Source organism: Erithacus rubecula (assembly GCF_903797595.1).
Source record: "Erithacus rubecula genome assembly, chromosome: 11".
Classification (NCBI taxonomy): Eukaryota; Metazoa; Chordata; class Aves; order Passeriformes; family Muscicapidae; genus Erithacus; species Erithacus rubecula.
The window spans coordinates 1,765,070-1,836,353 of NC_136663.1; the positions used below are offsets into that span (position 1 = coordinate 1,765,070).

Below are 71,284 nucleotides of genomic sequence, written 5' to 3' on the forward strand. Positions count from 1 at the left end.
GATTGTGAGGGGGTTATGGAGGAGCGGTGAGGGAACACGGAAAGGGCTGTGAGGAACCATGAGGCGGAAGGGAAGCGTGAGGGAATCGTGGCGGAGCTGTGGGGGAGCGTGGAAAGGGCAGTTAGGGGGACATGGAGAAGCGGGCGGGAGCTGTGAGGGAGCCATGGAGGAGCTTTGAGGGAGCCATGGGAGGACCGTGATGGACCCTCCATGGAGAGGCGGGCGGGAACCGTGAGGGGGCCGTGATGGAGAAGCTCTGAGGGAGCCATGGAGGGGATCGTGATGGAGCCTCCATGGGGAAGCAGGAACCATGGAGGAGCCTTGAGGGAGCCCTGAAAGGGCAGTGAGGGACTATGGAGAAGCGGGCGGGAACCATGAGGGAACCATGGATGATCCCTGAGGGAGCCATGGGGCGATCGTGATGGAGCCTCCATGGAGAAGCGGGTGGGAACCGTGAGGGAGCCATGGAGGAGCCCTGAGGAAGCCACGTGAGGACCATGATGGAGACTCTATGGAGAGGCGGGCGGGAGCTGTGAGGGAGCCATGGATGATCCCTGAGGGAGCCATGGGGCGATCGTGATGGAGCCTCCATGGAGAAGCGGGTGGGAACCGTGAGGGAGCCATGGAGGAGCCCTGAGGAAGCCACGTGAGGACCATGATGGAGACTCCATGGAGAGGCGGGCGGGAGCTGTGAGGGAGCCATGGATGATCCCTGAGGGAGCCGTGTGAGGACCATGATGGAGACTCCATGGAGAAGCAGGCGGGAACCGTGAGGGAGCCGTGGAGGAGCCCTGAGGGAGCCATGGGGTGATCGTGATGGAGCCTCCATGGAGAAGCAGGCGGGAACCGTGAGGGAGCCATGGATGAACCCTGAGGGAGCTGGAAAGGGCCGTGAGGGGCCATGGAGAGGCGGGTGGGAACCGTGCGGCACGTACTCTGTTAAAATTAATTAATTAAGAATTAAACGATGCTTTAATTTACAAGGAGGAGCTGGTACGGTCCGCTCGGTTTATATTCCATTTGCGATGTACCATATGCACCCTTTGGAAAGGAACTGCAGTGGCAGGGGGCAGAATTAAATGACTTTTATGGTCGTTTCCAACCCAAAACATTTTGTCATTTGATGATTTTGTGATACCAAGGTTTGTTTGTGGATCAGCATTTGTTTCCTGCAGGTTATGCTGGAGAAAAATAAAGCTGAATTGCATCAACACGTTGCGTGGGATTTATTTTATGTAGTAACATCCCGATGGAAACGAAAAGTTCTTTCACTTGAGGATGGAAAATCACAGCCTGCCGAGCTGTCTGCTGTGTTTTTAATTCTTTGGCACACTTTTCTTTGGTGTGCTGCTTGTGCTCACACAGTTACTTCTGCTCTTTTAAAATTAAGTTTCTTTGCAGACCTCTCTAGTGACTCACTATCGACCATATTATTAAAAACAATAAAAGGAAAAAGCGCAGTAAAAAAAAAAAAAGAGAAATGTTTCCCTGCTCAGAAGTTTTATTTCAGAACCTTTGCTACACAGTGAGTGTTACACAGTCTTTACTTTGAAGCTCTGATGAATCACTCGATCTTTGATTCAGGAAATAAAACAATTCCAGGCTGGAATTTGGAGAGGGGTAGGACAAAGCCTGTCCTTTGGGGAAGCCACATCTTTGAAGTCACTGGGAGGAGAATTGGATCCTGATCATGCTGGAAATGTTTCCACTGCAGATTTATTTTCTCTGCCTGATTTTGGTGCTGATATACCAAATCCCACCTCAGCTCAAGGCACAGCCTCACTGAGTATCTGAGTTCTTTGTAGTCATCAAGGTATTTTGTGTTGCCTTTGCAAGCTCTAGTAGTCCTCTGGCCTCTGTGGAAAATTAGTGTGTTTTAAACTGTGTTACAACCACTTCTGAAGGATTTTACATTTTTCCACAAAATGAGGTAAAAAGCAAAGCAGCCTGGATCTCACCCCTAGTGAAAGTCCCATCAGTTTCTACTGATTTTTTATATGTTTTCCAATGAGTATTAAATGTTACATTGATTTTATATAGTTTCCTGCCTCTACTGCCATATTCTTTCACAGCATTTAAAGGATCAGCAAGCACACCATTTAAATATGTGTTAAATGCAAAATTAAACGCTATTTAAAAAACATAATTCAATACAGATTTACTTTCAGGCTTATTTGCAGGTGGCTGGGCCCTCAAGAAAGTCCCTGTAGGTGATTTTGGGAAAGCTCAAGTGCCAAAGCCAGAAAAACCAGGAGACTGTTTGTGTCAGTGACAACAGGTGACAACAGCTCCATTTTCAGCAGGAATGTCCATTAGAACAATGGAATGGTAAATTCATGGGAAATATCCTGTGATTAATTGAACAGACACCTGAGGTCACTATTCCCCCATAAAATGCATCCAGGAAAGGAGGTGCCTCTCCTCCAGCTGGAGCTGCTCTGACCTTCCCAAGAGGGTTTGTTCTGGGCTGCTGTTTTCATTACCTGTGCTCAGTTCAGTGTAAAAATCCCAGAAACAAGAACACAACCAAACTGTTCTATTCATCATATAAATTGGGGATTCAGAGCAGTGTACACAGCACATCCACATCACAGACAATAAAAAACATCCTCATTTAACTGGGATTTAGTAACACAGCCAGGTGGAAGCATGGCTGGGGCCGTGCAATAACAATAAACACCTTTCTGATCTTTGCTGCTGCCTAGTTGAGTTTTGAGGGGGATCCTGGTGACACCCAGTCTGTATTTTTGGCTGCTGAGGTGCTCGGTGTTCACACATTCCCGACAGTTTTGCTCCTCTCCCTGTTGCATGGAGTCACGATTCAGAGGAGCAGAGCAGTTTCACTCCAGAGGGAGTCTCCAGGGTTCAGAGAGGGGAATTAAAGGCAGGGCTTTTTCCAGGAGCTGTTTCAGGATCCAGAGCCACCAGAGACATTCTTGGGCAGGAACAGATTGTGCCTGGCCTTGAGTGTGGGGTGGCAACTCCCAGATTTATTCCCAGGCAGGATCTAGCTCCCAGTTTGCAATCACACATCTCCAAGCAGTCTATTCCTTTGGAAAGCAGAGCTCTCCTTACTTTTCATGGATTGCAGTTGGGGAAGTTGCAAACTGATGATTTCAGCAAGCTCTGCTGCTTCAGCTCGTCCTGTGTGGTCTGAACAGGAGGAATAGCATTCCCTGATTCCACTGGGACACGGCACTTCCAGGGGCTGCTCACCATGAACTCACCTCCACTCAATTTGCTGCCATAATGCTCCAATTATTTTCCAGTTCTTGCCTATCCCTTCAGCTGTTGTGAGGAATCCAATTAGCAATCCAATTTATAGTGCAAGCCAGGAGCATTATCACTGCTGAGCTTGGGAGGCAGGAACAAAAGGAGCCAGGAGATCTCCCTTAGAATAGCTCGGTGGCAGGGATGGGGATATTGTGACATTCCACTCTCAGCTGATGGAGGTGAAACTGTTGCATCACCAGCTTTAATGAGCGTTGTCACAGCACAAAGAGCCGTGGGTTGGCTTCCTTTCCGTGTGTGTGTGAAACTTGCACGTCCAACATGTTGGGTGCAGTGCAGGGAGACCTCTGGAAGTGCCCTGTGTCAGCAGAGGGGGGAAATTCCCAGCCCTGCTGAGGCACTGGGAATAGCTGGGTGCTCAGTGTGCCAGGGGCAGGGGAACAACAGCATCCTCTGCTTCCTAAATCCTTGCAATTTATTTTCCTTAAACTCCTGCTGTGCCTGTCATGGGTTTACAAACAGTGGGATTTTTCTTAGCAGCCTTTATAAACCAAAATAACCCAAACTGTATTGAGCTGCTCAATCAGGGAGACATCCCAGATTAATGAAAATAGATTTAGATTAGATATGAAGGAGAAATTGTTCCCTGTGAGACCCTGGCACAGGTACCCAGAGCAGCTGTGGCTGCCCCTGGATCCCTGGCAGTGCCCAAAGCCAGGCTGGACATGGGGGCTTGGAGCAATCCTGGGATGGTGGAAAATGTCCCTAACCCTGGCAGGGGGTAGGATGGGATGGATTTCATTTCCCTTCCAACCCAAACCATTCTGGGATTCTGGGATTCTATGGAATTGGGACAACTCAGACATCATGGCTTATCCTTCCTTGATAACTGGACAGCCATGGCAAAGGTTTCACTTTAAGGCAAAGCATGGACAGGAGCCAGGAGGTGTTGCTTTAGTCCTGCTGTGTTTGTTACCAGGCTGCACTAGGCATGAACCTCAGACTAAGAAATAATTGTTTTTAAAAGGTAAATATTTGCTCATCAGAACACAAGAGGGATCTGAGGACCATTGTACAGGAGCTGTTTGCTTTCCACTTGCCTTTGGTAAATCTTCCGTGTCCCAGTTAAAACATCTCATCCCATCAAAGGAATCCTGGTGAGAGGTGAGGTGAGCTGAGAGCTGCAGGGAGAGGACAGGTGTGGGCACCAGGAGAGGTTCAGGCTGGATATCAGGAAAAATTCCTGCACTGAAGGAGTGGTTAAACATTAGAATGGTCTGCCCAGGGTAGTGTCACATCCCTGCAAGTGTTCAAACAACACTGGATGTGGCATTTCGGGGTATGGTTTAGTGGGTCGAAGTTTGGACTTGATGATCTTGGAGATCTTTCCCAACCTCGATGATTTTGTAATTCTATGATCAGGAAAATGAGTGTATTTTTCACTCTGAGATGAGTGATGTGCAGGTAAAAATATTTTGCACATTATTCCTGTTCAAAAGCTGCACATAAAAATTATGAATAGAGTTGATGCTCCCGGACTTCACTTTCCTGACTTTCCATGCCTCACTCTGTCTGTCTGGAGACAAAACCAGGGAAAATGCCAAAAATGCAATTCAGTGAATGAAGATTGCTTAAACAATCAGGGAAGTAAAACATGGGAAAAGGAGGAGTGGGAGGAGGAGGAGGGCAGGGACACTGTGTCCACCAGACCACTGGGACATTTTTGCATGAAGCATCTTCCCAGTGACAACCTAAGACGTGCTGAAATAAACGAAATTTCCTAAATGAAATGACAATTAACTCCTTCTTCTTAATTATTCATGACTTCCTTTTGCTTTCCCCAGTCCTCCCTGACGACATTTGCACGTTACAATGATCAGTGAGATAAATTCCCGGGGGGGGGGGGGGGGGGGGGAGATGTCGCAATTGTCGTGGGATGGATCTTTCCCACCGCTCCCACCTCGTTGGCACCTGGATCTGACACATCTCTGGGAAAAGGTGTTTGTGCAGGTCCTGCTCAGCCAGAACATTGCAAAACCAGAGCTCCCTGCACGGCCAAGGGAGTGGAAACTTCCCCAGCTGATCCCCGTGCTGCAGCTCATTATTTATTTACCAGTACCTGCATTTGTATGAAAGATGAGCCCAGTGATGCTCCTTTGGCAGGTGAAGATTTCTTGAGGAAAAGCAGCCACAGAGCCAGGGGCTGTTTGAGTGCTGAGTCCTGGGCTGGATGCAGGGGCTTGGAAAGGGATGGTTTGGGTTGGAAGGGACATTAAAGCCCATCCAGTGCCACCATGGGGACACTTTCCACTCTCCCAGGGTGTTCCAAGCCCTGTCCAGCCTGGCCTTGGACACTTCCAAGGATGGATCAGCCACCATTTCTCTGCGCCAGGATTTCTACCCAGTTCTGATGCTGAACTGGGTGTGAGGCTCTGAGGTATTTTGGTGCCACTAAAATCCATCTGTGATAAGGAAGAGCTTTTGGATATCAGAATCAGCCAAAATTTGGATTCCAATTAACTATTATTGGATGGCATGTGAGGCACCTCTAGCCAGCTGTGGAAGGTTTGGGTACAGGAAACACTTGGAATTTTTTGATGTCTCCACACTGAGCCTGAGGCAGCACAGACTGCTGGGTTTAGGTACCCACACCTCAGCACCAATCTGATTCCACTTGATTTCACCTCTAATTCTCACATGGGGAGAAATATTGGAAAAGGAAATGAAAAATGTGTGGAGAAAACTTCTTGAAGTGAAATACCAGATGTGTCCCAAACTTCCCCTGAGCAAGGCACCACGGTGTCCAGAGCTGGATGTGTCAAATTCATTTGCAGCATCTCTTTTTTTGAGCTGCTCCTCTATAAATCACTCAAACTGTGCATTTGGCAGATAATTACTGCCTCAGTGAGGCTTCTCTCTTGTGCAACTTGTGGCTGTGGGAAATGCAAGGAGCTGCTGGAAGCCCTTTCCTCTGCCAGCCCCATGGGTGAGGCTGTTGCTCCCCATTTTTAATTACAGTGCTGCAATCCCAAAACCCTTCCCATGCCAGCCTGCTTTATCCTAAACCTGGCCTCACTTTATTTTGTGCCAAATTCCCCATGAAGAACATTTTACCTGCATTTTCTCTTCCTGTTCTTTTTTTTTTTCCCTTAAAAAAAAGTACCTAAAGCTCCTAAAAATTCACAGAGTGTAACTCATCTTTGAGTGTGACCTTGAAATAAAGAGATATTTCTGATTTAGTCCATGATTACAAAGCAAAGATAGGAGCTGCCAGAAAATATAACGGGAGCAGCACCCTGGCTGCCAATGGATCTATTCCTGACCCTGCCACAATTTACCTTCATTTCCTCCCCTCTTTGCTCAGTCATTGTAAGAAAAGCAGAATCTGGTTTTTTTTTTTAATATAGATTTGCCAGATTTATCCTGTTTCCCATCATGTCAATATTTCCTTTCTCCTTTTTGTCCTGGTTCCTGACTTTTTCCTCTTGCTTGAGCATATTCCAGCACTGAAATTCTTATTTTGATGCAGAGTTTTAATTTCACCTTTAAGCCCAGACTAATGTGTGTTGGTAATTGAGGAGAGCTATAACTTACATTAGGCCACATATAACAATTTCCACAGCTAATTTTGAGCTTGGACCTCCTTATTTCAGTAAAAATGAGGCTGTCCTGAAACCCCAGCATCAGCAGAGTTTATCAGCTCTTACCTGTCCTGATGGAGCAACTGCTGAAATGAGGGTGGAGCAGGCAGGGATGATGACAAGTGGGAATTCTCAGAGTTAATTCTGATCTCCACCAGTGAATCAGAGCCTTCCAGCCAGGGAGTTCCCATGGAAGTTGCCTGGAGATATTCTCAGGATTTGGGCTTCTCCAATTCAGATAAAAATTGCTTATTGCAAGGAGTATGAAGGACAAAACTGATTGTGCTTTGAACACTGGGATTTGCTCAGTTCTCCTTGCTCTGTCTGAGGACAGAGTGAAGAGGAGCCCATTTCCTTTTATTTCCTTTTATTTTCCTTTTATTTCCTTTTATTTCCTTTTATTTCCTTTTATTTCCTCTATTATGGAGCCCATTTTCCTTTCTTTTTTCCCTTCTGGAGCCATGGGACAATCTCAGATCCAGCCTTTGGAGCTCCTCAGGGGGCACCACACCTCCCTTGTCAGCTCACAAACACTGAATTTTCAATTTCCTGGGATTGTTCTCCCTGCACATTTCATGAATTTCAGCTCCTCAATCCCCTTGACTACAAACTTGCAGCAGAGCTGCTTTGATGTTATATCTGTGAATCTGCACTTTCAGTCCAGCTTTGCTCCTGAATTTTTCAGTTTGTGGTAGGATTTCAGGATAGAACTGTTGTTTGGTGTTTGAGGGAAAAACAATTGAAATTATCTGGGTAGGGGTGAGAGGACAGGGCTGCTTTTGCTGCATGAATATTGAATATTCTGTGTGATTAAGTTAATTATTCCACATTCTGTGACATTTCATTTGCAAATCTTCCTGTTCTGCTTTAATTTCAGTGCTCAGCCTGGCCACTTGTCCATGTCTGTGCCCTGGGGTGCAGCAATTCAGTTGAGAATTGTCCCAATTTTGGCTCTCACTGGTGCTGCATGAGTGTAATTTGCTCTTCTACACCTGCTGAGCTTCTTTTACCATGACTTAAGGAGTTGTGTGGATTTTTTCCCTAACTTCCAAACAATTAGGGAATTAAATTTAGAACTGGAGCATCCAAAATAAGATTTTTAAATTATGGCTGAATTGCAATGATGAGAAAACTTTAAAATAAAATCTAGAAAAATTTAAAAACAATGGAACTTTTTAAGATTTAAAATTTTTATAAGCACAGAAATTTTCCCTGGAATTCTGAATGAATTGGACACTCAGACATGCAGGGACACTGGTGGTGATCCTGATTCCCTGGGGAACAGCATTAAGGAAAAGGTCCTTGGGAAACTGTTTTTAAGAGTTTTTGGGTAAAAGCTGTCCTTGGGAAGTTGTTTTTAAGAGTTTTTGGGTAAAAGCTGTCCTTGGGAAGTTGTTTTTAAGAGTTTTGGGTAAAAGCTGCCCTTGGGCCTTGGGAGGAAATTCTGGAGGTTCATGGTGTGTTGTGACTCTCAGTAATGGATTTGGGAGCTGATCCATGAAATTGGCCTGGAAACTTTTATGGCAGGAGAAATGGGAGCTCTGATGAGATGAAATTAAGAAAATGAGTTTTAAACAAGAGGTGTATGGTGCTGGCCAGCTGAGCCCTAACATTTCCCATCCCTTAAATTAATGGGGCATTTGTACTTTTGGGGTCAGTGCAGCTGGGGTTGGATCATCTCCTGCTCTGCTTTTGTTCCCTTTCCCACTGCTGGGTTGTTGGTTCTGTTTGCTGTTTTTATTTGCTTTTATTATTTTTGGTGTGAACACTGCCAGCTGCTGTGCTACAATTAGCCCAGTGGAGCAATTAACTACAATTAACACGGAGCTGTAATGAAGCAGGAGGAAAGAGATTTTATAAAGAGCCTGACATCATAAATCTCACAAGAGAGCTGCCACTGGGCATACTGGGCTTACTGGGAGCTCCAAAATCCCACCCTCCCACCTTAGTGATCCATGGAAATCTCTTCCCATTGTTCAGGGATGTTTTTTTTTTTTTTTTTCTCCAGGGAAAAGGATTTCAGAGCTGGAAGTTTCCTAAGATGTGGTGTGGTCTCAAGCTGTCAAAAGTGTTATCTCACCTCCTCTCTCTTTCAGCTGGGGAAAAAAAAATGCTTCTGTTCCCTGCTGAGTGCCAAAAATCCTTTGTAGTCTCCTGCTGGAACCCAGTGATTTGGAATATTAAGTAGGGAGAGTTATTCCAGCTTTTCTGGATGCAAGGAGAAGTGAAAAGGGCTGGGGAAATCTCAAAAGGATTCTAGCAGAGATTGTTTTCAGCAGCTTCTTTCCTTCCTAGCAAACACCTCTTGCCTAAACCCTTGAAAATTTTATAAACAGGTTGAAGAATTCACACCAAAAAATCAGTTTTTACTCAGTTTAAAACTGCAGGGAGCCTCCCAAAAAGCACCTGCTGCTGTTTTCCTGCTGCTTCCTGCACCTCCCAAAGCCAAACAAAGGGAACAGGCACAGGCACAATAAGGAAGAAAAATGCTTTGCATGGATCCCACCACGGGAGGGGAATCCTGAACAATCCCTCAGCCAAATGAAATGTTTAAAGAACAATATTCCATTGGGTGTGGGCTCCTGGGCATAGGAGATCCAACCTTGACATTCCTGCAAAAAACTTCTCCTTGTGCTCTGAAAGTTGAGTTTGATGTGGTGGGGAAGAAATCTACTTTTTAAGGAATTAAAAGTGGAATAAAATCCATTATTTAAGGAATTAATGGGAAGAGGATTGATGAGGAGGTGCTCTGGCACTCACACCATCGTTTTAACTGGATGAGCAGAATATTTGGAAATAGAATTTTTACCAACTTTCTGAGTAAATATTCTCACTTTTTCACCTCCAACGTTGGGATTACAACTTTTAGTCTATTTTACAGATACTTTTAAGGGGGATTGTCACAGGTTTTGCCATTTTTCATCTCCTCCAGTGCTGTGTTATTACTCAAAGTGTGATTTCAGCTTGGCACCTCATATTTGCAGGTTAGCAACTGTGATAAACTGTCAGGACAGCTCCTGTTGGAGCCCAAACCTCTCAGATGAGCCTCAGCACACTCAGGTATTTGTTCATCCCTTGATTTGAAGCAGATCAGAGTTTTTTTTCTCCCTCCAGAAACAGAAGAGGTCTTAAACTGCAGTTCACCCCAGATCCATTTAAAGGATTCTCAACCCTTGCCCCAAAAAATAATCAAAAAATAATCATTCACCACAAAATAATCCATCTGCCACAGCGCCAGCCTGGCCCACACACATCCAGAATATTTATGAATGAGTGGAAAACACAGAAGAGCTGAGTCATCCAGCCAGAGGTAATTTCTGGAGAATAAAATTTTATTTTTTTTTTTTTTGGGCTGGAAAAACTGCATACACATGTTCAGATCTGGGCAACCTTCACCACATGTCTTCGTTTCCAAACAAACTTGTGCTTTGAAGCATGCAGGAGCCCACTGCAGCTCAAAAAAGAAGTTAAGAGGTTTTTGTTTTTGCTTTTTCTTGTGATCTACAACTGTGCAAACATCATTTGAAAGCTATTTACATTTTGCACCTCTCACTTCTACTAACAGGAGCATCAGCTGGTGGAGATGTGCAGTGTGCAGCTGGAATTTATCATTTGGCATCCACGTTTTGATTTGTGTAGAGTGAAAAGCAAACAAACCTCCCATTGTTCCAAAACCTCCCCACGGGCAATGGAAATAAATCACATTTCTTTGGAAAGGAGACCTCTTTAAGCCTTCCCTGCAGGTATTAAAATATTATTTCCTCTCTGGATCCTCTTCCCCTGGTGTTGATTTGCACTTTGCTGCCTTGGTGAGTGGCAGCAGCAAGAAAAGATTTGATTTTCAGCCGAGAAGGCAGGAGGGCACTGAGACAGAGCAGGGCTGCTCCTTCCTGCCATCCTCACTGAGCTACAAGATGAGGTGGAGAATTTTTTCAAGAAGAAAATATTTTAGACCATGTGAGCTCAGATGCAGGAACTTAGACGTGAAAAAAGCTGGATTGAAGTTCATCCTCCTGTTGCTCTCTCTTCCGATCCATTAAAGCCTGGAAGTCAATCACCAGCCATGAGCACTCCAATCCTGCTGCATATCTCCCTTTTTACCTGGCTGTGAGCCAGCAGAGCAGTCTGTGATGGTTGGATGAGGTGCTGGAAGTGGAGCTGCAGGGCTGTGTCCCATTCCCAGAGTTTTTGGAGCAGGGGCTGTGCTCAGTGCCCCGCTCTGCTCTCACAGGTGAAGCAAGCAGCGTTTTCCTAAGAGCCAAACCTCAGCACAGAGGTGATTTCACAAAGCTGCCAGAGCTGCTGAGGGCCCTGCTCAGTTCAGCACTGCACTCTCAGGCTGGGGGCCAAAAATCTGGGAGAAGAATTGCAAGGCCAGGCGGACGTGGATGGGCACGAAGACGTAGGCAGTGTACACCACCATGGCCAGCACGGTGACAGTGATGGTGTGGAACATGGACTGCTCCCAGGGCTCCAGCACATAGCTGCAGGTCACCAGCTGGTACTGGTAGTACAGCCAGTACAGGTAATCCTTCACCCTCTTCACATCCATCTCAGCTCCAGGGGGGTTGGAGAGCACCTGGAATGACAGGGGAGTGAGTGGGGTTAGTGTCCCATGGAACCACTTCACTAACTCGTTTCCCACCACCCTGGGCCAAAGGAAACTGGAGTTGTGCAGCTGCTGCTCAGTTATTGGAGCTGTATCAGTATCAGCTGGTCATTCCCACTTCCCAGAAAAGCTGTGGCTGCTCCATCCCTGCAAATGTCCAAGGCCAGGTTGGGGCAAGCTGGGATAGTGGAAGGTGTCCCTGCTCGTGGCACTGGGTGATTAAACTCCCTTCCAACCCAAACCTTCCTGTTATCCCATCCATTCCCACATTCCAAGTGTGTTTTCCTATTCATTCCCTATGGAAATCAGGGAAATAGGCATTTAAAAAGAAAGGCTTTGGGCCAGCTTCCCTAAATATTCCATAAATTCCATACATGTTCCACAAATTCCACAGATGGTCCATAAATTCCACAAACGTTCCATAAATTCCATACATATTCCACAAATGTTCCATAAATTCCATGCATGTTCCATAAACTCCACACATATTCTATAAATTCCCCAACTGTTCCATAAATTCCTCAAATGTTCCATAAATTCCATGTATGCCCCAGAATAAAGATGAGATTAAAACAACTGCACTGTAAAAACTCTCTTACTCTCTGCTTACTTCTGATAATCATTTTTATTGCTCTGCAATTGTTGGGAATAAAAGAAAAGCCAAGTTATGAAAGAGAAAGGGAGAAAAAAGTAATCTCAGATTGCAGGAGGATTTTTTTTTTTTTTTTTTTTTTGCAGCTCATTCCAAAGAAATGAAAAATGTTACAGAGTATTTAATGGAAATTACAAGTCTAGGAAAGATTTTCCTCCTGGGTAATATCTTTATGCATTCATTGTTCCCAGCTCCACTTGGAAAAGAGAATGGCTGAACAAGAATTAAATAGGAAATAGGGTTTGCTTCCACTGTTCATTGTTAAATGTGCTTTTTGGCATTTGAAGCAATCTTTAAATGCAGGCTAAAAGCATCTATTTAGAGAAACTAGAATGATAAGGAAGTGCAAAAGGTTTTACAGGAGAATTCCATTTTTTGAGGGGTTTAAGGACATTCCAAGCAGATCAGTCCATAGGGAATTCAGCAGATTTCCCTGCTGGAAAACCTCTCCATGTCCCATTTTCTTCTACATTTGCCTGAAATGCCAGGACAAAGAGGCTTGGACACATCCCATCCCTCCAACCTGCTGTCACTGAGGGTTTGGGGTGTGACAGAACTTTGCTGTCCCTCAAACCCTAAAGTGGCACTGGGAAATTTGCAGCCTGGGCTTAAAATAATGATCTAGGACCAAAATATTCCAATATTCAGTGGTTTCCTTTCCTTCACTTCCATCTTCACATATTTCCTAGACCAAGAAAGTTCCTACAATGATTTTTGGGGACTGACCAACATGTGAATTGAGCAGTGGCTGTTTCTGTGGCCAGCTTTTCTTTCCAGAAAGGCACCACTGCTGTCTGGCTGGGCATGAATGGAAAGTGATTCCTTTCAGATCATTTATTTGAGGGCAGAACTCCAAGGAGAGAGGCCTTAAAGCCTTGGAAATATTGCAAAGCCTTCAATAACAGTGGCCCAGCTGGCAAAGTGGGACTCCCTGGGAGCCAAAAGTGTCTTTGCTCAGACTTTTCTGCAAAAAGAGCAGTTTCCACTGAGGAGGAGGAGGAGGAGGATGGGGAGGAGAAGGAGAAGGAGGAGAAGGAGAAGGAGAAGGAGAAGGAGAAGGAGAAGGAGAAGGAGAAGGAGAAGGAGAAGGAGAAGGAGAAGGAGAAGGAGAAGGAGAAGGAGAAGGAGAAGGAGAAGGAGAAGGAGAAGGAGAAGGAGAAGGAGAAGGAGAAGGAGAAGGAGGGAAGGAGAAGGAGAAAGAGGAGAAGGAGAAGGAGAAGGAGAAGGAGAAGGAGAAGGAGAAGGAGAAGGAGAAGGAGAAGGAGAAGGAGAAGGAGAAGGAGAAGGAGAAGGAGAAGGAGAAGGAGAAGGAGAAGGAGGGAAGGAGAAGGTCCCTCTCACCCTCTCCTTCTTCAGGATTATGGGATTTTCACTGGGGTTAGGGCTGCGCTGTTCAACTCATCCCTTCCCTGGGTACATCCCTGCTAATCCCAGCCCCTGCCTGGAGAAGCTGCAGCACTGCTGGGGCTGTTTGAGCCTCTGAGTGACCAGGGGTGCACAGCCTCCCTCCAGAGCTGGTTAAGGACAGCCAAAGGCAGGAAAAACATCCCCAAGGCTGATTTGACTGATATTCCAGGCTGCAGCCTCACCATCATCACTTGGAGAGCCACATGAATAAAGGATGAGGCAGTTAAAATGATGAGCAGCTCTTTGGATTTTCCCACAGCCCTTGGCACCCTTTTTCCAGCCTGGGACTGCAGTTCCCTGCAGCTCCAGCCCAGCCTGGCTTTCTTTGGCTCTCCCAGTGCAGTAATTCCATCCCCAAGCACTCAGACATTCTGGAATTCCAGGAGGAACACGAGCTGCCTTCGTGCTCTGTGGTCTCCTAATGAATGATGGAGGTTGGGATAAGTAAAAGGCAGAAGCAAATTGCAGTCTGTGCCCTCCCCACTGACACACTTGCCCTGCTGGCAGGAGCTGTGCAGGGATAACACAACTCCAGCTGCATCATTTATAAAGGAAAGCACGGGAGGGGAAGGGAAAAAATCCATTTTAAAGCAGCTGCTGAGGCAATGAGATGAGGCTCCCCCGTGGCACTGTCACACAGATCCCCTGGGGAAGGGACAATTTGCATCCCTTTGGGGCCATTAGGAGGGATAAGGAGTAACCCAAAAACCCCAAAACACCTCCAGAGCTCTGTGGCAGCTTTACCACCCTAATTAATTGTAACAGCAATCAAAGGGAATTGCAGATTACTAGGCAAACTTTGGAGGCTAAAAATCTGTATTTTAAACAGGATTCCTCCTAGAGAGGCTTCACTTGCATGGCTGTGTTTTATTCTATCCAGCTGGCACTCCCACTTGAAAGGGCCCTGAGTTATTCACTCATCAGCTCCCACTATTCCAGAGCAGGAGATAATTTGTTCTTATGCAATTTTAACTCAACATTCATTTGTCTACAAATCTGGATTTAAACATTCAGTGGTGTTGGGGAAATGCCTTTTTGTTTAGTGGCCATGGGACTGTTACAGCCAGCTATGAGTGAAATGAAGAGAATTCAGCTCCTGTTAAGCAATATTCAGATTATTTTCAGCAATTGCACCTCCAAGAGGAAAAAAAAAAAATGGAAGAGGAGAAACCTGTAAAGCAGCTTTTAGTGATTTAAGTGGCTGCCTGATTTTCTTGCTTGTTGACACATGTCTCTGATTAGGGCAGCTGAAAAGATAAATCATCATCCAAATATCAAGGTTTCATTTCAGAGCATTCCTAATCTCCCAAATTTCTTTATTATCGACCTTATTTTCCAGAGTCAGAGGCAGCTGGGAGTTAGAAGATTCAGTATTAGGTCCTTTAATGTGTCATTTCTGCTTTGAGCAGTTGGAATTTGAGAATTTTGGTCACATTTTCAATCTGCAACTCTGACCCGTGGCCGGACAGCTCCTGCTGGGAAATTCCTGTGGGGAGAAACATTCCTGCAGGGGAACTGGGAGAGACTGGTTTCCAAAGAATGCTTGAAAAGCACTTTATGCCCTCAGCAGGAGGGGTTGGTTGAGTTACAAATATAGGGAAAAAGGATTTCCAACATATATTGAGAAAAAGTTCATCTGGAGTGGGGAAAAACAAAGCCTGGAGCTGGAAATGGCCTCATGATCATTCAACAGGTGATCTCTGCTGCTTTCAATGCAAAGTAGGGATGAGATGAGAAAGAAAAGCAGCAATCAATAAATCCATCCCCAAAATACAAATATTTAATTGGCTAAAAATGGCCATTTGCTGAATAATTGCTGGGGTAGCCTAGCAGCAAGAGTGGATGAGGTTTATTTCCTGAGGGAAGTAAATTCCTTCCAGGAGTCCCTGAGGGGTTCCAGTGCTGAGCAGCCACGTGTAGGCAGCTGCAGCCAGGAAAAGTGCCAGGATGGAGTTGAGGTTGTCTGATCTGTAAATAATTTTGGGTATTAGAAGCTGAGTGGGCAATCACCTCCTTGGGATCAGCACAGGAATCCCATCTGCAAGTCACTGATGTGGAACTGTTCTTATTTGTGACTTCACTGGGTTCTGTGGGTTTGTCCTGAATATCCTGATTTATCCAGGCTTGTCCTCTAAATGCTGACATAATTCTGGGATGAGCTCAGTGGTTTTATGAAGGCTCCAAGTGCAAACAGAACCAGGAATGGATTCCCATTCCCATTCCCAGTCCCAGTCCCATTCCCATTCCCATTCCCATTCCCATTCCCATTCCCAGTCCCATTCCCATTCCCATTCCCAGTCCCATTCCCATTCCCATTCCCATCAAGCATTCCTTTCATGTTTTATTCAGTGAGCACCAAGCACAAGGAATGAAGTGATCAGCACTTGGACAGAAATTGAGATGAGGCAGCAGATTCCAGGGAATCCACATCCCAGAATTTCCTGGAAGCACCACTCCAGCCTGCTCCAGGAATGGAAGGGGTAGGGCTGAAAGAGGATACACCTCAAAAACCATCTTGTCTTGCAGATTTTCATAAATAACCCTCCCTGGAATTCTGGTGCACAGCAGAACTTGTGGGATTTGTTGGAAAAAAAAATTTTCCAGGAGTGGAAGGAGCAATGCAGAAAGAGCAAAGGTGTTTTCAGCCCTGTTTGTGTTTTACCTCACTCAGGAGAATAAATTCAGCATCTTCCTAATCTTTAACCCCAACTTCCTTCCTGTTGGCCTCAGTGGGAGCATGCAGGTGCTATTTTGGTTCTTTCAAATGTTACACAGGGCACACAAAACTCAGGACATTTCCCTGTCCAGGAAAACTTCCTGTTACCTCTGGGAACTCCAAACCCCTCCTCGAGTGGCAGTGCCACACCTGCACAAAGTCTGACCCAACTTGCTTCTCCAGCTGAACCCTGATCTGTGTGTCTGCTCCTCCTCAGCAATTCTGGCCTCCCAAATTGGGTTTGGTGCTGGAATTCAGCTTCACCTCTGTCTGGAGCAGATGGATTCTGCAGCACGAGGAGCTGTGTGGGACAACACAGGGAGCTGCTGAATTTTCTCCTTCAGCTCAGGTAAATACACAGATGGAGTTTATAATCACCTATAACGATCCTTTCAAATGAGATCCACAGATTTTGGACCCTCAGGAAAGCAGAGGGGTCTTGTTTGGAGAGAGGCTTCTCACCATCCAGTACCTGCACAGCAGCTGAAAGCAGCTGGAGGTTGCTCTGATTTCATGCCTCAGCTGTCCCCTGGCAGCAAAGCCACAGCTCTAAATAACTCAGCTGCCCCTAACTTTGCAGCCTGGCTGATTTATCAGTGCCCAATCCCATCCTTAGGCACAGGGAAAGGAGCAGATGCAGCTTCTCTGTAACAACAACATTGCTGGTGCAGCTCTGTCCCATTTTCTCCCAAGGCCAAATTAATTTTTCAACAATTTTCCTGTTCTTCCCTCCCCTGAAGTTTCCTCAGTTGTTTTCTTACATAACCAGCTGCTCCTTGCAGTTTAGGTACAGATCCCTTCCCTTTCCAGCTTTCCTGAGCTGAGCATGGTTTGGGCTCTGGGTCCTCCCCCTGTGCCAGGATTTGTACCTTGGAGCAGAACAGCTCTGCCAGAGAAGATGAGGAAAATGGAAAATTGAATCCCAGGGAAGGGGAAACCTTTCCCTTTATTTTGAGTGTAAGTCTAATTTAGACACATGGTTTTGAACAGAACTATTACCAACCAAAATCACAAATTTGGGACTAGAGACCAGCCAGCACCAGGTTGAAATCGCAAATACTTAAAAATTGAAAGTTTCAAAGAACTGTCCCAGGAGTATCTCAAAGGGGTTTTGCATTTGCTCCTGGTGACAAACCTCAGCTCCTTGTGAGATTTGGGACATCATCTACATCCCTGGAAGGCTTTCAAGTTCAGGAGGTCATGTAAACACATCAATCTATCAACAAAATAACTGAGATGTCTGGGCTCTAAAATTAGATTTACTTTCAGTTGCAGCCTTTATTTTATTCTGATTTCTTTGCTTTGCTCTGAGTCATTTCTAAGGCAGCTGAAAGTAGCAGCTTGGGTTGTGTGCAACGTGAGGAGGTGAATATTGTCACAGCTATGACAGGTATTAGTGGAAAATGGGACCAAACTCTTGTGCAAGTGCAAAGCCCTTGAGATCTCATCAAAGGAAGCAGAGTTGCACCACTCCAGTCACTGCTCCAAGAGGAGAAAAGCAAAAATGGAGTGAGATGCTTGCAACAGATTAGAAATAAAAAGAGAGATGCACTTTTTTTCACAGGTTTAGCCCCATCTATGCAGCAGGGAACAGCTTTGTTTGCAGGCCCCTTCCTTGCTGTGAGCAAACAGGTTTGGATACACAGAGCTGTTGGTATCCATGAAATAAATGAAAAGCTCCATAAAATGTGTCTTGGCAGCTCCCAGAGCAGAGCCTGGCTGCCTCTCAGCAGCTGGAGCTCAGTGCCCTCTGCTGAGCTCTGCACCACCCGTGCTGGGTGATTTTTGGGCACAGAGGGGTGGCACAAGCATTGCTATGGGCCCAAAATGCTCCCCAGGCAGCGTTTCAGCATCTCTCATTGCAGCTGGAATGTTGGAATAACCTCCATGCACAGCTTCTCTCCTTCTCTCCACTAAACCTGCACCAGAAATCACTCCAAGCACTCATGGAATTGCTCTCAAGACACATTTGCTCCATATTATTTGTACCATACTCGTGATACTCATGAGAGAAAGAAAACCCAGCATCCCAGTTCCTAAAGCATTAAAATCCACATTAAAACCCCTCAAAGCACCTTGTGCTGACTAAGCAGAGCCCGAGCATTTATTGCAGGGATTCTCCTCCATATTATCCAAGGTTTATCCAACAGGGAAGGCAGGACTTGCACCTGCTTCCCACTGAAGGCAGCCAGCAGCAGCTCCAGGAAAAGCAAAGAGGAGAAATGCTCCAGTGATGAGCATTCCCAGCACAGCCACCTGCCCTCCTCCATCACCCCCAGCTATTTTCACCTTTTCACTCCGGGCTGTTGTGCTGGTTTTTAGGGAATCCCTAAGGCAAACCATCTTCCTGCCCCCTGGAAATCACAGACTGCGGAGCTCCAGCAACAAGTCACAGAATCACGGAATGGTCTGGCTGGGAAGGGACCTCAGAGCTCGTCTCGTTGCAGCCCCGCAAACCCGAGAGCGCTCGCTGGCGCTGCAGCTGCGGCCGGAACGGCTCCGGCTCCCGTGGGAAGGCACAGCAGGAACCCGCGGGTGCCAGCCCCGCTCCCGCTCCTTACCGAGCCGCCGGGACTCGCCGTGGCAGCGCCGCGCCCGCCAAGGTCACCGGCCCTGGCTGGGAGATGCTCCGGGGCGCGTCCGCAGCGCGATGCCCTTGGGCGAGCCGAGCTGAGCGGGGAATGAGCGCCGGGAGCACCGGGATGCGGGAATGGCAGGGATCGGCGCACCGGGATGCGGGAACACCGGGATGAGGGAACACCGGGATGCAGCTCAACGGGAAGGGAACAGGGGGATGAAGGAACACCGGGATGAGCGAACACCGGGATGAGCGAACACCGGGATGGGTGAACACCGGGATGGGTGAACACCGGGACGCAGTGCACCGGGATGCAGGAACACCGAGATGCGGGAACAGCGGGATGCAGGAACACCGAGATGCGGGAACAGCGGGATGCGGGAACACTGGGATGTAGGAATACCGGGATGCAGAAACACCGGGATGCAGGAACAGCGGGATGAGCGAACACCGGGATGTAGGAATACCGGGACGCAGCGCACCGCGGCCCCGCGCCTCCCTCACCTCCTCTCCTCGCACCGCAGCTCCCCAGCCCGGCGCTGCCCGCGCTTAAATCCTCACCTTTCCCCCTCCCTCGCTCCCTCCCTCCCTCGCTCCCTCCTCCCCTGCTCGCCTCCCTCCCCGGCGCTGCCGTGCGCGGTCCCGGTCCCCGCGCCCCGCCCGGCGCTGCCGCAGCCGCTGCGCTCGGTTTGCGGCGCGGGCAGCGGGGGAGGAGGAGCCGGGCAGGGGAAACCCGTGGGATGGAGCCGGCTGGCACCTCCGGGACTGTTTCCCTGGAGAGCTCCGTGCTTCCCCGGCTTTTCCCGGCGCTCGGGATGCGCCAGAGCTGCCCCGCATTGAGCGGCTTTTATCGCACCTCTCTGTCGCGACAGACACCGTTCACATCGCGCCCCTAAATCGCGACAGATAGACAGCGTGCTTATCCTTCCCAGGTGCCGGCAGGTGCCTGCGAGCATCCCGGCTCCAAGGGAATGAGTGGGAAGGAGCTGGAGCTGCAGTTGCAGCGGGAGGAGAAGGATTTGGGATAATTCACTTTGATCCGGTTCCCCCAGGTGTCGGGTGAGGGGTTTCCAGAAAAGAGAGATCGGGATGGACGAGGATTTACACGACTTTAGCTGAAATCCTGTGCAATTCCATCACCCTGCCAATCATGACGCTCAGGTTCCCGTATATTCAGCTTATTCTGTCTCAGAGATAAAAAAAATCTTAATTTAGCATCCTGCTCGCTACCAAACATCTACTTTAGAACGTAACTTTGCAGTTTAAATAAGAAATAAACGCGTTTTTCCCCTGGAGCAGCAGATTCCAGGCACAACCTCCCCCAATGAACAAAGCATCGCTGCCTTCCGACCACAAAGGAATGCAAACCCTGTCGAGGGCCAGGTGTAACAGCTGGTGTCAAACTCTTCTCCTGTCCGAAAACATTTTAACGATGCTTTAAACCCGCTCTTTCCTTTAAAAGGCGCAGGTGACAAAGGGGCCCTCAGGATGTGCCGCTTTCCTGCCCGACCCAGCCGCGTTTTTATGGATGTTGATTGTGGGACTGATGCTTGCTTAGGCTTTGATATGAAAATATTCACATGCAAAGGCTTTGTTTAAAATCAGATCTAGCTGGGAGCGGAATCCTGGAGCTCGGCGCTGTGTCGGGGTGCTGAAATCCCTGGAAATGGCCAGAGTGGTTTTGCCAGTGATCCCCCGATCCCCTAAAAACCCTGGCAAAAGCGTTTTGGGTTATCAGGGCGCTTGCTCCACACAGCAGTTTAATTTTGGGTATTTATTCGGTTTATTCTTTACAGAGAGGAATTTACAAAAATTGCCCCACGGTCTTGTTAGCACCTGATGAGCTGCTGCTTCTGATGGGCACAGAATCCCTGAATTCTGGAATTATTTAGGAAAACTGGAAAAGATCTCCAAGATCATCGAGTCCAAGTGTTCCCAAAGCCACCACTAAACTCTGTCCCCAAATGTCACATCCCTACAGCTTTTACATCCCTCCAGCCCTTTCCCAGGAAGAAATTGTTCTCAAAATCCAAAGTGAACCTCCCCTGGCACAACCTGATTGTCCCTTCCTGTCAGGAGTTGTGCAGAGTCACAAGGTCCCCAAAATTATCCCCCAAAATGGCCAAAATTCACCTCAAAATTCACCTCAGAATTCACCTCAAAATTCACCTAAATTCACCTGAAGTGAATTTTGGCCATTTTGGGGGTAATTTTGGGATAATTTCGAGGTGAATTTGGGTGAACTTTGAGGTGAATTTTCAGGTGAGTTTTGGCTGAGTTATGGCTGTTTTGGGGGATAATTTTGGGATAATTTTGAGATTAATTGGGTAATTTGGGTGAATTTTGAGTTGATTTTTGGGGGACTTTTGCCATTTTTAGGGATAAAAAAAAAAAAAATCCCTAATCCCCTTTTCCCCAGGCTGAGCCCCTCCCCAGCTCCCTCAGCCTCTCCCTTCACCCCCAGGTGAGTTCAGCAGTTGCTGGAGGAAGGTTCAATGTTGGATAAATTTCCCTTTGACACACTCTGGCTGGTGAAATGGAGAAGGATTTGCCTGACAATGAATTTCAGATTTGCTGATAATCCAGTTTTGTTTGCCTTGAGACAAGACAGGGCTGCAAGGGCCCTGCCAGAGGAACCTTTGGAGTCAGAGCTGATTGAATTGAGGGTTAACAGCTCTTTTCTGAGAAGTAGGACAGGGTTTAATGGAAAGGAGGCTGTGGTTTGATTTATCAGACTCTGCTGGGGAGGGAGGCAAGGCTCTGCTTCCTCCTGAGCCTCCTGCTCCTTCCTCCCCTGACTCAGGAGAAGCTTCTAGTTGTCCCTTGCAAGGAATGAAAAGCAAATTAACAAAACAGGAACAAAAAAAAAAAAAAAAAAAAAAAAAAAAAAAAAAAAAAAAAAAAGGAAATGAAGAATTAACTTTTCAGGGTTTGAAAATGGGAGACGTCATGAGGTTAAATAAATTTATTTATAAACCTAACCCTTGCCTGTACCAGCTGCAGGATGACCCTTCTGTGCTGAGCCCCAAAACCTCCCAGTGCCTTAAAACCAGGCCTATAAAATAAAAGATGAGCAGCACAACTACATTAAATTGCCAACTTCCTCAGGGTAACCATTTTCCTGCTCCAGATCTGCTTGAACCTCAGCCTTCTTTAAAAGCCCTGTGCTTGTCATGGTGAAAATCAGACCAAATTATCTTTATAAAGTAGATAAAAATATGGATTTGTTTCCTTGTCTCCCCAGGGGCTGCTGCTTCTTTCCTGGTTTGACCCCTGGGGATTTATTTTTGTTAATTATTGCTGGGGATTCCAGCTTGCTTTTGGCTCCTGCAGGAAACATCCAGCTCAGCCCCTGGAGACAGGAATAAAATCCCTGCCCTGCCAGAAAGGCCATTTCTAGAGTTTGGGAATATTTCCTGAGCCTTTGGGCTCTGTCACAGCCCTGCAGGAATATTTAACAGCATGCCAAGATCTCTCCAGCCTGGAGCATGGAGGGTTTTCCAGAAGATCCAATTTCACAGAATCCCAGAATGGTTTGGGTTGAAGGGACCTTCAGATCACCCAGTGCCACCCAATCCATGGCAGGGACACATCCCACTGTCCCAGGATGCTGCAAACCCCGATGTCCAACCAACCCTGGACATTTCCAGGGATCCAGGGGCAGCCACAGCTGCTCTGGGCACCCTCCCCACCTCCACAGGGAGGAATTTCTCCCTAAAATCTGATCTGAGCAGATTGAGGATGTTCCTGCAAACCCAACAAAGCAACAGCTTCTCATTTTCAGGCAGTGGGAGATCGGGATGTGTTTTTTCAGATCTTGTCTGGCTGATGATGACTTGATTAATGGAAAAGGAACTTCCAAGGTAAGCATGGGAATGGCAGAGTCTGCAGGATATTCTGGGCAGAGGTGATGCTCTGGCTAAACCCGAGATTATTGTGCTAATTGTGTTCCCTGCTAATTTGGTGCGTGGTGATCCTGACAAAACTACAAAGCCAACCCGACAAATTGAGAACAACCCTTTTACCTAATGACAGGGCGGGCTGGACAAAGCCACCGGCGCTGCGGGGTGTGGGTGACACTTTGTGGGTGATTATCTCTCCAGCTGCCACCACAGCTCCTCTTTTGGGGATCAGTGGCTCTGAAGGAAAGGTTCAGTGTCCCTCCTGCCGTGATTTCCTTTTTTTGGTGCCAGATAAATGCCGTGGGTCCCTTCTGAGAAATTCTGTTTTATGGGAATCTGTTAATTGTGCCATTCAGTGGACTTGGGATTATTTATCAGCAGCCTCGTCCTCCTCAATATCAATATCAGTATTAATTAATGGTCTGGGTTATCTGGCCTGCGGGAAGGGCTGGGTGGAATTCTGGGATCAGGAACAAGTAATTAAAAGATAAAGGAATAATCAGTTTGGAGAACAAGGGCTGGGCAGGATCTGCAGTCCTGACTGAGTCACATTTTCACATTTCTGCTTCCTGCTGTGTCCCTTGGCCAATAATAAATTGCTGGGCTCTGGATGAGCAAAGTGTGATCTCCTGGGATAACTGGGATTTGTTTGTGACCTGGAGATGTCCCTCGCTGGGATATCAGGTGGGAATTCCCATCTGGGGATGTTCCCAAAGTGTTCCAGAGGAAAATCCAGCTGCTTTGGGAGAGTTTCCCTCTGGAGAGGACAGCTGAGTTTGGGATGCCCTGGGAGGAATCACCCATTGAACAGATCCCACCCTGCTGCTGGAGCAGACCCAGCTTTGAGATCAGCCCTGCTCATTCTACTACCAGCTCTCCACGGGAAATTTCCTTAAAATGAGGAATTCTTCCCATATCTGGGTGTTTTTTGATTTGTTCCCCCCTCTGTAGGTTACTGCTCCCAATGCAAACAGAGTTGAGCAGTGCAGGTCTCTCAGAAACTTGATTTTTGTGTTCAAAAAATTCCATTTTGGGAAATTATCCTGGGGAAATGTTTGAAGTGTTGTGCTTGTCCTGGGTAGATCCTGATGGTTTAGGGTCTGTGGGTTCATTAGCTCTTAGGGCTGGGTGGGATTGTCGGGGTGTCCTGCCCAGGAATTGGACTGGATGATGTCTGTGGGGTCATTCCAACCGGGATATTCCCTGAATTTTGTGATTCAGCTGCAAACTCAGAGCTGTTGGGAGCTCCTGGAGCTCCCTCTTGTGCTGAGCCTCACCTGGAGCAGCAATTCCTGTATTTCCTAAAACCTCCCGTTTTCCTTCTCCTGCTCCTCCCCAGCTCCACCTGCCAGCCTGAACCCCCTTTTTTGTCCCCCATTCCAGCAGGAGATGACATCTGGCACAGCTGGAGGTTCTGTCCCCTCCATGGAACCGCAGGAATCCTTTCCACCTCAGCACGTTTTGCTCCTTCTCCCTTTCCAAGGGAAAAAAACAAGAGATGGGAATGAAAAATAAGAGATGAAAATTAAAAATAAGAGATGAAAATGAAGTCACTCCACTCCTGCCCTAATCCTGGTGGGATTCCTGGTGGGATTCCTGATGGGATGTCCTGTGCAGAGCCAGCAGTTGAACTGTCAGGAAATGGAAAAAGTACAATGTATTTTACAATTATTCATAATTTATTACTGTTATACATCCCCTGATTGCTTTTTGTTTTTTTTTTTTTGAGATATTTTGCTGCCTCTGCTGCTGCTGGGTGAGTTGCAGAGGAGCTGGAGAGTTTTAGGCAGCTTTTCCAAAGAAATCAGTGGGAATCTTCCCCCGGATTTTAGTGCAGATCCAGAGCCTTGCAGCCAGTTCGTAGATGAGAAAAAAATTAAAATTCTCACTCTCCTTTGCTTTTTAACTCCCTAAATTCCACAAACTCCCCAAATTCTTTGAGTCCAGCACACAGAGGCAGTTTTATTCCCAGATTTTTGCTTCCTGCTGTGATTTGAAGGTCTGACCTGTGCTGGGCTCGATTACACAGCCCGGGTTTGCCAGAGCCAAGAAGAATTTGGGTGAAAGGAAACCAGAGCTTTCCATTTCCTTTTATTTCCTTATTTCCTTATTCCCGAGGAGTGTTGCAGCACCCGGTGAGGTGAAATCGCTTCCAAAGGGACTCCGTGACACAGGAATGGGCGGGATCCTCTCCTGAATTAAATCTCCAAGCCCTTTGTCTCATAAAAAGCTGATAAAATGCGGATTGAAGCGGGGAGCTGGATGCTGGATGGATTTGCCAGGATTAAAGGAGGATTCCAGTGGTTTTACTGGGAATGGGGGTGGGAATGGCAGCCCTGCCCCTCCAGCCTGGAATTCCAGCTCCTCTGTTTTCCCTGGAATCTGGCATTGAGCACAAGGAGAGCAACAATCCCAAAAAAGCAAAGCCAGGCTTCTTGAGGATGGTTTTTTTTTCCCAAACACAGCAGGAAAACAAGGAAAAAAAGGAAAAAAAATTGAAAAAAAAGAGTGTCCATGACATCCCGGGGCTGCCTCACAAAGGGAGACCCCGGTGCAAAAGGGGAGCCAGGAAATTTTATCCCTTTTCCCCTTTTGCCTGTCTCGAGTTCGCAGAGGAGACAATGGACGCGTTTCTTAGCCCAGACCTCCCGAGAAAGGAAATCCTGGAGCGAGCTTTGGGATAACACCTGGGGGAATATATTTTACATCCCAAAAAGCTTGAAAAACCCAGTCCCAGTGTGGGAGTGGAGCCCGGAATTTGAAAATTGAGCTGTAATTCTGGTGGTTCCCATAAATAACTGCGTGTTTCTGGTGCTGTAAATCTGAATTTTGGGACTCCAGAGACTGAAATAGACACCAGGAAGTTCTTAAATAATTCCCTAAGTGGTTATTTTTGGGAAATAGAAGCTTTTGGATCTCCTAGCCAGTAAATTTAAAGGGCAATAAATTCCTATTTAGGTGCAACTGTGCTGTCATCCTGTAGATTTTGGGATTTGGATCAATATTTGGTACAGGGTTGTGGGATCCAGACTTATGCAGGTTTTCTTTATCTCATCTTCCCCCTGATATCTGAATTTTTATAACACCAAATGCAACGAGACTGAATTTACAAGGAGATCATTTTATCCCTCTGAATCCAATGAAAATCCCTATAAATGCGTTTACTCTAGGCAAGTATTTAAAATCCTACACGAGCCACTGCTCTTTTTCTGTTTAAATGAAATAATTTTTACCCCACGCAGTATTTAAGGTTCTCATCACAAATGAATCCCCTCTACCCCCAAATTTAAGCTGAAAACAGAACAACTAAAAAGGCAAAACCCAAAGATTTTCTCTTTAATTTTCAGGATTTATTTCTCTCATTTAATTCACAGTTTGATCATTTGGGGGGAAAAAAGTGAATTGCCATCCAAATTTGCACTTAGGGAATTTAACAGGTGTTGCTCTCATGATCCCATGAAGCTTTTTTATTTTTCTTTTACCCCTTTCCACACTCCCAGCTCAGGAGCCAAATCTGAATTTTAAATACAGAGGGAAACCTGGAGCTTGCAGAAATAAATGGACAAATTCCTTCTCCTTTGGGTCCTCACTGTCCAGACAAATTCCCTGAATCTGGTACCCTGTGATTGACAGAGGAGCATCCCTAAATCCCAAAAACTGGGCGTTTTTTGCTCTGGGGGAGAGTCAAAACACCCAAGCAGCATCCCAGGGTTTGGTTTCCTGGGATTTCAGTGTCCTTGCAGGGAATTTTACCAATCCTAGGATTTAATTTTCTGGGATTTCAGTGTCATCTTGCTCCTTCCAAGGGACTTCAAATCTCATTATTTGTGGGAAGGGTTTGGTTTCCTGGCATTCCCCTTTCAGGGGACTTTTCCAATCCCAGAATTTGATTCCCTGGGATTTCAGTGTCCTTGCAGGGAATTTTACCAATCCCAGGGTTTGATTTTCTGGGATTTCAGTGTCACCTTGCAGGGAATTTTACCAATCTTAGGATTTGATTTTCTGGGATTTCAGTGTCCTTGCAGGGAATTTTACCAATCCCAGGATTTGGTTTTCTGGGATTTCAGTGTCACCTTGCTCCTTCCAAGGGACTTCAAATCTCATTATTTGTGGGAAGGGTTTGGTTTCCTGGCATTCCCCTTTCAGGGGACTTTTCCAATCCCAGAATTTGATTCCCTGGGATTTCAGTGTCCTTGCAGGGAATTTTACCAATCCCAGGGTTTGATTTTCTGGGATTTCAGTGTCACCTCACTCCTTGTAGGGGAATTCACCAATCCCAGGGTTTAATTTTCTGGGATTTCAGTGTCACCTTGCTCTTTGCAGGGAGTTCTGTCAATCCCAGAATTTGATTTCCTGGGATTTCAGTGTCCTTGCAGGGAATTTTACCAATCCCAGGATTTGGTTTTCTGGGATTTCAGCATCACCTTGTTCCTTCCAGGGGACTTTTCCAATCCCAGGGTTGGTTTTTCTGGAATTTCAGTGCCACTTTGCAGGGAATTCACCAATCCCAGGATTTGATTTTCTGGGATTTCAGTGTCACCTCACTCCTTGCAGGGAATTTTTCCAATCCCAGGATTTGATTTCTTGGGATTTCAGTGTCACCTCACTCCTTGCAGGGAATTTTTCCAATCCCAGGATTTGATTTCTTGGGATTTCAGTGTCACCTTGTTCCTTCCAGGGGACTTTGCCAATCCCCCCTGGTCTCCCCTGCAGCCTCTCATTGGCCAGGGCAGCAGCTGGGATAAAATAAAACTGATTCTCTCCCAAAATAAGATTTCCTTTTTCCAGGTGCCATGGAGGGTGAGTCCTCCTGGGAGCAGGGGAGTTTGTAAGGTAGGAGAGAGTCATAGAATTTATATAAAATAAATGTAATATAATAAATTAAAGGGAAAAAAATAATAGGATTTGTCTCCAGAAAAAAATCCTGTCTATAATCAATGTATAACTGCATGAGGATTCGAGTTTTTCTTTCCTCACAGATCTAATAACTAGAAATAATTAAATAAGTAAATAAACTGATGGATTTGGGTTAAATTCCTGTTGTGAACTGGAACAGCTGGAATTTTAGGGAGCAAATGTTTTATTGCCATCTTATTATGGGAAATATGTTAATAATTAGTAGATATTTAGATCCAATTAAATGTAGATTAATTTTATCAATTATAAGGCACTGCAGCAAAGTTTAATTCTCCCTATTTTGTGTCCACTGTGAATTATAATTTTAGTGGGGGGATTCCAATGAATTATTTTATATTCAGTGGTGAATTAATGCAATGGAAAAGTCCAAAATTTCAGTTTGATTGAAGTGCATTTATTTAGAATCACAGACTGGTTGGAGTTGGCAGAAACCTTAAAGATTATCTTGTTCCAACCCCCTGCCATGGAAAAAAAAAAAATCCTAAAATAATTATTTAAGAATAATTAACATAGAAAGAATCTTGCCCATTAAAAAGAAAATCTGGTTGTTTTGTGGCTTTTTTTTTTTTTTTCCATTTTTTCTCCATTTTTTTCTCCATTTTTTCTCCTTTTTTCTCCTTTTTCTCAGCTGCAGGCTCTGGCTGCTCCCTGGTGCTGAGCATCTCCCTCCACACCAACTTCCTGGGAAAACTCTTCATGGTAAGGCTGGCAGGGAAAAAAAAAAAAATCCTTGGCAAAAAAAAAAAAAATCTGAGCATGGAATCCCAGATTCTAATTAATTCTAATTAAACACACTCATGAAGAAGGGATAATTTATCCTTATGGATAATGGGCAACAGTGACCAGTGGGGGTTTTATATGAGGAATCAATTTTCCATTAAATTATTCCATTTTGCATTAAAATGATGAGAAATAATAATTAAAAAAATTAAAATAGAAAAATTTCTTTAAAACAGAATTGTTAAAGATGGAAAGGTTCTAACCCAGCCCCCAAATTCTTGATTTGGAGTTGGATCTCCTTTTGCCCTCTGGATGACAGGGATGGGGGGGGGGGTCTCTCCTGGAGGTTTTGGGTTTTTGGTTTTGGGTTTCAGCTCCAGCAAGAAAAGGGGCTCTGTTCCATCTGCATTTACAAATGGTAAATTCCTGCTTTAAAAAAGGAACAAAGGTGTTTTTGTGACCAGTCACCTGAGAGGCATCACCTGGCCTATAGGAAAACATTTGTCCTTTCTTCCTGGGCCAGCTGAATAAAAATTTAAAAATAAAAAGAGCAGATGGGAAAGTTTACACTTAAAAAAAAAAAAAATCCAGGAAATCGGGCAGAAATGAAGGAAAAAAAAAAAATCAAGATAAAAATTTTGGCATAATTGAGATTTGATTCCAAAGTAGCTGAGTTTGGAAAACTTGATGTTTCATTTTATTTCCATTTATTCTTGCAGAGAAAAGCTTTTGATTTTGATGGGATTTAAGGTCCAGGGATGGAATGCAATGAAATTTAGGGTTCAGGGATGGAATGGGATGGGATTTAAGGTCCAGGGGTGGAATGAGATGGGATTTAAGGTCCAGGGATGGAATGGGATGGGATTTAAGGTCCAGGGGTGGAATGGGAAGGGATTTAGGGTTCAGAAATGGAATGAAATGGGATTTAAGGTCCAGGGGTGGAATGGGATGGGATTTAAGGTCCAGGGATGGAATGGGATGGGATTTAGGGTTCAGGGATGGAATGGGATGGGATGTAAGATCCAAGGATGGAATGGGATGGGATTTAAGGTCCAGGGATGGAATGGGAAGGGATTTAAGGTCCAGGGATGGAATGGGATAGGATTTAAGGTCCAGGGGTGGAATGGGATGGGATGTAAGATCCAAGGATGGAACGGGATGGGATTTAAGGTCCAGGGGTGGAATGGGACGGGATTTATGGTTCAGGGATGGAATGGGATGGGATGTAAGATCCAAGGATGGAATGGGATGGGATTTAAGGTCCAGGGGTGGAATGGGATGGGATTTAAGGTCCAGGGATGGAATGGGATGGGATTTAGGGTTCAGAGATGGAATGGGATGGGATGTAAGATCCAAGGATGGAATGGGATGGGATTTAAGGTCCAGGGATGGAATGGGATGGGATTTAGGGTTCAGGGATGGAATGGGATGGGATTTAAGGTCCAGGGGTGGAATGGGATGGGATGTAAGATCCAAGGATGGAACGGGATGGGATTTAAGGTCCAGAGGTGGAATGGGATGGGATGTAAGATCCAAGGATGGAACGGGATGGGATTTAAGGTCCAGGGATGGAATGGGATGGGATTTAAGGTCCAGAGGTGGAATGGGATGGGATTTAAGGTCCAGGGATGGAATGGGATGGGATGTAAGATCCAAGGATGGAACGGGATGGGATTTAAGGTCCAGAGGTGGAATGGGATGGGATGTAAGATCCAAGGATGGAACGGGATGGGATTTAAGGTCCAGGGATGGAATGGGATGGGATTTAAGGTCCAGAGGTGGAATGGGATGGGATTTAAGGTCCAGGGATGGAATGGGATGGGATTTAAGGTCCCTTCAAGCCAACCCCAGGAGGGCCCAGCATGAGGCAGCCACTGTGTGAAAGCAGAGGCATCTCAGTGCCGTGTGGCTTTGGGAAGAGGCAGAGCCGCACTGTGCTGTCCCTGTCCCCACAGCTGCTGCCATGTGGAGCTGTCCCGGTCCCCTCCCGCTGCTGCTGGCGCTCGCCCTTGTCCCCGCCGGCGCCGCGCTGAAGGTGACCCCAGCCGTGCTCTACAGCAAACCCAAACCGGCCCCCGCCGCCCCGGGGACAGCCCCGCCGCCCGCAGCCGCCTTCCCCACGCTCTCCCCCTGGGAGAATTCCACGCTGGACTCGGCCGAGCTCTTCTCCAACTGCTGCGACTGCTGCCCGCCCGCGGCGGGACCCCGGGGCTGGCCGGGGCCGCGGGGACCCCCAGGTGTGCCGAGCCCTGCGAGACAAAAACCCGCCTCTGACCGCTCTGTCCGCGGGGACGTGGCAGCCACTGCAGAGATGGAGCTGGGATAGGGCAGGTGTGGGTTGGGGATTTGGATTTTAGGGAAAATTTCTTCCCCTAGAGAGGCTGAGCGCTGCCCGGGCTCGCCAGGGAATGGGCACAGCCCCAAGAGTGCCAGAGCTGCAGGAGGGTTTGGATATTGCTGCCAGGGTGGGATTTTGGGGTGTCTGTGGACTGGATGATCCTCGGGGGTCCCTCCCAGCTCAGGATATTCTGTCACTCTATAATTGTATGAAATGTGGGATGTGATTCTGATTTGTGTAAAGCCAGAGCAGAAAAAGGTGTGTCAGCCACATCCTGGAAGTTACAAACCACCGGTGTGAATAAGAATTCCTTGGGATCACTCAGGTGTGGGACTGTCCCAAATCCCTGCTGGCAGGAGGCTCCACTCCTCAGTTCTCTGTCCCTCACAGCTTTAATTCCACATTCACTCCAACCATGGCTTTATAACCCCCCAAATTACCTTCAAGCAGTTTTGCATCTTTACTGAATATTCCTTTATTTTTTCCATTTTTCCCCATTGCAAAATTAAAAAAAAAAAAAAAAAAAAAAATTGGGTTCAATCTTAAAAATAAATAAATAAAGCACAAGAAGCAGCTCTCTACAAAGGACCTAAATATTTAATAAAATACACTTTGTGTCTTCTTTCTACTGCTAAAATACAAATTCCGCTCCTGCTCTAATGCATAGTGCATTCTCTGCAGAAATTCACTTTAATAGCACTAAAATTGGGAATGGGAATTATTCATCTGAGGAAAGGTGGGAAAATCATGAAATAATTCTCCTTTAATCCAACACACTCCAGGGATTTTCACTCCCCATGGCCTGGGAACAGTTGGCTCATGAAAATTGTGGTGGCTGTAAAGGGAGTTTGATCTCTCATGTCTTGATGGAAAAATCCTTGGCACTGGGAATCTCTGGATTCCCAAGGGGATGGAAAAGGGAAAGGAATTCAATCCATCCTTCCTGCTCTCAGCCAGGTTCCCCTTCTACATTTGCAGAATTAATTCTCCTTCAGGAAAGGGACAATTGCAAAGCTGTGGCAGCTCCTTGGGTGTGCTCAGATATTAAAGACAGATTAATTTCTATGTTTTATGAACCTCTGAGCTCCTGTGGCACCGAGGCAGCTCAAAGTTGGTTTTAAATAATCTGATTGAAATCCAAAGCTGTGAGATTTGATGATGTCAAATAAAGCAAGCAGCTCTTCCCAAGGTGATGGAATCACCTCATATACACTCCTCAATGCCACATTGCTCAGGTACTGATGGAAATGTTATTTATTAGTTAAACCTTGGAGTGACCAAGGTAATTTTGTTGATTTTACAGGTCCCAAGGGGGATAAGGGAGATGCTGGGCTGCCAGGAACTCCTGGCCCTCAAGGTCCAAAAGGCTCTAAAGGAGAAAGAGGTAAGCCAGGCTAATGGAAAATGATGTCCTCATAAAATACCACAAAATTATTAAAAAACCTTGTTTTTCAAAGCCAAAGCTGCTATGGGTTGAGCCTTGGAGAGGTTTAGCAGGGACAGGAGCTCAGGGGGTGGCAGTGTTTGTTCAGGTGGGATGGGAGCAGCTGCTCATAAAGATCTCACTCGAAAATTCTTGCTCTGAGCAGGAATTCAAAATCTGGGTTCAGTTTGCTTTGGATTAAGGACAGAAAAAGTGCAGGTGTAAAATCTGCGTTTCAATTTCAGTATCTCAGGCAAAAGAAGTTCAGTGAAGATGCTGAAAGTGTTCCTGAAAGGGAACCTGCCCTTCATTGGGGTCTGGAGCAGCTTTATCCTGACGGGATCTGGAGAATCCCCGGGCTCACAGCAGAGAGCTGCTGATCAGGCACTGCAGCCCCTCAGGCAGTGATTTATTCCTAAAAAAGGACTCTGGCCACCCTGGAATGAGGAATTTGGAGCTGTCAGCTCCATTTTCCATCCCAGAGGGGCAGAAATCTCGGAGTGAGGTGCTGCTGGGGGCTCTGGGGTCCGGCTGAGGTTCCTGAGGTTTTTCCTCAAACCCCACGGTGTTTTGGGACGCACAGAGATGGGTGTGATGCTCGCTGTGCTGCACACACCAGCACTGATTAATTCATTCATTAATTGATGTGGAATGTGCCAGGAGGAAAAGGGGAGCAAGGGGAGCGAGGAGCGAGTGGAAGCCCCGGTTATCCAGGGAAACCTGGGCTGCAAGGTAGGTCTGGAAACCCGGGATCGCTCCGGGTTTACAAGGCTGGTCCCTCCATCGCCACAGCAATCCAGTTTGCTTGTTTTTAATCCTCTTTTTACCTTCAGGTGAAGCCGGAGCCAAAGGCAACAAGGGCAGCTACGGCTCGCCCGGCCTGAAGGGACAAAAGGGAGCCAAGGGGGACACCTGCGACAACGGCACCAAAGGAGACAAAGGGGACAGGGGGGATCCCGGAGAGCCGGGAGCGGGCGGCGAACAGGGCGACAAGGGAGAAAAGGGGGACACGGGGGACAAAGGATACTGCGGGGAGCCGGGGGGCAGAGGAGCCAAGGGCGACAGAGGGGAAGGAGGCAGCAAGGGCGAGAAGGGCAGCAAAGGCGACACGGGCAGCGAGGGCAGCCGGGGGGCGGCCGGCACGCAGGGCCAGAAGGGCCAGCAGGGCCAGAAGGGCGACAAGGGCGAGCTGGGCACGGCGGGGCCCAAGGGCGAGCCGGGGCCCAAGGGCGGGCGCGGCGCCCCGGGCAGGAAGGGAGCGCGCGGGGCCAAGGGCGCGTGTGGGGCGGGCAGGGCGCCGCGCTCCGCCTTCAGCGCCGGCCTGGCGCGGCCCTTCCCGCCGCCCAACGCGCCCATCCGCTTCCAGCGCGTCTGGTACGACGAGCGCCGCGACTACGACCCCGGCACCGGCAAGTTCAACTGCAGCGTGGCCGGAGCCTACGTGTTCTCCTACCATGTCACCGTGCGCGGCCGGCCCGCCCGCCTCAGCCTGGTGGCCGGCGGCAGGAGGGTGGCCAAGGCCAGGGACACGCTCTACGGGCAGGACATCGACCAGGCCTCCTTCCTCACCATCCTCAAGCTCAGGGTGGGCGACCAAGTGTGGCTGGAGGTGGCCAAGGACTGGAACGGGCTGTATGCCGGCGCCGAGGATGACAGCGTGTTCACGGGGTTCCTGCTTTACCCCGATGGCTTCGAGGCGCTGCTCTGAATTGGCGAGGCCTGAGCAAAGGGCGGCGCGAAAAACGCGGCTCGGTGGTTTGGGAGAAGGAAAAGGGTTAATAAAAAGGCAATAGGAGACGTACATAAAGGGTTAAAAGGGCCGCGCGCTTGGCAACACACTTTAAATGCGTTTTACAATCCATCCCTTTGTTACATATTCATAGACTTTTATCCTGTTTCTGGGAACTTTAGCGTGGCCACTCCCCGGCTCTGCTTTTTTTTTTTGGTTTGTTTTGCCTTATCCCTTTTAATTTGTGTTGATAATTGTCCTGTCAGCTGCAAACTCCCCGTCACATATTCAGGGGCTTTATCTTACACTAAGCGGGTAGTTTAAGCACACTATCTCTAAAAAAAAACTTATGTCTAACTTTTACTATTAACCAACACTATATCCATATAGAAATGCTATTTTAACATTATACATACAGCATTGATCCCAATTCTTGCACAGAGCCAACAACATGTTGTGCATATATAACAGGCAGCACCTTGGTTTAGTTGTTATTTTCGTGATGTTTCAACAAAAATGTTTAAATTTGCCAGAATTAGTCAGAAATCACACATCATTTGTGACTTGTCCAAGCACCAACAGGATCAGGGCGGGGAGGGCATTTCCCAGCACGGGTTGTAATTAAAATATTCAAATTGGATATTCAAATAGACCATTCAAACAGAATATTCAAACAGAACATTCAAATCGTGGAATGGAACTCCTTCCCAGCTCCTGCACTCCTTGCATGGTCCAAACTCCCTCTAGGAATCACCTCTAATTCTGGTAAAAATTCTAGGGTTTGATTTATAGAGCTCAGCCAGATGGCAAGGTGAGCAGTAGGTTCCTTGAAATCACCTGAAACAATTTAAATTTATCTCTGTTTTATCCTTGAATCAGTATTAATTTTAGTGCTTCAGTCTTGGTCGTGAATTACAGAAAATTTTGTCTAAAAGAATATTAGATCAGTGTAAAAAAACCTTCCTCAAACAAAAATAAACCTGAAATTTTCAAAAGTAGCTGAGAGATGAATATTTTATTCTATTATTCCCAGGAAAAGCTGTGCTATGATTTCATGTGCCCTGTCTGGGTGCTGGAGTTTCTCCAATATTCCTTGAAAGATTTTTTTGCACCAGCAAAAGATTTCATGTGGAAACAAGAAGGATTTGCTCCTGGGTGGTTTTATGAGGTCTGGTTTCCTATTAATATCATCTGTCAGAGATTCTACTAAATTTAGATATGTATATTAAAATTTTCAAGTCTATTTTGGGGTAACTTTGAATCATTTGGCTCATTTTAATGACTTCTTTGAATTGCTTTTTTTTTTTTTATTTTTTTTTTTTTATAAGAACTTCTTCAAGCAGAGATTTTTCCATTTTGTGCGTGAAACTCTTTTTGCTGCACCCAGAACTTTTGTTCTTTACTCTTTTTTTTTAGGAAATATCTTATTTCAACAGGATAAAACTGTGGCTGGACTGAAAATGCACTGGCTTTGTTTTAGCTGATCTGTCTCAGTTTAAGCTTTGGTTTGCAGCCTCTAAATTAATCTGGTTTTAGTCTGAGCCTCTCCAGACTTTGCCTCATTTAAAAAGGGGAAAAAGAGGAATAAGTCATCCTAAACCTCATATATCTCTGATTTTTTTTCATTTATTAATGGTTTAAATGTTTGATATGAGATGGATCATTTGAAAAGAGGTTTTACTTTTATTTTCTTTGTGAAAGAATTGGAGTGTGGGGTCTGCTGGAGGGAACCAGGTAAATGTCTGGAAAAGGAGAGGCAGAAAAAGCTCTGGGTGGTTCTTTTCTATTTTTTTTAATAAAAAATCAATGTAAATGTGACTTTTCTAGCTGATAAAACACTGATTTACCCATGACTTGGCAACAGCCATGAGGGAATTCCTGGTGCACTTTTCTCCCTGTCAGAGGAAACTTTTTTTTTTTTAAATTACTAAATTCTCTAGAGTTGCCTCTTGCCCACCTTTCTGTACTTTCTACCCCTTAAACTTCAGGCTTGATGAAAAATCATTAAGGAAAAATTCCATTTGTGGAATGCTGAGGGCTGGAAAAACTGGGAGTTTCAAATCCAAGCACAGAGTGACTGGGGCTTTGAGGAGATGGGGACTCCAAGGAATAAAACTCCATTTTATAGACCTGTGGAATATTATCCTCACACCTTTTATTATCCAAGGGAACTTTTATTGCTCCATAACCATTCCTCAGGCTCTAGGATATTCCTAAATATGTGTTTAACACTCTGTTAAATCAGTTTGGGGTTGGAAGGGCACCAACCCAGTCAATAAAATCACTTGGCTCAGTCTTTCCTTTGGCTGAGTGGACAAAATGCCAGGATAATCCCATGGTTTTATGGGAGCTGAAATGTTCTTTTTTTCACTTTGACTCCTGCCCTTTTGATATTCACTGGGAACTAAATTGGCTTTAAAGGTGGGAGATTGGGGTTAGGGAGGAAAGCTTTATAAACACCAAGTCCAATAATTGGGGTTCAAAGCCTTTGTGATGCTGCTGAAAAGATCTTGCTGGATAAAACTTGTCAGAATATTTTTTTCTTTAGTGAAGGAAGCAGTTGGGAGCTGTGGAAAAAATGGGTGAAACTACAGGAGATATTGGGGATGAGAAGAAAGAGAAATAAGCTGCACATGTTTCTTTCCAAGTCCTTAATAAATAAAAGTTCTAATTAAATTTGACAGGACATCTTCAATATTTCTGTATCTCTGTCTTGTAAATCACACCTCTAAAAAAATTTTAGATAATGGTGAAAATTTCTCTGGGATAACAGCTGGAGTGGGTTTTTTTCCCCTCTCATAAAAATGTCAATTGGAGGAGGAAATGTCCCAGGCTGGGGGATCCTGGCTCTGCCCTCCTGGATTTTTCCCAATCTCCTGATGCTGAAACAATTAACTGATGTTTAATTAGCTCTGCTTCTCCTGGCTAATGAATGAGGAGAAGGAATGGGTGTCACCTTCTCCCTGGGACTGCAGATTAAGGGAGGAACTGTGAATTCCAGATTTTTGCCATGGCTGGCACAGCTGTAACTGGAGAATCAAACTGGGATTTCTGTCCCTGCAGTCCCAGCACAGCAGAGGGGACAAAGTGCTGATGGGGACAGGCTGGAATATCAGCATCTCCCTACCTGTGCTCAGGATTTTTACTTTCTGTTGTTCAAACATCTAAAAGCCTTGGGCAGCCAAATCAGCAGGGTTTAAGAGAAAAATCCAAGTGTTTGTATTGATGGAGAAAGGCTGTGGGTTTTATTTAATGAAATTAAAAATACACATTTTGGGTAATATTTCCTTTGAGTCACTGACTCAGTGATGTGTTTATTGGGACAAATTGGCAATAATAATAATAATAATAGTAATAATAATAATAATAATAATAATAATAATAATAATAATAATAATATTATTCCTGCTCTCCTGGTGCTGCAGGAGCCTCCTGCTCACTGGGATTTGCATCCCTGATCTGGCAGAGATCACTGGGCAGGTGGGGAGCAGTGGGATCAGGAGATGCCCCTGCTGTGCCCAGGCTGTTCCTGTTCTGTGTCACCTGGAATGTCCCCCAAAAATCCCCAGAGAGGGGTGATGAGCTCACCTTGACTTGGCAGGGCTGCTCCCTCTGGAATATTTTGCAGGAATTGCTTCAGGAAACTCTTTGGTGCTTTGGAGATGATGCTCTGTAAGCTCCCACCCACAATAATTTTATTTCTAAATCCTGAACTGGAATATATCCTGAATATCCCATCCCAGCCAACTGCTGGCAGCTCAGCAGCCTCAGCTTTCCTCTGCAGCATTTTTTGCCAGGAAATAATAAAATATTGGGGAAAACACAAATATATGGCCCTAGAGAGTTACAGAGACAAATCTACTCAGTGCTTTTAAGATCAGTCTTTATTTCCTTGTGTTACAAATGCAGCCCCATCAAAAAACCCCCAGCATTTAGCAGAGTTGTCTGTGCTTTGTGTAACTCTTTTCTCCTTATATTCACTTTATCTCTCCCCTCTGCAAACTCACAGCCTTTATTTTTCTTAAGGTTTTATTTCAGCTCCATCACTATCCAGATTTTTCATCTCCCCAGGGCATATCTATTTGTTTGGATGACTAACTTTGCTTTTCCTGTAGAAATCTGAATTTCTGAGCTGCTGATCCAAGTCTCTCCAATGAAAAGTCATTGTCCATCTGTTTGCTCCCTCCTGAGCTGGTGCTGGGAGCTGCAGAGAGGATTCATGGCTGTGGAGCAGGATGCAGCTTTGCAAGGACAGCCTGATGCTCCTGAGGAAAGAATCCCCTTGGTTAGATTGATTTTTTTTTTCCCTGCACTTTCCATGCCCGGGGAACTTTGTGGGGGGAAAAAAAAAAAATTCTAAAATCCCACCATCATGAAGACCCAGCTTCCAGCTGGCTTCATCCCACTTTCAACCTGTGTTTGATGGATTTCTCTGCAGGTTTTTCAGGAAAAACAGTGCAGGACCACAGGCTGTGGAGGGTTTTTGCAGAAGGAGGTGGCTGGGCTGGTGAATTCCTGCAAGGGTGAATCTGCTGCAGAGAACTCCCTGCAGCATCCCAGGAGCCAAAAAAAGGAGTTAAAAACTGGTGTTGGATGTGTGGCTGATAAAACGAGATGTTGTGAGCTGCAGGGATGTGATTTATTGTGCAGGGACTGAAAAAGCAGTTTGAGCAGTGGTGCAGCCATGCACACCTCACCTGATGTGCCAGGATTGATTCTGGTTTTTTGTGACTCTGCATCCAACTGTGTCAGTTTGGGAGGTGGGGGAGCTACAGGGGCTTCTCTGCCAGAATCTTCCCTTGTGTCCCACAGAGCCAGTGCCACTGGATGCAGGATGGACCTGTAGTTGGACAAGGCTGAGTGTCTGGGATAAAGGTTTTAGGAATTTTGGGGTGAAAACACTGGAGCTGGAGAGAGGAGAGTGAATTTGTGGGAGCAGCAGCCCCTGAAGTTGGTGCAGAAGGAGGGGCAGGAGCAGAGATCCCCTTTGGAATCCAATTCATGGGACAGCAGAAATCCTGCAGCACAGGGAGAGCCCTCAGCAGGGCAGGGTGGGGGCTGTGATCCCATGGGGAATTCCTGCTGGATCAGCTCTGTGATCCCATGGGATAATTCACATTGGATCAGCTCTGTGTGATCCCATGGGGAATTCCTGCTGGATCAGCTCTGTGATCCCATGGATCAGCTCTGTGGGATCCCATGGGGAATTCCTGCTGGATCAGCTCTGTGTGATTCCATGGGGAATTCCTGCTGGATCAGCTCTGTGGGATCCCATGGGGAATTCCTGCTGGATCAGCTCTGTGTGATCCCATGGGGAATTCCTGCTGGATCAGCTCTGTGATCCCATAGGAAATTCCTCATGGATCAGCTCTGTGATCCCATGGGGAATTCCTGCTGGATCAGCTCTGTGGGATCCCATGGGAAGTTTTCCCTGGATCAGCTCTCTGGGATCTCATGGGTTAATTCATGTTGGATCAGCTCAGTGATCCCATGGGGAATTCTCCCTGGATCAGCTCTGTGTGATCCCATGGGATAATTCACATTGGATCAGCTCTGTGGGATCCCATGGGGAATTCCTGCTGGATCAGCTCTGTGATCCCATGGGAAATTCCTGCTGGATCAGCTCTGTGATCCCATGGGATAATTCACATTGGATCAGCTCTGTGGGATCCCATGGGGAATTCCTGCTGGATCAGCTCTGTGTGATCCCATAGGAAATTCCTGCTAGATCAGCTCTGTGATCCCATAGGAAATTCCTGCTAGATCAGCTCTGTGATCCCATAGGAAATTCCTGCTAGATCAGCTCTGTGATCCCATGGGGAATTCCTGCTGGATCAGCTCTGTGATCCCATGGGGAATTCCTGCTGGATCAGCTCTGTAGGATCCCATGGGAAGTTTTCCCTGGATCAGCTCTCTGGGATCTCATGGGTTAATTCATGTTGGATCAGCTCAGTGATCCCATGGGGAATTCTCCCTGGATCAGCTCAGTGATCCCATGGGAGGGATCCTGTCCCCAAATCCAGGACACCTGGGCTGAGCTACCTGCAGCCCCCATTCCCTGCTCCCTCTGTTGGGAATGATGCTGAGCCCGGGAAGAAGGAAGGAACGGGATGAAGATGATTTTAACATTCATTTTTTTCTCATTGCCCAACTCTGGTGATAAATTAATTTCCCCACGTGGACTCTGCCCTGTCCTTCCCAAACCATTCCCGGGATTTCCCTCTGATCAGGGGAGTGATGGAGCAGCTGCACTCACTCATCTCTCGCAGCTCTAAACTCATTAATTAATTAAATTAAACTCTTCAGCCCCGTTTGCAAAGCGCCGGTCGGGGGGAGCTGCGGGCGGATTTTGGGGATGCTGCACGGACAGCAGATGGCAATGTGGCGCTGCAAACCGACCAAAAAATCAGGAAATTCGGGATGGGCCGCGAAATTCCTTGGAAAATCAAGAGGATTGTGAGTGTCCTGGGCAGGGATTTGGGGCTGTGCTGCGTTTTCCATAACACGTGATGGATGGATTGGGATTTCCCAGGAGATTTTGGGATTTTAGATGTCCCACCTAAGGAAGCTCCATTTAGGATTTTATGCCTTGAAGCCCACAATGGGGTGACACTGTTTGTTGGGGGCTCTCTGTGTGTTTATTTTGATTTAAATATTATTTTATCACCGAGGATCTGTGTCCACAGTGAGGGCTCTGGATGCAGAGAGCACAAACCTCAGTTTGGAAAATGCGAATTATTCCCCAACATCAATAATCCCCAAAAAAGTCTATCAGCACATGGGGGACTCTCTTTGCTGGTTTTAATATAAAGCTTGTGATAAAACCAAGCAAAAATCTAAAATTCCCACATTTTTGTTGCCTCCACATGTGGAAAATTAAAGAAGCTGTAAATGCAACATAAGCTTGGCCATCTCCTTGATTTGTGGGACTAATCAATTAATTAGGCAGCCAAATGCTGTTATCTCCACCTGCAATTGATTTTTGGCTGGCAAATTAGTGGTAGACAATTAGTGGTGTTCCTTAAAAATAATAAAAAAAAAAGTTAATGAGGTTTCCTGGAACCAAATCCTCAATAAATCCAGTGGGTTTGCAGTGAGAGAGGCTCCTGCTTCCATTTTAATGCCTGCAGATGGAGGAAAAAAATGTTTTTTTCTGCAGGTGTTGGTCCTTCCCAGGTGCCTCTTTTGCTGTGGAGAAACTTTTGGATGGAAAATCAGGGAAAAAAATGGGAGATTTGGGAGAGCAGAGTTGTTGTGGTTACCAAGTCAGGTAAAACCAAATAGCAAAAATCCATTTCACAGCACTGAGGGTCTCTATTCCATATCCAGGTTATTTTCTTTTTTTGCAGATGTAGACTGGACTTTGGAAGCTCTTTTGGATAAATTAATATGGAAGCTATCAATGATAAAATTGTTATTAATGCATAAATTTATCCCATTTCCTACATATTTCCATATCTAAATTCCACCTGTGTCTTGTGCAGTTTCCCAGCTGAGAAGTGCAGGAATAACAACCTGTTGCAAACTCTGTAGATGAGTAAAATCTGAATTTTTGGGCTGAATTGTGGCACCCAAAGAGCTCTAAATTGGGAGTTTAACTCCTAAAACTTCACTCAAGCATAACATAATATTTATTTAAAATAAAGACTAAAATTAAATTAAAATTCATCCTTATCTCTCAAAGGCCAGGTGATTTTAGGGGGGAGGAATTTGGTGTCACTTAAATCCTTAAAAACTGAATTTTTATTATGAGCTCTGCTCTTTTTCTTTGCCAGAAGATTCTATTTGTGCTTTTAAATAAAGGTTTCTTGTACAGCTGAGGGTCCCCCAAACCTCCATCCCCAATTTATTTGATGAGGAATTCAAGGAAATTCTGGAAAGCTGCAAAACTTTGCTGATAGATTGGCAAATTTGGTTTATGAAGAATTTATTTATAAACCCTCCTCCTGTGACAAAACATGGAAATAAAATTGAGCTGGAATAAAAATATTTGTGGGATCAGCCAGAGCAATGAACCTTTGGAAATGTGATGTTGAGAGATGAGTTGGATATTCCAGATCCAGCCACAAAAACTGCTACAAAAACTGGGCAGAAAAATCACAATTTTCAGGTATTTTAAGCTCCTTAAAGAGAATTCCTCTTGTGTGCACAAGTTTATTCCAAATTCATCTCCACATTCCTTCATCCCTGTTTTTATCCCTGTTTACCTCCAACTGAAATCTTTCCACTCAATTGCTTCTAATTGAATCAGTCACTTTAAACAAAATAACTTGGGGGAAAAAAAAAAAAAAAAGGCCTAAATATATATATTTTTTTCCCTCATGAAACCTTCCTAAAACTAAAAGAAAAAGATAAATCCAAATTACGAGCTGCTGTTCCCAATGGAGACCAAATAATTGGAATTGCAGCATCTCTTGGCAGCCCAAAAGAGTAATCAAGGAGAAAAACTAAACCCAACCCAGGCCCTGGAAAGTTATTTAAAAAAAAAACTAAAATGAAGCACTTGAGCAAAAAAAATGTGACTGAAAATAAAATTAGTTTTAGTGAGTTTATTCAGAGTAAACAAGATATAATTGAAAATACAGGGATATCATCAACTGCACAGACAGCAATAGCTGGAATTCTTTGAGTTCAGCACAGAAAATATTTGGATTTCAGCTCCATATAACTCCATAATAGACACAAGAATATTTGAAATAAGGAAATGTCCTGCTCTGTTCTGTTTTCATGAAAAAATAGTGATTTTTCTTTTTTATTTTTTGGCTGCTTTTTAGAGAAAAGCTGAATAAGCACCAGGCAAAATGTGGTGTAAAATATCCCCAAGTGCCAAGTTTTTTCTGAGATCTCAGAGCTTTGGGGATTTGCAGCATTTTCAAATTTGCAAATGCTAGAAATGCCATTATCTGAGCAATTAATCAATTTATTAATCACAATAAATAAAGTTTTTGTTTTTTTTTTTTTTTCTCCTGTGGAGCAGAAAGGCTCCTGAAATCCTGGGAGTGTGTGGCAAAGCAGGAATCTGCAGCTCCACACCTTAATAATAATTATTATTATTATAATTTGCAGTTTGTTTTTTGGAGCTTCTCCTTATGTAGTGTGGTGCATTTCTTCTAATAGGTGTAGAAAGATTGTTTTAAAATCTTGTTTTTAGCTGATTTATGAATAAAATTCCCTGTGCTGGGGTGAGAACACACAGAAGAGAAATAGCAATGCCAGGGAGCTGCTGCTGCTTCTCCTTGGGACTTTGGCAAAAAGCTTTATTATTCATTAATATTCATTAATATTCTCTAATATTCTTTAATATTTATTATTCTTTAATATTCTTAAATATTCTTAAGTATTCTTAAGTATTCAGTAATATTTAATATTATTTAATACTCTTAAATATTCTGTATTCTTTACCTTTGAGACTGATGTGTTTCTTCAATAAACAACTTCACATCAACCAACATCTCTTGCCTCTTTGAAGATCCAGACCCATGAAAATCTCAACAAGTTGGGATGTGGAAGGAAAAATTGGATTTAGCTTTGGATGGCAGAGGGAGGTGGGGAGCAGCCTGAGGCTCCATGGGTTTGGTTAATTATTCCTTTTGGGGTACTTGGTGAGCCCAAAAAGGTGTGGGGGAAAAAAAAAAATTGTCCTTGGTGATTTTTGAATTTTGAATGATTTGCTCTGTGGTATCTGCCCTGGGGCACAGATAAATTTTCCAACAAATTAATTTCTTGCTCTTGGAGAAACAATATAAAAGTGAGAGTGGTTGAATTCCTGCTTTTATTTTTGGGGTGTGTCGTTTTTTGTTTTTTTCTCAAACCTGGCAACTACAATGAAATGGAACTTAGAACAAAGTAAAGGAGGTTTAGATTTATTAATTTCAATACTATTTTTAAATAATACTGATATTTATTAGTATTAATATTAATTTTATTTATTGGTGTTAATTTTAGCCCAATCCTGCCAAGTTGTTTTTATTCCAGCAGCACTTTGGAAACTTCACCTGCCCTTCTTCACACTTAGTGACCCCTTTGCTGTGCAGAAATTGTTTTTGTTTTCCCTTTCCCCAAACATTTCCCCTTTTATTTGTGCATTATCTCTGTTTAAGCTTTTCTGAGCTCCTCTATCAGGCTCCTTCTATTGCTTTGCAGCTGGAACTTTTTCTGCTTTTCTGCTCCTGCTGCAGGTTCTGCAGTGAATGGAGGTGTCTTTGTGCCCTTTGCACAGGCAGGTTTTTAACACCAGCAGAGTCTGCAGGGAAACAAAAAGCAAAGAGTGACATTTGTGAGGAGGGGAAGGTTTCTGTGCTCTCCCATTCAGTGCAGCCTCAGGATGCTGCAGTGATTGATTTCCTTCTTCTCCTGAGGAGCCTCCCACAAATCCAGCTGTGGCCACCTGCCAATAAAACATTTTTTGGTTGCTTATCCCTTTCCAAAAAGTGATTAAAAAATAGTTAAAAATCCTTCTTTGTGCCCTGTGTGCCTGGGAATATTTTTGGGAACCCCCTCTGATCCTGCTCTGCTCCCTTGGCTCTCCCACATCCCAGCTGGGTGGGGTCACCCCTGGAAATGCTGGAATGGTTTTGTAAAGGTTTTTCAGTGTGGGGCAGTGCTTGAGGGGGAGATGATTTTTGACACTGTGCACAAAGTGTCTGTGGCCTGACTTACAAAATCATGGAATTGCTGAGGTTGGAAAAACCCTCTGGAATCCTCAATCAGCCATTCCCCAGCTCTGCCCGTGTCCCCACTGCCCAGGGCTGGGAAATCCCTGCAGGGTGGGGACCCTGCCATCCCTTTCCATGCTGACATTTTCCCAAATTCCCACATTTTTTGGTGCTGATGTAGTTCAAGGACAGGCTCAGGAAGCTCTGCCAGGGGATTTCAGGTGCCTTTCTGTTGTGCAATTTGCTGTGTCCTATTTTCCCAGCTCGCAGACACCTCGGATTCAACAACCACTGCATATTTTAATTCATTTTTCTGCTGCAATTTACTTGTGGCCAAGAAGACATGGCTGGGTTATTAATATCCTCCTAATTGCTCTGTTTTCTGGGAGTAACTTGCCTTTTGTGGCTGAGCAGAAGGTGACAGTGACAGCCAGGCTGTGACCTGGAATGATGCGACTGCTTTGATCCCGACCTTAAAACCAGGGCAGGAGTCCTTTATTCAGATGAGTCATATAAATACTTCTTCCTGCTAAAGCAAGCCTAATTTTAGAAGAAATTGGACTTATTCATAAGTTGGGATGATGCATTTTTATGGAACAAGGGTTTGGGAAGGTCTTGGCTGTGCAGCTGATGAATTACAGGGAGCAGGACCTGGGGGTCACCTCTGAGGTCAGGAGGGGGCTGGGATTTGGTGTTTTGGCCTTTGGAGGCAAAACCCACAGAACAGCCTCATAAAATATCCATTATTTGCAGCCTAAATATGAAACAAGTCAACATTTAATAGGGGAAGACAAAGCAACAGGAAACTGGTAAATGGGGACCTTCAGTCCTTGTGTCCCCTCTGTGCTTGATGCTCAACCCCTAACAGAAATCATTTAAAACTGGGAGGATTTTGCCTTTTTTCCCCCCTCCACCCAAATTTCCCCCCTTTTCCTATTCCCCCCTCAGCTTTTGCCATGTGCACATTGATTTCCACACTATTTCTGGCCAGCAGGACTTGCTGATATCAATGATGATTTCAAAAGATCCTGGATTTTAAAGCAACTTTGGCAGCAGCTTCCTTTAAACTCTCCTGAAAACTTGTACCACTATCATTGGTTTCAACACAAATCATTAAAATTGTGAATGATCTTGTGGTTATCACTCTCTGCTCTTAAATTGTGAATTTTCATGGTGGTTTAGGTTGGGATCTTTTCCAACCTGATGGATTCTTTGTTAAGGAATTCTCAATCCTGAAGCTGGAAAGGTCCCTATTTTCTCCATAACCTTCATCAGATTTTTGTCCAAGAATTTCTGCTGGTCCCTTGCTAAGTAGGAGGCAAAAAAATGAAAAATCAAGTTGCAAACTCTGTTTTTGTCAATTTTTCCCCTTGCAAAATTAACCAAGAAACTTGGGAATTCAAGTCCTGCAGGATTCAGGTGTGATCTGACCCCTCTGGTCTCCCAAACCTCAATTCCTCTTTATTTTATCTTGTTTTATATCCTGGGAAATGTGGTACCTGTCTCTAAATAGATGCAATAACCTAATCCTGCTTTGCCTTTCCAATAAATAATTGAGATTTGCTTGAGGATCTCTCTCTTTCCTCTGGTTTATGTGGGTTCAAATGTAATAAATTTAGCTTGAAAAAGTGATGATTATGCCCTTAAAAAGTCACTATTTCAGAACAGCTGCAAGAGGGGAAAATTTAGAGGGTGCCACCATTCAGACTGATGTTTTTTAATCCTTTATCTTGAATTTGTGTCAGCTATTGTGGAATAATCCTGTTATCCATCACAACCTGGCTGGGCAGGATGAAGTTCCCTCATTTTGTGTCTCTTAACTCATCTCCATCCTCATCTGTGCCCCTGGATGTGGAGAGATAACATACAAAAAGTGGAATATTTTTAGTTATCCTGTAGTAAAAGCCATGAATTCCCAGTGAATGGAGCTGGAGTGTCAGGGGGAGTCATTTCAATTCCAATTCTGACAAAAATAACACTTCAGAACACGCTGAGAGCTGGGAGGAATAATTGTACTTTCCTTATTTATGTGGCAACTAATAATGGAAAAGAGTTGTTTTTTTTTTTTCTCTCATAACATGATTGAGTCTCACGAAACAGTGATTTGTTTCATTTTTACTGTGGAGAGTGGTTCTGGTGCTGCTCTGAGGTGGGAACAAGGGATTTTTATTTTTTTTTCTGGGTGTCTTTTTAATTTCAGCCCCATTTCCCAACATTCTGTTCAAAAAGATGCTGTTTGGCAGATAAATGGATCATTTACAGCAAAAATTATTAAAAATATGAAATAAAAAACTGCTTTTGAGCCATGGTCTGAGGGGGGTCCCAGTTATTGCTGCCTTCATCCCAGCAGACAAAAGAGGAAGAGATTCCCTTTAAAATTTTTTATTTTTATGGCCAGAATAAAGTGAAAATTCTGCTGAACTCAAAGCTTTTCTGGCTCTGTTGAGAATATTCTGGGAGTTGGGATCACCTTGTCCGTGAAAATCCTGTGGTGCTGTTTGATGCTTCATGGGGAAATTATTGTTTTTTCTCTTTTTTTTTTTTTTACTGTTGGCACTGAAAAAATGAACTCTGTGAGAATCTCTGAAGTTGAGATTTATTTGTGCCGCTTCAGGTGTAAAAAAAAAAAACTTAAATAAACTTTCTTTGTGTCTCAGCTGTAGTTTGTCAGTGGCTCCTGCTGGGGAACTTGCCTGATGAGGAATAAATAAAAAAATAAACAAAAATATGGATTTCTTTATTATAAATTATTCTAATTAAACCCAGAACACCTGGTTGTGATACCTATAAATGCTTTATATAAATTGGCTGCTGAGGGCCTGGCTCAGGTTGCCCAGAGAAACTGAGAAATTGGAAGAGCAGAACCTGTTTTATTTAATATTAATGGGGAGTTTGGGGCTATTTTTGGGATGAATTGAGGCAGAGGCTTCCTGTGTAAATCACAAAGATGTTGTGTGAACTATTTTGGAGTTTTTAAGTAATCACTTCTTCCCACCCAGCCAAAAGAGCCCCTCCCTTGCACAGCTGCTTTTACAGAAATTAAATTATAAACCCAAGAGCCATAAATACATTTTCATGCCAACATTTTGCCTGGATCTGCTCTCTCCTCACCTGCCCTAACAATAATTTATCCCCTTTTCTCTCCTTTATCCCAAAATTTCCTTCTTTGCACTGCCCCCAACCCAATGCTACCATGAAAATCCCCAAAACTCCTTTTGGGATCCTTTGAATCTTTATTTTCCCCAAATTCATTTTCACCCCATCCCATCTTTTGCTGCAGTATCACTTCAGCTCCTGGGGTTTAAAAGAGCAGCAGAGCTTGGATTTAAATCTTGCTTCAGCAGTGATTTCCATTTAGGTGCTTAAATGAATTTATTTTCAGGAAAACACTGGGTTTTCATGGGTGAATAAAACCTAATTCTGCCTGACAAAAACAGGGCTATAAATAAAAGCTGATGCCATCACATTAAGAAGCAGCAATTAGAATTAGTGGGCAGAAAATTCTATTTCTGGAAAGATTTCTTGTCCAGAGGGTCAGAGATGTTTTTATTTATTTGTTTGTCCTTTAACTTTGCAAAAAATCAAATGCAGGCAGGGGTTGTCTTTGATTGAAAACAGGAGCTGGACTTGGCCAAGTTTGGAATAACTTAATTGCTAAAAATGAACATTTTCCATAGGAAAACTCTCAGTGGATAAGCTCTGACACAATTTATCCCTTTATTTTTTTTTTTTCCCCCCAATATCAGAATTAATTTATTTTTCTCTCAGTGGCTGTTTTGATGCTTCAGATTTTCTCTCACAGGTGTTGCATTTTCCCAAGATGAAAAGGAGTCACACAAAATTCTTCTTGAGGTTTTCCTCTGCCAATTTTTTTTTTTCTGGCATTTAATTCTTTTTTTAATGCTGTTTTATGCTTGATTTCTCCCAGCTCTCCTTCCCCTTTTCCTTTCTTTTCCCTGACACTGTAACTTGTTCCCTTCAATGTTTTTGGAGATCAAAGTTTTTTCTTCCACTTTTCTTCTCCTTGCCTTGAAAACAAGGATTTCAATTAATGTGGAGGCAGCTGGGAAAAAAAAAAAAGAAATTTAAAAAAAAAAAAAAAATCAAGAGCACTCATTAGTTTAATTTGGGCATCTCTGAATTTTCTCCACTTCCTAAATTTCTGTGTCTGGTTAAATTTTCATGGAAATCTTTGGGAATTCCAAGCAGGTCAAAGAAAGGAGAAGAAAAAAAAAAGAATTTAAAGAGGTTTTGTTTGCTTGGGTGCAGTTTTTGAGGAGGAAATTAATTTTTAATTGGGGGATGCTGCTCCATGGCTGAGGGCTGGGGATCAATTATTGAACCTTATTGTTGATTTATTGAATAATTATTGATTATTCCTCAGAACCAGCTGCTCCACTGAGGAGCTTTATTGAATAATTATTTATTGAATATTTATTGAATAATTTATTTATTGAATAATTATTGATTATTCTTCAGAACCTCCACTGAGCTCCTTTCCCTTCATCTCAACACCTGATGAGAGATTTGGGTGTTTTTCCTCTTAATTTTTGGATTTCCTCAGGAAAATCCCTGGAAATGAGCTGGAATCTCTGGGCTCTTTATTTTTCTGCTTTTCCACCCAGGAGCTGCTGAAATATCAGGAGACAAAATGAGGATGCAAGCTTTTTTTTTTTTTTTTTAATTGTTTTTATATATATATATATTTTTTTTTAACTGAAGAAAAGATTTGGCAGTGGAATTCTTTAGGAATAATTTTTTAAATTTTTTCCCCCCTGGTATTGAGATAAAAATGTTTTTTTCTGCTCCTGGTTGTGCAGGAGGATTTGGGACAGCAGGTACAGGAACATTTTTGGTGTTTGTGCCCAAAATTCCCTTGTCTGGATCATTAATTAAGATATCAAACAGAATATAAAGAATGATATAAAAGAGAAAAATTGCTAAAATTAAGACAAATTATTTAAGCTGCTGCAAAACCCCAGGTGAGACTTGAATGCCATTGTAGGAAAAGTTTTAATTTGGGGGAAAAATGATCTAAAAGGACAATCCTGACCAGTCCTGGTACTTTGCATTAGGAGAAACTCAGAGTTGAGAAAATAAATCAAAAATCCCATCCCATTATCTGAAAATTTCTGTGCATTTGCACAGATCTGAATAAATACTAAATATTGAAGGGTTATTTTCAGAATTCTGTCATAACCTCTTGTTACATTGATAAAAGGATTAATAATAAAAATTAAATCACATGTAAAATATCTTTTTTTTTTCTTGTTTCCAGCTTAATTAACCTGTTTAGAATTGTTTAATGCCAAAAATAGGTTGCAGAAATAGGACAATACCTGAGCACATATTTAGGATATTTGCATTGGCCTTCAAAGGAAACTGATGCTGAAAAAAAAAAAATAATAAAAAAAACCAACAACCCAAAACCACAGAACAAATCAAACAACAAAACAAAAAAAAAAAAAACAAAAACCCAAGAAAACAAACAAAAAACCAACAAAAAACCCCCCAAAAATCCCCACAAAAACCAGCAGGGGGGAGGTGCTTGTCACAGAAAAAATAATTTTTTTAAAAAAAATAAATTAAATTCCCTAGAATTTTAAATCAACGTGTTTCCATCCTCAAATTCTTCAGCTAAAAGGGAAATATTTGGAGCAGAAAAGAGCCAGACTCAGACTCTGCCCTTCCAATTTCCAGCAGCTCCAAACCAAATCAGCCTCAATTTTGTGGCAAAAAAATCAGGAATTTTCTCAGCCCCTCCCTGGATTTTGCCAGGAAATTTTTTGTGGCCACTTGGAGAGGAAGAACACGAGGGAGGTTTTGATGAAAAACCTTCAAAATTAATTTTTTCATCATTGTGGATTTGGGAGATCTTTCAGGGATTTTGAAATATTTTAATTTTAAAAAAAATATATAAAAATAGCATTAAAAATAGACTTAATAAAAGTTTGAGGTGCTTTTCTGGGGACTCAGGAGTTTTTTTTTTCAGTCAGATTCATGAGGAAATTGTTGAAATTTTGTTTCCTAAAAATTTCCACCTGCTGCTCTTGTGGGGAATATTTCCATCCAACTTTTCCTGGTGTGGAAAAAAATCAACTTTTGCAGTTAAATTTTATTTAAATTTGGGTTGAGATGATGTTTTCTATACCTAGACACTTCTGCAAGGCAAATTCATTTTCTTGTCAGCAGTAGATTATTTATTTTAATTTTTTAAAAAAGAAATACTGGCATCTAAAAGATCTGAAATGCTTTAAAAAATATTTAATGATCCTCTTAATATCTCTTCTATGTCCTTTTCTTCTTTGGCTTTGTCATTGGGCATGAATTCACTCAAAATTTTGAAATTTCTCTTAAAAATAAAAAAAGGTTTTTTTATTTTTTAATGGCTGGTTGGTCTCTGCTTCATCTCCTTCCTAATGGAAATTTTCCCTTCCCACCTCCCTGGAACTGATTAAAAGCATCACTCTGATTTTTTTTTTTTTTTTTTTAAATTTGTGTTTCCTAATCCAGTCTAATGCTCTATAAAACCAGGGCTTTAAATTATTTAAAGTGTGCTGGAGTTTTCTACACCTTGTCAATGTGAGTTGTAACCAAGATAGATTTTAAAATATATTTTTCATGAGGTAATAAAATAACCTCATAATTCTGTTTGTCAGGCTTGAAATGTGTGAATAAATATGGCAGGCAGTGGATATATGGTGTTAATTCAGATTTTGGATGTTGGTGGATATTTTTTTTTTTTTTTCTGTGTGTATTTAAGCTGATGAGGTGCAGGAATGGAATAAATTCTTTATTAATTACAGAATAATTTGGTTTGGAGAGAAACCAAATTTTTTTAAATTTTTTTTAAATTTTTTTTTCTTTTTAATTTTTTTAAAAAATCATCTTGTTCTGCCTCCCTGCAATGAGCAGGGATTTTAAAAGAACCCTGACCTTAATCAAGGCTGTAATAAATTAATTAATTAAACTTTCTAGTGGTTGATTTGCAGCTGTGTGGGGGGGTCACAACCCTGAAAAATTTGAAATTCCTCTGGGACAGCACCAGAGCACAAGAGTTTTGGAGGTTGTGTGCTCAAAACCATAAAATAAAATAAAATATAAAATAAAATAAAATAAAATAAAATAAAATAAAATAAAATAAAATAAAATAAAATAAAATAAAATAAATTTTTTTCTTTTTCAACTTCTATTTCCTTTCCTAACCCTTTTCTCCATATTTTGCTGTTTCTTCACACACTTAACTGTTTTTCTGTGTATTTCTTAGTTTAAACCAATATTTATAACAAGCACACAAAATAAACCATTTTTAGGTGTTTTTTTTTTCTACAACTTGTTAAAACCCCTCAAAACCACTAAAACATAAATTGTACTAAATAGAAAAAAAAAGAGTTAAAAAAAAAAGGAATTAAAAAACACAAAATAAAAGTGGCTGATGAATTTCTAAACAACCACCAACCATGGTACCCAAAAAACTCCAAAAAGCACGTGAACAACATAAAATATTTATTTCAGACCTTGAAAAAGAGATGATTTGGTGAAAATTTCTCATTTTTAGGGCACACAAAGAAGGGAGGTGGATGAGGAAGGTTCATTTTGAGGGGAATGTTGATTTTGGGAGGAGATTTTTGGGATTTTAACTCCAAAAAAAAAAAAAAATAAATAAAATGGGCAACCAGCGGAGAGAGTTTCTGGTCTGCAGGTTTGACACAATCTGAAGCAATTCCAGATTATTTTTTTTTTGACACATCTGGACATTTCTGTCACTGGTGGCACTGGGAGGGACAGTGACACATCCCAAATCCCAAATCCCAAAAACCACCAGGCACAAATCCAATGGAAATCTTCTGCAGCCCACCCATTCTGCAGCTAAAATCTGAATTTTCTGCCTTGTCTCAATTCCCAGAACGGAATTCCCAGAATCCTGGAAGTTTTGGGGTTGGAAGGGACCTCTGGGAATGAATTATTTCCATCCCCTTTCCCAGGCAGATCCCAGAGTGGCAGATCCACACTTTCCTTGGGAAGATTTGGAAAAATCTTTAAATTTTTGGGATCCCACAAAATTGAGAGACAACAGCACATCCCATTGCCCATTCTGTGTTGAAGGGCTCCCAAAAATTGCTTTTTTTTACCCCAGAAAATGAATTTTTGGGCTGTTGATGCAGTGCCAGGAGTGAATTTAACCCTTTAATAACGAGGCAAACCCAGATTTTCCTGCTCAGGATCCATTTCTGGAGCAAAACCCACAGATTTTGACCTTTCCCCCCCAAAAAAACAACCTGGTTTTGCTTTAAAATTATTTCAGTGTAATTATATTTCTAACCCAGAACTTTCCAGAAGGAGTTTGGGCTCTGAGTAGATTTTATTTGCTTGATGTAATTGTAGAGCTCTGGTTGCCCTGGCAACGGGACAGTTTTTAAATTTGGAAACTAATTTGTTTTCTGTCACTTTGCTCTTTGCTGTTAAGGAGACAAGCTGTTTGCTATTAAATAAAACTTAAAAAGGAGGAGAGATTAAACGTGGATAAAAATATAATGTAAAGAATATCGTGGAGCATTCACTTGGAGATGAAGGGGAAAGCCAGGAGGGAAATTTCTGATTTTTTTTTTTTTTTTTGGAATGAAAGGGAATTTTTTGTGCTGCTGAGGGAGATATTTTGTGTGTGAATGGGAATAAATCCAATGCAAAGGGTGGGAGGCCTGGAATCCCCAAATTCCCAAATTTATAATCCCATTTTTTGGGGTTACTTGGCCTCTTTAATTTTTAATTTAATTTTAAATTTTAATTTAATTTTTGTCATTAAAATAGTGACAAGATGCAAATGATTTAAGGAAGTTGAGGAGTTAAGCACCTGCAATATCTCAAAGTGATTTTTTTTCCCTCTCTTCCCAACAACTGAGGGATTTTTTGGTGTTCTGATGGAGATCCTGGAATAATCTGTTCCTCTGATCAGATATAGAAAAAAAAAAAAAATCCAATTTCTTGGTTAAATCTCTTCTCTTCAAACCCATTTTTCTAATTTTTTTTTACTTTTGAGGGACTCAAATGCCTTCTTGAGCCTAAATACAAATTCTAATTCACAATTCTAATTTTATTCATTATAAATTAGATAAAAAAGAGGTAATAATTAGAAATTAGATAAGAAGGGGTAATTTTGTTGGATGACTTAGTTTAGACTATGGGATTATTAAAAAAAGAAGAGAAATAAAAAAGGAAAAATGAAGAACTCAAAAATGCTGGTCAGTGTTACTGAGCAACATCTCTGGTGATTAAATCTGTATTTTTGTGATATTTCTGTTATTATATTTTGGGTTGGGATGTTTTGTAAAACACATTGAATTTGAAATTGCAGAATTAGGGGTGAAAAATTAGAATGATGGATTGCTGGGCTGAGCTGCTTTTTATGTGTTTTTTTTTTTTTTTTTTTTTTATTCAAATGGATTTGTGGTGACAATCCAGGACACTCCTGAACATCCATTGGCTCCCTGAGTGCCAAATATGCCATGGAAATAAAATAATGAATGAATAAATTAATAAAATAGTGAAATATTAAAATAGCATAATAATACTAAAATACTAAAATAATATAATAATAAATTAATAAAAGAATGAAATACTAAAATAATGTAATAATATTAAAATAGTATAATAATAAATTACTAATATAAGGAAATATTGAAATACTAAAATAATACTAAAATAAATAATTAATAAAATAAGAATTTCCCCCCAGTCCTTCTGGGAATGCTATGTGGCAAAACAAGCTGGTTTTTTTTTTTTTTTAAGAACAATTGAGAGATTTTTATTTATTTTAATGCTTTGTCCACAGTGGGTTTTGTTGGAGTTTTAATTCTCAGATTCTTTCTGGAGCTCTGGATTAAGTTGGGATGTTCCCCTGGAGACAAAAGTGGGATTTGGGATTATGTGATACAGGCTGGGTACTTTTCTTCAAACAATATCAAAATCAGCCTGGGATCTTTCCAGCAAAAGAGAAAATATCAAATATTGATGTTCCTGCTGGAAAAGGAGATCTTTGAGATTAATTTTTGTTCATAAAATAGAAAGCCAAGGATTTGTACATGACTGGAAAAGTCAGGCTGGTGAATTTAATATAATTTAATATAATGCTCACCCCCATCCTTGTTTTTAACGCACCCAGAAATTCTCTCACCCTTTTCTCTGAGAGTTTGGGCTGAGCCTTTATCAATTTAAATAAATTAATATTTAATTTTCCCCTTTGGGCAGTGAGGAAAGTGCACAAACCCACAGAACTGCCTGGATTTCCCTTCTCCTGTGCTATTGATTCAATAATCTGAATTATGCAAGGGGGACAGAAGCCTGGGGGCAGTGTGGGTCTGTTTCATGCCATTGCCACTGGAATATATTTTTCTTGGAAAACTCTTGGACACAGAAGCAGGCAAAGTGTTTGTCAGCACTTTGTCAGGAGAGCTCTGAGCTGCTCCAGATGTTTTTATTCTGGGAGGAATCAGCAAAAGGCACTGACAACTTCATTGGCTGCTGACATGAACTTGGATCCATCCCTGGAATGCTTTGGAAGGATGATGGAATTGCAGCAGCACAGCCCTGAGGCTAAAATCAAATTCAGGGAGCTTTTGCTGCATCTTGGATGAGCTTTTTCAGCCAAATCTTCCCAATGTTGCTCCTGGTTTGGCCATTCCAACGATCCATTCTGCTGTGAGAAACCCCCAGCCTGGATGGAAAACACTGCAAGTTCCCTGGGAAACACAATTGGCAGGGCTGATTTATTTCTGCAGTGCTGGGCTTCAGCTTTGTGCCCACTCAGTTTTTTTATCACAGAATTCTGTTCCACTGGCCCTGAGCCTGCTCAATTTATTTCAGCTGCCAGTGACTCCTGTCCCTTCCTTAAAACTCAGGGTCTTTCCAATTTCCAGGGGTTTTTTTACAGCCTCCTCCTAATTTGGAGCAGGTGTTTGAGCCTCTCTCCTCTGCTGGGCAGCAGAAGGTTCATATATTTTTCATTATAGATGGAGATAAATCCTGGTGCTTGGGATGACCATCTGTCAATGGGGGTTTGTTCTCCTGGACTATAAATAAAATGGTTTGGGGTTTGTTTTGATTGATTGGGATGTGAACCTGGTGTTGATGAGGCATCCCCTTCCCACATGGAGTTTTATGGTTGGTCATTACCAACCTGCTTCATTCCTTGATGGGATTTTTTTTTTTATTTTTTAGTGTTGGGATAATTCTGGTGAAATTCAGTGTTGAGCCAAAAATTTTTGGGGTTTTACATCCCTGTTGAAAACGATGGAGCTCTCCTATGATTCAGGATGTGACCCAGAATTTCTGAGACAATAAATAAATAATGACATGAGGCTGTCCAGGGAGTGATGGAATCACTGTCCTGGGAAGAATTAAATGTGCAGAGGTGGCACTTGGGATGTGGTTTGGGGGTGGCCTTGGCAATGCTGGGAATGATGCACTTGATGATCTGGGAGACTTTTCCAGCCTTAGTGATTCTGTGATAATGGGGGGGTCTCAGAAAGGGCTTTTGGTCCAGCTGGAATTTTTGTGCTTTTCCCAGAGAGAACATTAAATATTCTGGTTGTCCCTCGGTGCTGTCTGAGCTCATTATCCCACTCTGCATCTCATCCCCCTCCTTGCAGAGAGTAAAATTCCCAAACCCATCTGTGCAGCTCATGGTGACCTCTCTTCTGGGTTTTTTTGGGGTAATCCTTTGTTTTTTCCAGCATCTTCATCACTTTTCATGACTATTTTCAGGGCAGGGCACGAATTCTGCACTGAGCAGAATTAAAGATGTGGGATTTGATTGTGGGACCTTCATGATGAGCTCCCTCAAAAAAAAAAAAAAAAAAGAGTTATTGATGGAAATCAGGGAGATTCAGAGCTGGGATTCTGTGGGGACTCTGAAATCCAAGTGATTTTGGCACAGTTTGCTCTATTTTTGAACTTGTTGGATAATGGAGAGTCATTAATGTGCCTGAGCATGTTAACACAGCTGCAGCTATTGTGTTTTTGGGAGGGAGCAGATCTTGTATCCCTGCCTGAAGAAATCTCACGGGAAATTTTCCAAGAGCTCATTAATAACAGAGCCTGAATATCCATTCCACCCCAAGAATGAGCACTCAGGGCTCTGCTTAATTGTTCTGGTAATTAATTTGATACAAGAGCACTTCCAAAAGAGAAGGCTGTGGGGAGGTGAGGTTGTGTCAGCCTCCAGCCCCTTTCTGCCCTCATCCCACCCAAAATAATCCATGAAAACCTGCTGGATCCTGAACTGTGGATCCTGCAGGAAAGGTCCTGCTGAGTTGGCAAAAATTCTTTCCATGTCCATGTATTTGAGGGATTATTTGGAATGATTCTCTGTATTTTGGAGGTGGAGCTCCCAATTAAATCCTGCAACATCACAGAGCCTCTCCTGCCTTTTATATATTATTATTATTATTATTATTATTATTATTATTATTATTATTATTATTATTGTGGTGGCTTCTTTTTTCCCAGCAAAAATAGCACTGAGAAAAGGAAAAGTGTGGTTTGATTTTCAGGATATGACAATGAAGGTGCAATTCTGTCCTTGCCATCCACAGGTTTTTTATTTTCAGGAACAGAAGAAACGGTTCTTGAAATATAATTGAAGAGATTTTTTTCAGAGCTTGTTTTACAGTTCAGCTCAAAGCAGGATTTGGGAAATGTGTGTTGGAATGAAGGGATCTGGGCACTTTGATTTGAACATCTCAGCTGCAGAAGGGAAGAAAATTCATCTCATCCAAGTCCTTGATGTCATTAACTCAGGGACTCAGGAACTGGAGTTTAGCTCTTTATTCCCCAGCATGTCTAATTCTGGTCCTGTGGAAATAAAATAATTATTATTGGTTCCCATAATTCCAGGGTATTTCAGTCAGATGAAAAAGAACAAGCAACGTTTTTGACTGGTTTGACTGATGGATGCTTGGAAATAAAATAGAACTTCAGCAGGGAAAAGATAAAAATAAATAATAGGGTTGTTCTTCCTCATAGATTTCTGGGCTAGTTCAGAATAAATAACTTGGAGAAGTTTCCACAGCAAATCTCAAGAGCAGACATCCTTTTTGTGCAGTTTTGCTGCAGTTTAATAAAATAATTTGGTAATTAAGTTTTTTTTTTATTTATTTTGTGGTGAGAAGGCCACTACTGCTCTAAAAATTGAAATACAAAAACTCCTACAAGAGATGCTCTTGAAGCATTCAGAGCCAGCAGAAAGTTGTCTGAGAGATTTTCCTAGTGTGGCTTCTCACTCAAAGAGGATTTTGTTCTATTTTCTTCTCTCCAAGCACAAGACCTGCTTAGGGGACTAAAAACTTGAATTTTTTGATATATTCAGCCCTTTTCCTTCCCTTGACATGGTGCCACCATCACCAGTGAAGTAGAAGGTCTCCAGATCCTTCCATGTGAGGTAAATCTCTATTTTCTGCTGATTTTATGACAATGCCCTGCCTGTTTTTGCTTCCTGCCATGCTCACAATTTGTGCATTTTGCAAGAAATGACAGAGTTATCTCAGCCTGCAGCTGGGAGCAGCTCACTAATATTAAGCTCTGATTTGGGAGAGTGTTCCAAAAAAATCAGACTTTACCAAAAAAAAGAGGGATAATGGATGGAATTGGATAAATTCCATAGGAGGGAAGGGGCCTGAAATTGAGTGGTGAGCAGGAATTCCTCAATAAAATTTGGGATTATCAATTTTGGAAAAAAAATATTTTGGTTAAATTCAGGGCAACCAGAAAAAAAAAAAAAAAGTTGTTTTTGAGTTTTAGGAAGCCAAGTGGAATCTAGAATGAGCATTTTGTGTAGGAAATGTCCTGCCCTGTTTTTCAGAAAACATGGCATATATAAAAATAATAAAGTGATTTTTTTCCTGTGTAATAAAATATTTCTGCCATCTTTAAGCCAAATTCCCAGGGGTGAAAGTATGGAAATTGTTCTCCAATAATAAGTTTGCCATTTTCTTTTATTTGCAGGATGACAACACTGAGTAATCACAGAACATTATTTACAAAATTAAACCAACAGCAGTGCCTGCAATTCAAAGAATTAATATATCCACACACTAAAAAAAACCCAAAAAAACAAAACAACAAAAAAACAAAACAAACCACCAAACAAATCAGAGGGAATTCATTTGTTTGACAGCCATACAAACTGAATAATAAAATGGAAAAAATGTGATTTTGGAGTAATTTGACTGGGAATAATTTGAAATAGGAAGGGAGAATGTGGGGGGAGGAAGAAGAAAGGATAAAACCATTATTTTAAATTAAATCCCAGCTTAAATCAATGTATTCCTACAGGATAAACTGTATGAGGTTACAGGTGTGTGGATTTTTAATTTGCAGTGGTTTTTTAATTCTTTGCAGTGTTTTTTTAATTTTTGCTGTGGTTTTTTTTAAATTCTTTGCAGTGTTTTTTTAATTCTTTGCAGTGGTTTCCACCTAATCCTTTCCATCATCTCTTAGTTTCAGGCAGGTGTTGATGAAAGGTTTTTATTCTGGTTGAGATCTGGAATTTGTGTTTTACATTTTTGGTGTTCCTGGGATGAGCTGCACCCCTGGAACTCTGAGCAGGTTTTGGTTCCTCCCTGTTTTGAGGTGAACAAGTAGAAATTGGGTGATTTGATAAAACTTGATATTAAATGTGTTTATTTCTGTGTATTTTGGTGAAGAATGTGAATGGTGACCACTGTGAAAAATCAGGACACTGCACACCCTGAGGTTTTAGTGAAATATTCTCTTTGTGGCTGATTTTTACATCATCTTCCTCCCAATAAATGCAGATATCTGGAATTTTATTCAGGCTTAGTAAGGGAGCATTAGCTCTTCTCTACATGCACTGATTCCCACCTCCGTTATGGCCCCCAGGTCTCCAGGAGTGTTTTTATCTGCTTGCATTTCAAGAAGTTAAAATCCCCTCAAGTCTGGGGCACTTTGTGTGTGCCAACATCAGCCTCATCCTCCAGAGCATCCTGATGAGAAATTGCTTGAAAACTTGGGAATTTCTTTCAATCTGAGTTTTATTTTATTTTTTTTCCCCATTTGCTGTACTTAAAGCTGGCATAACTCAACATTTTCCTCAAGTTTTTTACTGACCACGATGAAGATTTAAAATGTCACCACACCTAGAGGTAGAATTATTTCACTCTTGATTATTCTGGTGTGGGCATCCAACAATTCAGTGAGCAGGACTAAAATCCTGCCAGCCCCTCTTTAGGAAAGGCAGGAGTGTTTTAGTCTGAGGTTAACTGGAGGAGTTTTTCTCTCTTCCCTGATTTTAATCAGTGCCTCAGGGCTTTGCATTCGGTTCAATCAAGCAGCAGACAGAATGCAATGCACTGCTACCCTCCAAAGCCTCTGCACAAAGTTTCTTCATCAAATATGCATGCAGAACACAGAGCTGTAATGATAATGATCCTCTCTAGGTTATTCCATTAAAAATTCAGCATTTTAGGGTCTCCAGGCTTTGATTTTGAGGGTTTTATTTGGTGAGGAGTTCCAAGGATTTTCCTTTTGTATTTGTTTATTTTTAATGAACTTTCCATTAGCATATGAAAGTCATATTAACATCCACTGTGCTGAGCACTCACTTTAGGTTTGTTTCTACTGCTGGGATTTATTTAGCTGGGAAAAATGTGTACTGCAGGCCTGCAGATGGCATTCTTGGCCAGCCTTTAAACTCAGTCCTGGCTGCACCAGCAGCCTCCCTTCTCCTGCTGATGGGGGAGATAAATTGGAATTTGGGATGCTGCCTTTCCCCCTGCATGTGCTGGGGGGAATCCATTTGGGGCCCTGGTGTTTCTGCAGAGCCTGAGGATGATGAGGAGTGCAGGGAGCTCCCCTGATAACTCCTGGAATGATTTCTGCTGCTGCCTGTGCATGACACCAACATAATCTGGAGTTAAAGATGCACTCCCTGCTTAAAGCCTGGGCCATGGAGACATAGGTTCTTCTCCAGTTATTCCCCTTTTTTTTTTTTTTCCCTGGAGAATATCTTATTTTTCAGGTTATTTGTAGGAATATTTGTTTGCACTCCCAGATTTCCAGCACTAAACAGAGTGAGGATGGGAAAACCCTTCCAAAATGAGGTACAGGATTGTGCAGGGGAGCTGGGAACGAGCAGCCAGAGTCATTTTGGTGGAAAAGTCCTTCAAGGAAAGCCCAATTTTTGACCAAATACCACAATTACCACCAAAACATATCCCAAAGTACCCCTGTGAGAGCCAGTTTCACACAATTTTTTCCCAAAATGCTCATTCCACACAATTCCCCCCAAAATTCTCAACCTATGGACAGTGCTCTGTGTGACTGTTACTTAGGGAGGGTTTAAGGGAACAAGCTGGGAAGTCAATGGCTTTCCCAAACATTTGAAACTTCTTTCTGGTAAAAAATAATAATAATAATAGTAATAAGATATTTTAGCCTGACACTTTTTCAACAGCTTCCAGGGAACATCCCTTCATGTTTATTTTCCAGTGATGTTTACATGGACCCCTTTTCTCCTCCTAAACTCTCAGATTAGTAGATTCAGCTTTAAAACCAAATTCCCAGATGTCCATAAATTGATTTCTCTGTGGTAAGAACTATTTGTGTGTGAATTTTGGGGTCTGGCTCCTAATTACCCCAAATATCCCATTTGCAAGGCTCTGTCCTGCTCTTTGATCCACTTTTCCTGTGCAGTTTCCGTTTCTCAAACCCCAAGAAAACACTTTTTATCAAACTTGGGTCTTTTCTACTTTTCACATGAAAGAATCTGGGAACTGATTGTCAACCTTTGGATAAAGAGTTAAAATCACATCAATTAACACATTCTGAGTAGGAGAGAAGAGATAAGAAATATTCCTTTATTAGCTGAAGTCATAGGCAGAGTGAAATGTCCTTAATGGACAGACACAGCAGGATAAGATTGGGTGAGGATGAGCTATGGTTTGAGTAATTTTATGGGATATGATTTGCTTTCTTTGAGGGTTTATTTCGTGGCTTCTCCTCAGGAGCCCTTCTTTTAATTGTCAGATGAGCTGAGCAGCAGTGGTGAGGTGGTTTTGCAAGGTCACTGTGGGCTGTGCTGGGAGACAAAAGAGGAAAAGCCACAAAACAGAGCCAGTTAGGAATAACAGTTTTTTTTACTAGGAAAATTAAAATAGAAATGCAGTATTACAAAGAACAATCCCAACCCTGCCAGAGTCAGAATCCAAGCTGGCACAGTCAGTCAGTCAGGGTGGTGGCACAGTCCCATTCCATGGTGCTGCATCCTCCTGCAGGGGCAGATGTGGCTCAGCTGGAGCAGTGCTCCTGGAGAAGGTGCAGTTTCCTCTGAAGCTCCAGGGATGATGTGGAAGGGTCTGGTTTTCCTCTGGAATCCAGTGGAAAGAAGGTGCCTTGGTGTCCAAACTCTCAGTTTTTTCTGGGTAGGAAAGGCTTGGCTCCTGCCCTGGCTGGAGCATCTCCCAGTGGGATGATGGAATTTTATCAGCCATGCACTGGGACTCACTGGCCATGAACAGGAGATATCTCCTGGAGGGAGGATGGGCTGTGGGAAGATAAAGATGATTGCCCAGCTGGTTTAACAATGGCCCATTAACAGGAGATACCTCACACAGGGATAAGATTCACTGCCACACCCAGTTTTTAACAATGGCCCATTAACAGGAGATATCTCACATAGGGATAAGATTCACTGCCCCACCCAGTTTTTAACAATGGCCCATTAACAGGAGATATCTCACATAGGGATAAGATTCACTGCCCCACCCAGTTTTTAACAATGGCCCATTAACAGGAGAATCTCCTGGAGGGAGGATGGGCTGTGGGAAGTTAAAGATGATTGCCCAGCTGGTTTAAAGATGGCCCATTAGCAGATAATATTTGCCAGGAGATCAGGGGCACTGCCCCACTGGTTTAACAGATGGGGACAGAATCCTCATTTCTGGCCACATCAACCCCAACACAATATATTCATCTAAATATATCAATTTTCTATTTTTAGCTTATTCTGGGGATGTCTCATAAGATTTAAGAAGAATCTGGCTTCTGTGCTCTTGAGGTGGGTGTTCTGAGACAATGGTGGAGCTGGGCTGGAGGTGGAGTTTTCTGTTCAAACCTGATGGTTTTGGGAGCCCAAGGGAAAGAGATTTCTCTGGGTGCAGAAGGCATTGAAGGGCAGGCCAAGCCCTGGATGGCTGAGCAGCCCTGCCTGGCACCTCTCTATCCTCAGGGATGAGCTGCTGCACTCCCCTAAGAGGTCAGGAGAGGACAAGACAGAAGAAAAAAATATCAATTCCCAAATTTATCTAAATTAAATCCATTTTCCTAAAGGCGTATATTTTTTTTTTAACCAGTCCTGGAAGATTAAGCTGATTTTCCCACATTTTTTCAGTCTTTTCAGCCTTGTGATCTGCATTCTGGGAATATCAGAGCCACGCAGCCCAGATCACAAGCTGGAATGTTTGGGATAGCAGGGCAGGAATAAAAATACTTTTTATTTTCATCTTGGATCCAGCTCTGTGCCACATTAAAGAGGGACTCCTGTGCTCTGATAGCTGTGCTGGGACATTGCTGTCCTTCCCAAGGTTACAGCAGGGCTGCAAGACAAAGAGAAGCAAAATTGTTGAACTAAAGGAAAGAAGTTTCACTTTCCTTGGGCTTGTTTTCCACGTAGTCCTGTCACTGGTTTATCAGGAACAAAATATATTCCAAACACACGCTGGAATAAACAGCTCAGCCCTGATGGATGCTCAATACAGAGCTGTCGGAGCTGGATGAGTTTACACTTTCATTATTTATTTTTTGGCTCTTCAAATGGAAAGACCAAGAGTCAGGGACATCATGGAGACTGGTGACATTCAGTGGCAGACACTGAATTAAAAAAAAAAAACAACAAAACCACCCAAAAATGTGTTGCTTTCATTCATGCAGTGATTCCTGCAGTCATTCCTTACCTCTGGCAGATTTAATATTCTGGGCAGGTAAACTGTAATAAATATTCTGATAGTTAACAATCATTTTGGGGCAAAAGCCATGTTCAGCTCATATTGAATCTTATCAAATGATTCTTGTTGACTCAGTGGCACCTCAGTAGCTGCTCAGACTAATCCAATCAGATTAATAATTCTTTGGAGAACGATGATTTAATTTTTTATCAGCCCTGATTGAATAAAAGCTCCTTGTGCAGTGGGGAGAATGGGGCTGGGAGTCTCTGGAAAATTGTGTTTTGTGAAACTGGGTGGGTTTTGAGGTCCATTCCATCCCAAAGCAGTCTGGGATTCAGAGTTCATGGGATTTCATCCTGCTGGGACAGAGCTCTGGGAACTCACTGCTGCTCTGTCTGAATCATTTTGGGAGAACTACAACTTTTCAGGCAGCTGCTGCAGTCTTGTGGGATTTCTGTGGTTCGTGGAGGGAAATGAGGGTGGCTCCAGAACAAGAAATCCATTAAGGAGAGAACTCTGGGCTGTGCTGAGTAAATGACTGCAGTGAAACGCTGTCTGTGCTGATCTGGGGTTTGTGCAGTTAAAGGGAATCCCCTGGAGCCAAGCCTGTGTTTCAGGAAGGTGTGAAATCCACTTTTCCTGCTGTTAACACGGGTGTAGTGATTCCTGTGAGCAGCTCCTGGCTGTGCAAACAGCACATTCCACACAGGGGAACATTCCTCCTTCCACTGGAGACATTTAAAAATCAGTTGATGTAATTACTCTGAGCTCTAGTGTATAAGAAATACAAAATAATTTTCTAAACAAGCCTGGTATTCCACATGCTAAAGGAACAGTTTCATGGAAGCCCTTGGTAAGGGATGAGTGGCTGCATTAAATGAAGTTTAAATAAAACATGACATAGAAAGAGTGTGTGGAAATTCTGGAAAAATACCTGTGGGATGCTGACCAGCCAACACATTTCAGAGTAGCTGTGCCAGGAGTTTTATGTCCCAGACAATGTTGGAGATATAAAACCCCATCAAGGAAGAAAAAAGATAATGAATTTAAAAATGTCTGGGTACTAAATCTCGTATTATTATCAACTTAATTGTGTACTAAAAGGAAGGAGCAAATTCGGGTCAAAACTTACAGCCATATTTAAGCTGATGGGTACATAAAAGCTTTAAAGAGCTCTGGGATCAGAAGAACAAAGCTGATAAAAGGAATTTCTGGGTTATTTCTCAGCTTTGAAACCTTCCTGAGGTCAGCAGGGGTTTTGTCAAAGCTTTCAGCTGCAAAGGAAGGGGCTCCAAACTGTGGGACAGAGCCACCCTAAAAACACCTGAATAAAGATAATTTTAGGTTTGCTGCTTGTTCCCAGTCCTTGGTGTGGTGTTGGGAACAGACAAGACCAAACTTCTCATGGACAGGGCTTCAACTATGAGAATTTATTTTATAAAAGCTCTGGAAGTGCCTCTGTCTTTGAAGGGAGATGTTTGAAACCAAGAACTGAAATCACTCCAGATCCAATTAAAAGCTAATATCTATATTATTTATCCTTTTGACCCAATAACCAAACACCTGTGACCTCCACTGAAGGACTTTCTATCCAACCAAAAACTACTAAAACCAAAAAGAAGAAAGAACAAGAAGGAAGAAAAGACAATGCCCAAAACCTCCATCTTGTCCCATGCCCCAAATTCCAAACCCTTCGTCATGTGAAATCACACACTTCTATTTAACTCCACACCCATGATTTTAACTCCATCACCCAAATTTGGAAGCCTTTTAAGGTCTCAAGTCAAGATCAGTGCTCTTTTGGGAATCAGAAAGCACAGAAATTCCAAAACTCTGAGGTTTCAGGATTCCAACAAACCATAACACCAACTCTCCCTGAGGCACTTTTGCTGCTTTCCCCCCCCCCCCCCCTAAAAACAGCAACAAACTCCAAATTCTGCATTAAACCCAGTGGTGTGTAAAACAAGCTGTGCAGATTTATCATTCTGCTGCTGCTGCTTGTTGACCTTAGCTCCCTTTCCCTTATCTTTAATAAAAGAACGATTTTGCATTCCCGCAGCTCCGGGCCGCCAGGAGGCCGCGGCAAACAAAACAAGCCGTGCACAGGAGTGTTTTAAATATTTCCCTGTCTTTCAGGTGGCATTTGAGTTGCCAGGCTGGATAATGGCAGGCTGTGACACGTGTCAACCCTCGGTGACAAGCAGCATGAGGGATAGATTTGGGATGGAGAGGAAATAAATGCGGGAATCGATGGCTTCGGCGAACCGTGCAGGCCCCGGCGAGTTCATGTTTTATGCAAAAGTGCAAACTCTCCTGGAATGTGTTAAGGAGTCTCTGCTCAAAAGCATTTACAGGAGGAGAAGGAGGGAAATGTGGAGAGAACAGAGCAGTGAGCAAAACCTGGGTGGCTGCTTCACTTAAAGACTGCGCTCGATATTTAGCGCTAAAAACATTATTTAATGGAGTTATGCAGTGGTGATATTATCCCTCTCTAAGGGCATTTAAAGGTTGTGTTGTTGTTCCATTAGCAGTGAGGAAAAAGGGATTTTTTCCTTAATTTTTTCCTTAGTAATATGCAGAAAATGTGGTAAAAATGGCATTTCTTAGCTGGCCTCATCCTGCAGTGTAATTTATGTGATTGCCTCTCTTGCAGACCGCCCTGCTTCTCTCCCTTGCTTTAAAATTTTTGTCAGCCTGCATTTCAATTCTTATGAGGATCTGATATGTGATATTCTTTTCAAGGTCTCTAAAAATGAAAAGAGAGCCCCCAGTTTTACAGTTGCAAAAATAACTGGGTACAAATTTGCTGAATTGTTTTATTACTTTGAAATGTTTGATAGATGAAAATCAGGGAGTTAAATGCCTGTAATGTAATTATAGATTTATTGAGCATTAGAGGCAGAATCAAGTTGATTTTTATTTTTTTTTTTAATAAGGATGGACCAGGGTTAGCTTGATTACCTGAATCATCTGTCTTTGTCTACAAACATAAAACTTTAAAAAAGTATGAATAATCCCTAAAGTCATGGACTAGAAGGGTGAGATGATTAAAATTCATGTGGAGTCCACCCTTCCTGCCCTTTTGTATTTTGGCCCTCTGAGTTCTTCTCTATTACTGTCAAAGATAAGAATAAAACTTTCTTAGGTCAAAGTGAAATTAATTTTGAAATTTCTTCAGCTGGATAAATTAAAACCCCATGAATCTGCAGGAGTTGCTGACACCATGTAAAGAGAAATACCTGCATGATACAAAGGAGTTCTGAGAACTGGTACTGAATCTTGGATTTCAAAAAAGGCCTTTTATTGATTAAATGTGCAGTTTATATAAAGAAAAATAATTACCTCAGCTCTGACTTGGTACTCCATGTGAAGATGCCAAAATATCTGCCCACTAAAGTAAATTATTTTCTATATTTTTGCCAATGCATTTCAGGGGATGAAACTGAAGAGGAATTTTGTTTTTTTCCCCTTGAGATATTCGTATTCAGGTAACCATCCATTAATGTGGATTTAATTCTAACTTATGCAAAACAGGAGTGCAAAGAATTTGGGTTTTATGCAGGAACATTTTTGTTCTGAAAGTTTTCAGGCGTTTGCTCAGGAATTAGCCCTGCCTGGCATGAAAATGAGTCTCATTCCTGTTAGAAAAGGAGAAAAATCTGTCTGTGCTTGAAGGATTTCATAATGAAAACAGAAGGAGAAGGTCAAAACCTGATGTTGGATTGTTTTTTTTTTTTTCCTACTAATATTTCACAGATTTCTAAATAATCACCAGCATCAATACCTGACCAATGCCAGGTAACTTCTCCAGGTAAAGGTGAATTAAGCAGCTGAAAAATTTGTTTCAAAACCTCCCAGTGGCAGAAATGGCTTTTTTCTTTTCTTCTTCCTCTTAATTTTTTTTTCCCCCTCTGGTGGAATCATATTTTATTTAGATTTGGAATTTTTTACTTTTAAATGAAGCAATAAAACCTTTAACTGTTTTCTCCTGCATCCCCGTTTCTCCTGCGCTGCTGCTCTGAGTGATGGAGCCAAGCCTGAGCCTCACACTTTGAATAATGCATTAATTTCTCTGCAAGATGTGCAAGGCTGGAGACTCGTTTTTGTCAGGATTCTGCTTCTGGTTACTTTGAACGGAAACTTTTTGTTCCAGCTGAATGTCAGAGGAGGGAATTCTTGGATGTTCCTGTGCAATGCACAATTTATCCAGTGGAGTTTCCCACCTGGAATTTATGGTTTGGGTTTGTTATTGTTGGGCTTCCTCACTTTTTTTGGAATTATTGTCCATTCTTCAGACTGGCAAAATGCTCTGTGAGGGGTGAAATTGAGGAAAGTGATAACAAAACCTCTCCTTTGCTGTTTGTTCCTTTTAAATTCAATGAAAACGTCCCTCAAATGGAGCAAAATGGCAAAAGCAAAGGGCCAGCACTTCAAAATGGATTTTAAAAGGATTTCTCCAGCTTGTATGGGAAGTTTTTTCTGCAGTTTGAAAGCTGAAGTGGCACCATCTCCCTGAAATGAGATATTGGCCTTGCTTCATGGAAAGGAAAATTGAAGTCCACAAAGGTCTTGGGATGCTCTCTCAGAAGTGTCTCAGACACAGAACCATCCCAGCTTAAATCTTTATTAGAAAAGTGGGGTTTTAGGCTAGAGTTAAATATTTTGTCTCTTGGGTCAAATATGCATTTGACAAATCCTCCAACCCTGCAAGGGAGAGGTGCAGGACAAATTAACCAAAGCCACTGCTGGCTCTGATTTGGGCATTGCTTTGACAGATTCATTTTCTTTCTTTGCTGTGATTGAGAAGTGTCCCTGCCTGGGGCTGGGGGAGCTGCAGCAAGGGCAGTGCTGAAGGTGCCCTGGCTCTGAGTTTTATTTTCCTGCCACTTTTGCCTGCTAGGGCCAAGCCTCTTCTCCTTGCTCCTAGAAAATGTAGGAAGCAATTAAGATTGATTCACACCTTGAGCTATTTGATTTATTTTGGGTTTGATTGTCTGGGCTCATTCTAGCAGGAGGAAAAAACCCTCAAATATTCTCCTGCCCAACTTCATCACTTGGTCTGGAACAGCTTCCAGCACACTGGACAAGAACTTAGAAGAGCTGGTAGTTTTTTGTCTCTCAATTTTTGACTAAAAAAATCGTATTTTAGAGGGTGTAATGCTATTCAGGCAAATTATTGAATAAATGATTTGCCACTCAGCCAGTGGATATGTGAGAAAGGTGTTATAATATTCCTGAAGGATGATGAAGTATTTATCTGTCACCTGTATTTGGGGCTGTGGAAACCCATCCATTATTTCCTGGCACAGCCAAAACCCAGGAAAATGCAGCCATTCCCTGGCTGGCACAACAGCCACTTGTTAGCACATATAAATACCTGCAAAATAAGTGATTTAAACCAAAAACTTAGAGAAAATCAACTGCCACTGTGTTCCTCCTCCTCTGTCCAGTGAGGGATGTGATTTTATGCAGACACCTTGATATTCCAGAGGGATTTTTGGAGCCAGTGGTTCTGCCTGGAGCTGCCTGATGTGGAATAGTCACTGCCAGGGAATTCCAAAGGGGACAGTGCTGAGAGGTGCCCAGGGATTTTCTCACTGAGAAGATCCAAAACGTTTTTCTTTGTTTCAGAGAGAAATGGGCCTTTATTGTCAGGAATGTCTTGCTTGGAGTTGGGGAGAGCTGGGCACATCTAGGTTTTTATCTTTTTCTTGCCCTTTCTTTCTTCCCCTTTCTTCCTCTTTCTTCCCCTTTTCCCCCTTTCCTCTTTCCCCCCTTCCTATTTGTTATTTCTCTTTTTATAAATATCACCCAATTACTTCCATCCAATCCTTTATTTCATCAACCCTTCATTTTCCCTTCTCCAGTTTTTCCTGCCTCATTTTAATTCCTGCCTAAACCACCCAAAATGCTTTTTTTCCCCCAATACCCAGAAGATGTTTTCCCTGAGCCAAATTTTTGGGGCAGGCAGGAACCTCTGGAATTCTCATAAGTTTTCCTCTTTTTTTTCCCCCTCAAAACGACTCAAATTGGGAAGGTGCAGCCCTGGAGAGGGGGATGATGCTGGAGGCTGTGCAGGACATTCCCTTGATGTAGGTGGTTGGAGTTATCCTGCTTTTCCAGCTGTTTTCCAGATGTTTCCCAGCTGTTTCCCAAATCCCTGCTGCTCCTGGGCTGATTATTAAAGCTCCCTGAGACTCCACGGTGGGATTTGGAGGGATGAGAAGCCTTGGGAGCACAATGGGATGGGGAAGCTGCACCTTTGAAGTGCAAAGAGGGTGAAATCTTCCCGTGGAAATTCCTGTTAAACCATCAGAGCCAGGCTTAAGTCGAGCTCAAGTGAATGGGGCCTGGTGCCTGCGGGTAAACTTCACCCTGGCTGCTTATTTTTGGGAAAGGAGCTGTTAAAACTGGAAAACACAATGTTTAGTTGGGATAAAAACAGGAATCCATTACTCAGGTGTACAAATCCATCCTTTAGCTCCTCAGTAGGGATTTTATTGACTTGGAGAGGGTTGGGGCAGTGGCTGAGCAGTTTTTCCTAATGATTTGTTGAAAATTTTATTATCAAATTTGGCTTGATTGTACTTCACAATGGGGAGTGCACATCCAGCTGGGATTCTCCATCCCACTTTTACTGGAAACTTGGCAAATACAAAAATAATTACCAAGCAGGAGAGGGGAGGGAAAGAGAAAAGCCAGAATGTGAATTAGCCTGGGGCTGGGGAAGCCTCAGCCTCTCTGGAAGCTCTTGAGGTTTTCAGCCCCTGTGACCTCCCAGGTAAAAGTGTCCAAAACTTCTTTCCCAGCTGTTTTTCAGCAACTCATCCATTCCATCCTTTCTAAAATTAATTTCCCACTCTTTCTGTTAAGAATTTGAGGGAATTATTAATCATAACACTGAGACTCTTCACCAATTAATGGGTTTATTAGCTGTTATTAATCAAATATTGTTTACTGCACTCTTTATAAATGCTGTTTTATATTTTTATCAGTACTTCACACCCAGCTTGTTGTACCCCCAAATGCTTTTATATTTCATGGAAAACCAAAAGCGATTCACAAGCCAAATAATCAGTGATTTTTTCTAATACATTTTCTTTAAATGGAAAATGCTTAAAGTTGTTAATTGGGATTTAATGAAAATGCAGAATTTTGAGACAGAGTGGATTTTTTTTCCCCTTTGCTCACAGTTTCCATGGAGTTGCAGACCAAACATGAGGAGATTTTAAGCACAACCCAAGGTGTTTTACAGCCTCACCAATTTCAAGGCACAGCATCTTTCCCTGCTCCCCTGGGAATGGCACCACCAACATCCCACATTCCCCACTCTGCATCCCACTGAGGAAAAACAGACTCCAGGAATGGACCAAGGAGTTGAGACAGCAGCACCTGCTCTGAACTCCAACTCCTCAGCTCATTGCATTCCTAAGAATATTCTTAAAACACTTTCTGCTTTTCCTCACCCATGAAATCACCTCAGCATCACCAGCTCTGGCTGCCCTGCCCAGCATCCACCTTTTCTCCAATGGCTCCAGTGCATCCTTGGAATGCCAACAACTTTTTATTGCTGCAGCAAAAAATGCATCCTGTACCTGCACTGGGAAGATCTTTTCTGGGGACATGCAGAGCCACCTGTGCATATTAAACAGCTTGATGATGGTGATTAAATTGCAGGGGGAAATGAGATTTGGTTGAAAAGAGGCTTTGCCTTCCCCCTCTCCCAGCTTGGCAGGTGAGATGTGGCCCTGGGCACCTCAAGGAGACAGTGCTGAGTGTGTCACAAAGTTCTGGAGCTGCATTTGCTGTG

General features: G+C 43.1%; 2 protein-coding genes and 1 long non-coding RNA gene across 3 annotated transcripts; 2 read left to right on the plus strand and 1 right to left on the minus strand.

Annotated features, from left to right (window-relative positions):
* Positions 1-10,189: 10,189 nt before the first annotated feature.
* SPTSSB (serine palmitoyltransferase small subunit B) lies at positions 10,190-18,992 on the minus strand. The gene is made up of 2 exons (XM_079315640.1): positions 18,818-18,992; positions 10,190-11,451 (listed from the first exon to the last, which is right to left on the minus strand). The coding sequence occupies exon 2, from the start codon at positions 11,422-11,424 to the stop codon at positions 11,188-11,190; it is 237 nt and encodes a 78-aa protein (XP_079171766.1). The 5' UTR covers positions 11,425-11,451; positions 18,818-18,992; the 3' UTR covers positions 10,190-11,187.
* Positions 18,993-30,336: 11,344 nt separating this feature from the next.
* Positions 30,337-33,842, plus strand: OTOL1 (otolin 1; the record flags this gene model as incomplete). Its single annotated transcript, XM_079315292.1, has 4 exons — positions 30,337-30,610; positions 32,015-32,095; positions 32,795-32,866; positions 32,968-33,842. The coding sequence occupies 4 exons, from the start codon at positions 30,337-30,339 to the stop codon at positions 33,840-33,842; spliced, it is 1,302 nt and encodes a 433-aa protein (XP_079171418.1).
* A 6,349-nt stretch (positions 33,843-40,191) lies between these two features.
* Positions 40,192-41,478, plus strand: LOC306806708. Its single transcript, XR_013775536.1, has 3 exons — positions 40,192-40,319; positions 41,023-41,133; positions 41,213-41,478. It is a non-coding gene; the product is annotated as an uncharacterized lncRNA (long non-coding RNA).
* The last annotated feature ends 29,806 nt before the right edge of the window (positions 41,479-71,284 follow it).

Bases quoted from the DNA above. Each gene is read 5' to 3' on its own strand.
- SPTSSB (XM_079315640.1), bottom strand. From the start codon at position 11,424: ATGGATGTGAAGAGGGTGAAGGATTACCTGTACTGGCTGTACTACCAG.